Raw genomic sequence first — 65972 nt, forward strand, 5'->3', positions numbered from 1 at the left:
AAGTCTTCCATGGTGCACAAGTTTCGAATATTATTATAACGAATACGAATTTTATAAAATCTACCGTTGGATTGAAAGTTTATATCATATAGATCATCCATAAATTTTTTAAAAAAAATTAAAAATTATTTGATATGTTATTGAGACTCATCAAGATTAACGGTATTCAATTAAAATTCATAAACCGTTAATTTTGATGGGTCACAATAACATATCAAATAATTTTCGATTTTTAAAAAAAAAATTATGGACGATCTATATGATATAAACTTTCAATCCAACGGTGGATTTTGTAAAATTCATATTCCTTATAATAATACGAGCAACTTGTGCATGGTGCACAATTTGTGCTACTTGTGCACATTAGAAGTAGCCATGAACTTATTGCAAACCAAGTCTTTAAAAAGTACTGTACTCTGTATAATTTTAAATTTGATGATAATGACTTTTATAAAATTTGTGGTGATTATCACTCTTTATAAAAAGAAGACCAAATTTTGTCAACAAAAAGAAGACCTAAATATATGATACAAGTTGCTACTAAACAATGACTGGTACCACATATATTCATTATATAAATATGCTAGATCGAAATGGACATAAAACCTATTTATTTAACTCGTAATTACTTTTAGACAATCACAAGTAGACGTCACTCAACTGAAATGGACATAATAACCTATTTATTAATGGTGTGGGAACTCATCGTCGGTGATATTAGTTTTTTTTTTCTTCTTCTCTTCAGTTTATTCGGGTTGGATTACTTTATTATTCTCTATCACATACTTGAATTGTAATTGCATACAGGTAACACGTCTTAAGTGCGGTGGTTTTATTTTCGCCCTTCGTCTAAATCATACAATGAGCGACGCAGCAGGTTTGACCCAATTTATGAGTGCCTTGGGCGAAATATCTCGTGGGATGAAAGAACCTTCAATTGCACCGGTGTGGAATAGAGAGCTACTAAATGCAAGGGACCCACCAAGAGTGACATGCACTCATCGTGAATATGAACAAATTGCCGACACCAAAGGAACCATTATCCCCTTAGACGACATGGCCCACCGTTCTTTCTTTTTCGGTCCCACCGAGGTAGCCTCTATTCGCGCCCTCCTTCCACCTCATCAACAAAAACAATCCAATTTTGAAATTCTCACGGCATGTCTCTGGCGTTGTCGTACAATAGCGTTACAACCAGATAGTGACGAAGAAGTTCGCATAATCTGTATCGTTAACGCACGTGGCAAGTTTAATCCTCCCTTACCAAATGGTTACTACGGTAATACTTTTGCATTTCCTGTTGCAGTTACAACTGCAGGAAAACTGATTGAAAATCCGTTGGGGTATGCATTGGAATTAGTTAAAAAAGCAAAAGCTGACGTCACTCAAGAATATATGCATTCAATTGCGGATCTTATGGTTACCAAGGATCGACCTCATTTCACTGTGGTGAGATCGTTTCTAGTGTCTGATGTGACACGTGCTGCTTTTGGAGAGGTTGATTTTGGTTGGGGGAAAGCTTTTTATGGAGGACCAGCTAAGGGAGGAGTTGGTGCTATTCCTGGTGTTGCTAGCTTTTATATACCTTTTAAAAATGCTAAAGGAGAGGAAGGTTTGGTTATACCTGTTTGTTTGCCAAATCAAGCCATGGAGAGGTTTGTTAAAGAGTTAGATAATGTGCTTAAGAACAACATTAACCAATCTACTATAGGTGGTAAAAAATCTAGTTTCATTATTTCTTCGTTGTAAACGTTAAGAAAAATGTTCATTTGAGTGTGCTTTGTTAAGTCATGTGTGAGATTATATGTAGCATGCATGCATGTTGCAAGAAAATAAACACAACGATCTTTTTTCTTCTTGTATTGTTTAATTAAATTAGATTTTCGTAGTCTGAAAAATAAAACTCCGTATTAAATTTCGGGTCTGGTTATGGTGCATAAGCTATGCACCGTGCATAATTGCTATGCGCGCCCCCCATATTGCTACGCGCGCCCCCCAACTGCTACGTCCTCCCCCCAATTGCTACGCGCCCCCCCCCCATTTTCTAGCCCCCCAATTTCTAGCGCGCCCCCCATATTACTACGCGCGCCCCCTAACTGCTACGCGCCCCCCCCATTTTCTAGCCCTCAAATTTCTAGCGCACCCCCCCAGGTTTTTTTTTTTTTTTTTAGATTTCTAGCGCACCCCTCAGATTTTTTTTATCACGCTTTTAATTTTGATTGATTGAATTTTATTTTATTTTATTGATTAGGGATAAATTTCAGAGTATTATGTATGGTTAATTATTTTAGTAGTTAGTTTTAAACTAAAATCATGCCAAAACCATTTCTGCTGTAGAATGGTTTCAAAGATGTGTACTCCAAAACCATTTGTGCTGTGGAATGGTTTCAGAGATCTGTACTCCAAAACTATTTAATGTACTTAATTATGTCAAAATCATTTTAATTTAAAATGATTTTAACCAAAACCATAAGTATAACGTAATGGTGTCACTATTGTTGTATCTGAAAACCAAAGTAGCTCTTTTATAGTTTCAAATAAAACATTTATATTTAATTTAAAATAAATATTATAACTGAAACCATAAGTGTGACTTAATGGTTTCATTAGTTTTGTATCTGAAACCAAAATAGCTCTCTTATGGTTTCTAATAAAATATCTATATTTAATTTAAAATAAATATTTTAACCGAAACCATAAGTATAACTTAATGGTGTCACTAGTGTTGTATCTGAAAACCAAAGTAGCTCTCTTATGGTTTCAAATAAAATATTTATATTTAATTTAAAATAAATATTATAACTAAAACCATATTTTATTCATATTTTATTCATAATGATTTTCAAAATAACATTGCATAAATAACCAATGATTTTGTAACAAAATTAGGGGAGAAAAAGAATAAAATATGGGGGTGTAAAACTGGGTAAACAACAAAACCAACAAAAAAACAAAAAAGGAACTGGGCTTTCAGGCCTAGTAGGCTAAAAATAAAAACAAAACGCGTGCATCAGCAGAATGGGGGTGGGGATAGCGAGCCTTTGGGGGGGCTAGGGGGCGCGCGCGAGAAACTTCTGGAGGGCGCGCGAGTAATTTTGGGCTTATGCACCATGCATAAAAATTCCCTTATGCATAATAACCTTTGCCATTAAAATAGTTTGATATCTGTACCCTAAAAAGTTAAGTTTATATCATATTTTGGAAAAGATATACCATATATACGCATAATATGGGCTATTTTTAGTTTCTTTTATTAAATGTACATTTGGCAACGTTGGCAAAAAATTGTAAACTTTAACTTGCAACGGTTAAAATTGTAAGCTTTAACCGGTTTCAAGTGATATTTGTTTCTAGAAACACTAGAACAACTGAGTACATACATATATACAACCGCGGCACCACATCCATAAATAATGTCAATTCTCTCATACCGGTCTAGTAGCATAAGTTATTAAGTTTGGTTTAGTGATGAAGAGTTTGAATAATATGAAAGAGATTCTAGGTTCGATCTTATTGACAACATTGTAAATAAAAAATTGGTCCGAAAGCATTTCCTATCCGATTCTTCACCAAAACCAATCCACCGGTAACTTATCCTTCTTACTCTCTCAATTCTATCAATTAAATAGTACAAAATATAAACTCAAAATGTGAAAAACGGGTCTTGATCGACGCTTACATACGGCCAGATACAGGTCTCTAAAAACCAATCTCTTGATAATCGAAATCGACCAAACAACCTTTAAGATGTAAATCAATTTTTTTCTTCAGTTCCGAGCGCCATCTTTCTTTCTCTCTCTTTCAATCTCTTATACTCTTAAGCTTGTAAAATGTTGATGAAGAAAGTATGACAGGTACTCTAATATTTAAGACCTTTTTTTTTTGAATAATTATTTAAGACCTATTTTAACTTTTGCTTCTCATCCGGTTGATGTTGTCTTTGAATCTATAGATTTAGAATAAAAGAATCGCATATCATCCTCTCTTTATTGTTCATTAAGTTTTTCCATCATTTGTTGCCTTGTGTATGAGGTATTGGACTATTTGAAGAATAAGAATTTACGGATCAATGGAGTTTTAAACATAGCAACAAGGTTTCAATCAAACCATACACTACAAGAAAACATTCATTTACCAGCGGAAATTACTGGCGGTTTTGGCCCTCAGTAGCTTACTGGTGGCCTAAGCCCCCAATAATTATATAAAACCGCCACAAACTTAGAAAATAATATTTTTGAATGTGTATAGGAATTTATTGGCGGTCCTGGCCGCCAATAACTTCCTTTGGAGTTAGTGGCGGTCCAGGCCGCCACAAAAAGTGTGAGAGGAGGCATTTACTGGCGGTCCAGACCGCCTGGAATTATCTTGGGAATTAGCGGCGGTCTAGGCCGCCACAAAGTTGGGGAAAATTAAAAAAAAAAAACTGGCGCGTCTCGAAGACCGCGCAGCATTTATTGGCGGCTTGGACCGCCACAAACGAGGCGAGAACCAACCTGGCGCGCCCTGGATTTCTGGCACATGAATTACTGGCGGCCTAGGCCGCCGCTAACTTGTTGAAATTAAAAAAAAAAAGACCGTTGTCATTTCCTAGGATTTTGTGGCGGTTTTGACCGCCAATAAGTAGCAAGCCAGCTTCGACCATATCACTCTCCCCATCTATATATACATTTCATTCACTCCATACTCTCTTTTACACAATTCATTATCTCTCTAAAAATTCTCCAACATCTCTCTATAAATTCTCCAACTCTTTATCATTTCACTTTTGTTCTTTACTTGTGTAAGTATTTTTTTTAATATTTGATGTTTATATTTAGATGATAATTTGTGTTTATGCTAATAGTTATTTTTTAAATTTTAATATAGCAAGTGTGATTTTGTTTGGTGATTTGCACATGGTGATATAATGTAAGTCTACATAATAAGTAAGTTAAATTTTTTCATTTGAACTTTATGAGTTATTTTTTAATATTATGTGTATTTTTATTAATATTTATTTTTCTGTTTTTTATTTAGAGACTCATGGATGGTTCGTCGGTTCCGGTAGTTAAGAGCTTATAGTGTAAAAAACTTCAAGTCAGACACTGTCCGGCATAACAAGTCAGTAATATTTTTTAGTTAATATAATATGTTTGTGTGATCTTTTAAACTTAGTAATTTTTTCGTTATTATGAAAATATTGTAAGTTTTACAAAAAAAAGTTCATTTTTTTTCCGAATAGTATATGTTTAATAACTTGACCATGTGCATGTCATATACTAATTTTGTTTTAATTTTTATTTAAAAAAAAGTTAAATATTTTTTAAAATAATAAATAATGATGTTTTATAAATTAATAAACAAATTACTTAAAACAAGTAATTTTTCATTTAAATAAAAAAACGTTTTTTAAAATAATAAATAATTATGTTTTATAAAATAATAAAATAAACAATTATGTCATATAATTAATGTACTTAATTATTAATTTTTTTTTAAAAAAAATTATATGATAATCCTGTTTTATATAAATAAAAAAATGGTACATATTTTTAAAAATAATAAATAATGATGTTTTATAAATTAATAAACAAATTACTTTAAAAAAAGTAAACTTTTTATTTAACTTAAAAAAAAAACGTTTTTTAAAATAATAAATAATTATGTTTTATAAAATAAACAATTATGTCATATAATTAATGTAGTTATTTTTTAATTTTTTTTAAAAAATTTATATGATAATTCTGTTTTATATAAATAAAAAAATGGTACATATTTTTAAAAATAATAAATAATGATGTTTTATAAATTAATAAACAAATTACTTATAAAAAAGTAAATTTTTTATTTAACTTAACAAAATTATTTTAAATAATTATGTCTTATTATTTAATGAAATAAAAAAACTTTTTTTAAAATAAATATAAAAAAAATAAAACTATCTAATTAAATGTTTTTTAAAATAATTCATTTTTTAAAAACAAAATAATTAATTAAAAACGTTTTTTTTAATTTGAGACAACATTAAGTTTGCGGCGGGCTAGGCCGCCAGTAAATTTTTTTTTTATTATATAGAATATTAGTGGCGGCTCAGACCGTCTCTAATTTATGGCGGTCCAAGCCGCCAGAAAATATTCAAAAGTTACGCGCCCTTGTATTTTCCGGCGGTCAAGTCCGCCAGTAATTCTTATGGTCTTGACATGACCGTTACTCACTTGTGACGGCCAAGACCGCCAGTAACCATCGCCAGTACAGTTTGCGACGGTCTAGGCCGCCAGTAAAGCTACCGACGCCATATTTACTGGTGTTTTGCGACCGCCAGCTAGCCGCCAGTAAATTATGACTTTGTGGCGGATTTTGCCTCTTCTAGAGGGCTTTTGGCCGCCACTAATTGCTTGTTTTCTTTTAGTGATAACAACCGACCTGTTTTACTCGTCAACACCCAACATCCAAACAAACTAAAAATATAGTCGGTCAAAATTTATACCCAAATTATATGTGGTTGCAGTTTTTATCAATTTGACAATTTTTGACTTAAAACTGACCGAAACCGATTGATGCTAAATCCTATTAAAAATAGACAAGATCTAAATTTATGATACAAGTTACGAAACAATTGACATGACTGATACCACATATATGTTTAGTATAAATATGCAAGATCGAAATGTACAAAATATAATTATTATCTAGCACATTATATTTTTGGACATAAGCACATTATATTTTTGGACATACAATCACAACTGTTTGATTGTGGTCCACTTTTAGTTACATTATTTATATCTATTTTCCTAATTAATAAAATAAAATTAAAGCTTATGAAAAAAGTTTAATTGAATTTAAAATTCTTTTATTCATTCACATATATACTTAAATTGTAACTGCATATATAGGTAACACATTAATATTATTTTTTTAGATAAATTAAGAGCATATAATGACATCAATAAAAATACAAGACATTTTAACTATGTTGATATTTCTTGTAAGTCTTAATCGTCTGCCAAATGCTCATATACATTAATAAAAACAGGAGAAAATAAACCATACCCAAAAACAAAAGAAAGGAAAGAAAAAATAAATAAAAAATTGAAAAAAGAAATAAAAATAGAAAAGAAAGGTTAAAAAGAATAAAAACAACCTGGGATTGGCAGTTATAATTGCCACCAACGCTCCTTGTCTGCTTATTTTTCTTCTTCCTTTGATTTTTGGATACATATTGCAGCACTCTTCTAGATTAGCCATGCATGTTTAATAATTTCAACATCTCTTTGCACATGAGAGTCACTACATACGGAGTACATTTTAAATACAAAATTATTTATCAAATAAAATAAATCTTGTTTCGTATCTTATAGTAAAAGTGTCTTAAAACTTATGTTGTCAATTTTTTGAGAGTGTAAAAAGTAATGTTTTTAATACAAACTTCCTTTTTTTTATTTTATTTCCTAGAGCACCCTTTTCTTAATTCATAATAAAGTCAATTATTTTATTCAATCTTTGTTGAGAGATATTAATTTTGTTTTGAAAATAGTAGAATATGAGCCTTATTTTTACCAAAAAAAATGAAGAATGTGAGTAGAGCCGTCAAAATCGGCTAGTCCGAATGGGCCAGCCTGCCAAGTCCGATTTTTTCCCGGGCTCGAACCTTGAAAATTCTGGCCCGAATTATTTCCGGGCTTTTTAGCCCGACCCGATAAAGCCCGATTAAAATATCTAGTTAGAAATTTTCAGGGATTGAATTATTCAGTTAGAAATTTGCTAGGGATTAAAATGAGTCTTCACTCTTAACAATTTATCTAGTTTTCTGTTAAAAATAAAATAAACTTAAAACTTATGAAAAAGTTTAAGTTATTATATTCATTCATTCATTCATTCCCATACTTGAATTGTAGTTGCATACAGGTAACACGCCTCAAGTGCGGCGGTTTCATTTTCGCCATTGGTTTAAACCACACAATGAGTGACGCACTAGGTTTGATCCAATTCATGAGTGCCATAGGCGAAATATCTGTGGGATGAAAGAACCTTCAATTGCACCAGTGTGGAATAGAGAGCTACTAAACGCAAGGGACCCACCAAGAGTAACATGCACTCATCGTGAATATGAACAAATTAAATTGCTGACTCCAAGGGAACTGTTATCCCCTTAGACGACATGATGCACCGCTCTTTCTTTTTCGGTCCCACAGAGGTAGGTAGCCTCTATTTGCACTCTCCTTCCACCTCATCAACAAAAACACACCAATTTTGAAATTATCGCGGCATGTCTCTGGCGTTATCATACAATAACATTACATTCCCATACTAACGACGAAGTTCGCATAATCTTCATCGTTAACGTGCGTGGAAAGTTTAATCCTCCATTACCAAATGGTTACTATGGTAATGCTTTTGCATTTCCTGCTGAAGTTTCATCAAATGCAGATAAACTAATACAAAATCCATTGGGGAACGCATTGGAGTTGGTTAAAAAAGTAAAAGCTAACGATGGTCATACCAGTTTGTTTGCCAAATCAAGCCATGGAGAGGTTTGTTAAAGTTGTTATTTCCGAGGTTCAAAATCGTTAAAATAGTTTTCATCCACCGAAGAGATTACTGGATTGAGTCGCGGGTCGATACGCTCTCTTTAAGACGTTTCGCGGCACTGCCCAAAATTGTGCAAGGCAGACGATCAACCACGAAGTCCCCAGGATAAAACAGCCCAGTTCTACTGATACCGATAAATACTGCACTGTAGATATCGGGCAAGAATTACACCCTCAATTATGATACTTAAACTAGTGCGCTATGGTTTTAAGTTCATTCTAATATGGTGCTATGACCATTCCAATATGGTATTGAGACCATTCTTATATGGTAACTAAGACCATTCAAATCATAGGAAATATGGTTCTATGACCATTCTTAAATTTGAAGGAACTGTGATACTAGGATCACTTTTAAAACATAATGATAATAATACTAATACTAAGTATTGGTATTATCGCTTAGTGTCATAAATTAACAGCAACCTTGTGATTTGATACAATCATAACATAAATATATATCTGGCTACTGCATATACTGTCTTTGTTATAAAATAGATGTATATGATTAGAATATAGCATAGACTATATAAATCTATTTCATTACTTGTTGTTAAGAAAATAAAACAATTTAATCTCTTAGCATCAATAGTCACAGTGCACGGATTATATATGAACCGTAAACAATTAATATATTATATACAACATGTATATAGGGATGGCAACGGGCGCCCACGGGTGCGGGTTTGAGTGATACCAAACCCACACCCGAAATCAACACCCAAACCCAAACCCAAACCCAAATCTGTTCGGGTGGCAAAATCACACCCACGCCCACACCCATTGGGTTCGGGTTTTTTACACCCAAACCCAAACCCACAACGCATTTTGTACTACTTTGCAAATTTAAGCAAAACAAGGTAAATTTAAGCAAAAACAATGGAATTTAAACATATTGTCAATCACTTAGCAAAAATATAGGTTTAAAATTACAAGGGAATTTAAAATTACAAAATAGTCTTTCAAAAAATTAAATTACAACTAAACCAAAATTAAGTTCTTCCAACTTTCAAGCAAAATTCAAACACAATTTTGGTTTGTGGTTTGTGAAAAACCTAATTTTACTTTTACACTTATATATATATGTGGGGGTATTTAGGTAATTTTAACATGTTTCGGGTGGGTGTATGGGTTTCGGGTGTGGGTTTGAGTGATACCAAACCCACACCCATATTTTCGGGTGTCACCCAAACCCAAACCCAAACCCAGTCAATTCGGATTTCGCCCGTTGACTTGGGTTTGGGTTCGGGTGGGTCTCACGGGTTTGGGTTTTTCTGCCATCCCTACATGTATAATAATAATATCAAAAGATTGTTTCAATTACCTCTTAGCAAGCATCCACAAAATTAATAATTGCAGAATGAACCATATAGTAGTTGCAAAAGGAGAAGAGTGGAAGTTGTGAAAATTCAAGAGAAACTTTTTGCTATTGGAACACAAAACATATCATTCACATATCATCCATTGGATTGCTTACTCCCACACTACCGAAAGTTGGTTCCTGCTATACTATGCTGCTACTATTGACAGTTACAAAGATTTGTGGAGTAAGTGTTTGCTATGTGTATCCAAAAAACAATGGAGAGATGATACTATCACTAGTTTTCTAAACCATATTTTTTTCTGGCGCACCTGAGGTGTAGGGTACTTCCTTAAGAGACTTATTTTATATCAAGAGAATATAACATGTGCTTACTTCCTATAAAAAAGGAGATGATGCTGTGATGACTCAAAAATCAGTGAGGTGGTCGTGAAAATAGGAAAATATGTTGTGACCTTTTCTACTGCTCTTCCTATTATCTAGTAACTTAAGTGACAACATAGTCTATTTCCATTATTTTTATTCTCAAAATACACACTAGTATATAATACATACTAGTATGCTCTTGTACCCGATTTGGGACTCAAACATTTTATTTTCAATTCACACATAATGTGCTCTTTGTTCCAACAATCCCCCACTTGAATTTAAAAGAAAATTCCAAAATAGCATATAATGCTTCTATAAGATTGTGCATAAGCAAAGGTGACGCTTGTCTTGAACCTTCACATAGCGAGTAAGAGCCCGATTTAACAAGAGTGACGCTTGTCTTGAACTCTATCTCAGATTTTTCTCAAACCCGCACACAACCTTTCCTAAGGTGTATCTTAAAAGCCCGTGCTTTAATGGCCCTGCACGTGTATCCCAGTTTCATGAACGCTCTAGGAGTTCGCCCCAAAACTCCATAGGAACCGGCCTCAGTTCCACATTCATATAGGTGAGTCTATCTAAAGTACCCCTGAAGCTAGGTACTCCTCTGATCCAGAGTATAGATCTCATTAAGAGTTTCTATTACCTCATCCTTTTCGCTTCAGGATTCATGCCTCTTATAATTGCATGATCATTCCCTATTACTCACGACTTGTTGTTTACCCATTGAAACCTAATTCTTGGGATCTCTAGTCTTTTAGGTTGGGTTACCATCATAAGTAATTCGCAGTAGGCATTAGTCCCATCTTCTTGGATGTATTATGGACTTCAGTTTTAGCTATTCCTTTCGTCAAAGGATCTGCTAAACTTTCATCAGTGTGTACATGACCCATTCTTACAGCTTCTTTTGAGAGTAACTCTCTCACTACACTGTGTTTACTTCTTATTTGACGTCTCTTATCGTTATAATAACGATTCTCAATTTATGCAATAGCCGCGGTACTATCGCAATGGATCAACACATCTGGCATAAATTATTCCTTAAAGGAATTTCAGCTAGCAAGTATTTTAACTACCTTGCTCCTTCACTAACAATCGTTAATGTTATCATTTCAGATTTCCATAGTGGACTGAGCCAATATGGTCTATTTCTTTTATTTCCAAGATACAGTTTCTCTACTATAATAAATATAGTTACTAGTTGTTTTGGAATCATATGATAATATATTCCAATCTACATTACTGTATTCTTCAAACACAACAGAAAATCTCTGCTGATGTAACATGGGATTCATGACCCTTGTCAGGTATTTCATGAACCTCTCAATAGCATATCAATGCTCATTATTAGGTTTACTAATAAACCTTCACAACAGTTGCACGACATATGCAATGTCGGGTCTAATACAGTCAGTGACATACCAAAGGCTGTCAATGATGCTCTCATACTCAATTTGTTTAACACCTTCACCAGTGCTCTTAAATAAGTTTACACTTGGATCGTAAGGTATTCAAGTATGTTTACTTGTACTTCTTAAATATCTTCTCATCATAGTGAGATTGATTTAAAGGAATTCTCATTATGAGTTAACAATCTTAATAACTAAGATTACATCTACCTTTTCGAACTCTTTCTTATCAAAGTTGTTAGACAACAATGATTCCAATCCATTCACAACATGAATGTTTGCTCTAAACATGTAAATCATTTACATAGAGACTTATGATAATGCAAATGCTATTTACTAGTTTATAGTAAATACATTTGTCACTTTCATTCACTTTTAATTCATTTGATATCATGAAATTGTCAACTTTTCATGACATTTCTTATGGCTTATTAAAGACCATACAAAGTACTATATGACTTATAGACTTTAATTTTCTTGCCACCCATGAGTTACAAAATATTCAGGTTGTTCTAAATAAATTTCTTCTTCCAGTCACGATAAAAACAAAGGAAAAACAGTTTTGACATCCATTTGGTGTACTATTCAGTTATAAATAGCATCAAGAAATTTTAGTACCATTATGGGTGTCATTCATATACAGGAGAAAAAGTGTTGAAGAAATCTATATGTTTTTTCTTTTATCTAAAACCCTTCGCTACAAGGATAATGTTTTAGATTATTTTCCAAAATTCATTTACAACTCATTGGTTTGTACTCATGAGGCAATTATTTCAAATGTCAAGTCTTGTTAGACCCTAAAGAATCTATCTTCTCTTTTATGGCCTCTTGCCATATATAAGCCTTCAAGGAAGACAACACTTCTTGAAAACTAGTTATAGATTCTCTTCTAATGTATAAACCATGTAACAAGGTTCACACTCTTTAGCAACTATTGCTATCTTATCTCTTCGAGGTTCATAACATCTTGTTCGATGTTCTCATCATTGCTTCTGATCACTAGAGTGTGATAAGTTGCAATACCCCCACCAGTGCCCCCACTATTTCTCAATTTAAAGAGAAATTCATTTTCATAGAAATCAATTTCATTTGATTCTATGATCACTTTAGCATTTAGGTCATAAAACCTATAATCTTTAATGCTAATTATATACTCAATGAGTACATATTCATAGGCTCTACTGGTGAGTTTAACTCTCTTGGTTTCTGGAATTTAAACATAGTCCAGGTACACCCAAGTTCTAATCTAAGACAAATTAGATTGTCTTTTCTTCAAAATTTCATAAGTAGAAATTTTGTTCTTGCGCTTAGGCACTCTATTTAGACAAAACAATCAATTAATTAAATTTTTCCCCACTAATGAGATGCAATGCCAAAATTTATTAAACATGATTGTAACAACTAGCTCGGTAAATGTTCTATATTTTTTCGCTTTACCGTTCATCTCAAAAGAGTAAAGTGCAGTTGTTTCATGATAATTTCATACTCATTAAAAATGTGGGAATCATATTTTTGTGCCTCTATCAAAATCATTTATTTTCTCATTGAATTACTTTTCAATTTCAGTTCCATATAATTGGAACATGTCAAAAATATCAATTATCACTTTTCTGTTTCTAATAGAGTTTTAATTCACATTGTGTATCTGATTCTTGAATAATTTGCCAGTTGGCTTCAGACCTGTGAATTTCTTTTTAGTGTTGTTGTTAAAGACAACAAACACTTCATTTTTCTGATTTTGCTTTTTAGTTTATTCTTCAATGCGAAGACATGTTATCAGAAATTCGAGGGAATATCGTTTAGCCATTTATCCTTATAGCTTGTTCAATTTTTAAAGTAAAATTGAAATCACTTTCTTCAAAATAATAACAACTCTTTTGTTATTATTAAAGCATAATTTTTATTGCCAATTTTTAAGTGATTTACTTCAAACCGAAACGGTTTATTCTAGTCCGCAATATCATAATCAGAGCCAGTAATTTCTTCGGTAGGCATGGCAGGAAAGAAACGTCTTAAAATTGTTATTTCCGAGGTTCAAAATCGTTAAAATTTTCATCCACCGAAGAGATTACTGGATTTAGTCGCGGGTCGATACGCTCTCTTTAAGACGTTTCGCGGCACTGCCCAAAATTGTGCAAGGCAGACGATCAACCACGAAGTCCCCAGGATAAAACAGCCCAGTTCTACTGATACCGATAAATACTGCACTGTAGATATCGGGCAAGAATTACACCCTCAATTATGATACTTAAACCAGTGCGCTATGGTTTTAAGTTCATTCTAATATGGTGCTATGACCATTCCAATATGGTATTGAGACCATTCTTATATGGTAACTAAGACCATTCAAATCATAGGAAATATGGTTCTATGACCATTCTTAAATTTGAAGGAACTGTGATACTAGGATCACTTTTAAAACATAATGATAATAATACTAATACTAAGTATTGGTATTATCGCTTAGTGTCATAAATTAACAGCAACCTTGTGATTTGATACAATCATAACATAAATATATATCTGGCTACTGCATATACTGTCTTTGTTATAAAATAGATGTATATGATTAGAATATAGCATAGACTATATAAATCTATTTCCTTACTTGTTGTTAAGAAAATAAAACAATTTAATCTCTTAGCATCAATAGTCACAGTGCACGGATTATATATGAACCGTAAACAATTAATATATTATATACAACATGTATAATAATAATATCAAAAGATTGTTTCAATTACCTCTTAGCAAGCATCCACAAAATTAATAATTGCAGAATGAACCATATAGTAGTTGCAAAAGGAGAAGAGTGGAAGTTGTGAAAATTCAAGAGAAACTTTTTGCTATTGGAACACAAAACATATCATCCATTGGATTGCTTACTCCCACACTACCGAAAGTTGATTCCTGCTATACTATGCTGCTACTATTGACAGTTACAAAGATTTGTGGAGTAAGTGTTTGCTATGTGTATCCAAAAAACAATGGAGAGATGATACTATCACTAGTTTTCTAAACCATACACTAGTGCAGAAAGGGGATTCCACTACCGGCCAAATAGGGATTCCACTACTGGCCGCGGCCGGTAGTAAACACACTCGTCGTTGTAAGTCAATACTTTCCACGACGGGTCTTTTTATACCCGTCGTGGTATGTCAGGTTTCTACTGTATTATTAATTAAATTTATGAGGATTCCACGACGGTTTTTACAAATACCGGTAGTGGTATGTATGAGATTCCACTACGGGTATTTTCAATATCCGTAGTGGTATGTATGGTTTTCATTTTTTTTTTTTTAGAGTCTGGGATTCCACTACCGGTATTTGTAAATACCGGTAGTGGTATGTATAGTTTTCATTTTTTTTTTTTTAGAGTCTGGGATTCCACTACCGGTATTTACAAATACCGGTAGTGGTATGTATGGTTTTCATTTTTTTTTTTTTTAGAATCTGGGATTCCACTACCGGTATTTGTAAATACCGGTAGTGGTATGTATGCTATTCCATTTTTTTTTTTAGAATTGAGGATTCCACTACGGGTAATTACAAATACCCGTAGTGGTATGTTAGTTTTCACTACTGATTGTTATAAATATCAGTAGTGGTATGTTAGTTTTTTTTTTTTTTTTTTTTTCGTTTTTTTGTAGCTTCCTGTGCCTGCATATTAATATGAAAAATCAAAACTCTAGAACAGTATGCACATCCTAAAATACCAATTCCATCACCTGATAAACAGTCCTAAAATACCAATTCCTAAAATACCAATCCTAAAATACCAATTCCTAAAATACCAATTCTAAAATACCAATCCTTCATAAAATACCAATTCCATCACAAAAATACCAATTCTAATACCAATTCCTTCATAAAACCATCCTAAAATAGTCCAAAATAAACAGTCCAAAACAGTGAGATGCACATCCGAGCCAAAATACCAATTCCATCACCTGATCTGCTTCCAAGACTCAAACTAAAGCTAATAACCAATTCATCACCCTGCAGAATCTCAAATTTGACAGAAACAAAGTTCAAATAAACAAGTGTAAACTAAAATTGCTGCAATGTATTGAATAGACCAATTTGCAAAAACAAAGTTCAAATAATTAACTATTCTATAACTCACCAGATAAATCTTAACCCTCCAATAACTCCAAAAAATATGTTGACCAACGTAATCGCAATTCATACATCTCCTCAGCTGTTAACTCTTTTGGGTCATTAAATACCTACAATAAGTAAATAATAATATAAAACTATTCTTGACTCGGTTATAAAAAATTATTGATGTATAAAAAATAAAAATTATTACCTCCATCCAAGAATCAGTTATCTTAGCAGTGACAATGTCCAACATATTTTTCATTACATAGTATCCACAGTCATTTGAATTATATTGTTTCCTCGCCTACAAATTATATATAGTAACATTTGATCAAAAAATACCACACTTACTTATCAAAAAAGTAAATATATATAAAGTTAGAATACCACACTTACTTGTGGATAAAGCCATACGGTATTGTTCTTTCTATTGCCATTCGCCATTTGATCAACCGTAAAAACACTAATTCATAAGAAAAAAAAGCCGCATAAAATCATATAAAATTTGTAATAATTTATGTTTATAGTATATAACCAAAACCCCTAAAGTATAAACTTAATTACCTTGAAACAATTTTCTCCATTATTGGATTAAGTTTCCAATGTAGTGAACAAATAACAACCACGGTATTTATCTTTGGACAAAGTATTATCAACTGCCAATGTCCTCTGTACGCGTGCGTGGAAGAACAGTATTATATTGTTAATAACTATGAGTTATAAAAAATAAATAAGTATTAAAAAAATACACAAATTCATACAAACTTACACATGGTTAAATGGTAATAATTGACACTCTTTCTTTTCATTTTGTAACTTATGCTGGATGTATTTCTTGCATTTACTTTGAGATATTCTCTGATCACTTTTTTTCCCAGCATCACCAACAATGTTCAGAAAAGTTGGTTCCAAAATTCCATATACATTTGTGGTGTTGTTTTCAATGCATAAACGATGAATGTACCTGAATATAATTTTAAAGTTAGGAGAGATATATAACATATTAACAGATATTGAGATAGTAGTAAATAAGAAAGTACACTTACGAGCACCAAGCATTGATAATTTTATAAATATGTTTATACAACTTAGTTAATATCAAAACAAGTTGTATGTTTATACAATTGGCCATAAATATTGACCCCTGCCCATGGCCAAGTTGTATGTTTTCTTGAAGCCGAAGCTGAAGGGTATTTGCAAGAAAAAAGATCCCATCTTATAAGGCTATGTGGTGAAGCTGAAGGGTATTTGGAGAGACACTACTCAGCTATCTTAGGCTCATACCAAAACCCTCTTGACCATCTCCATATTTTCCCTTACTATTCTAACTACATCAAACTTGGTCACCTTGAGTAAGTATATTATATGGCAGAGATATTAAGCACTATTCTAACTCCATATTTTCACTCCTTAGCCAACCTTGAATATATTAAGCACTATAACTTGAGTGACTTCTATATACCTTGAATATATTAAGCACAAGGTTAACATGAGTGACTTCTATATACTTGCTTATACCTAACACCCTCATGTGCAGCAACATAACGAATTTTGAATCACACTTTGACATTAAAACATGGCTTGGTTATTTGAATTTTCTTGCCTATTTGGAGTTTAGCTTCAACAATAAAATCTGATATAATAGCAGCAAAATAGCAGCAAAACATGGCTTGGTTTAAAACATTACATATTATCTATGAAGTAAAAAATAATCAAAATAGCAGCAAAATAAATATCATAAACAGAAATGACCATATATCTTTTTACTTTTCATTAAATCTCATGCTAAAGTGACCTACACAGACCTACACAGACTTCCAAATCTCATGCAAATTTGTATTTTTATATTGACATTCTCATCATCAAGCCATCAAGCAGAAGAAGAATGAAAACCCACACAAAAAAACACAGACCCACACAGAAATGAACATCACAGACCCACGAAAACGACGTGAATGAAAACGAATGAAAACCCAAGCGAATGAAAACGAATGAACAAGAATGAAAATGAATGAAAACGAAAACGAATGAAATTTGGAGGAAGTTTGATTTATTCATACCTTTACCGAATAAAAACGAAGAAATTTGGAGGCGATTCAAGCATTCTAGGGTTTGGAGAATGAAACCGAATGAAATTGGAGAGATTGGAGAATGGAGAATGGAGAATGGAGAATGGAGAATGGAGAGATTGGAGAATGATTGGGAAATTGGAGTGTTTGATTTGAAGAACTTGGGACGATTTGGAAGAACTTGGGACGATTGAGAATGGAGAGTTTGCAGTGGGAGGGAGATTGAACGCGTATGAAAATTGGGAATGAAAATGACAATATGAAAAATATAATAACACTATTAGGATTCCACTACCGGTGAATCCTAGATCGGTAGTGAAAAGTGGGAATATGAAAAAAATAATAACACTATTAGGATTCCACTACCGGTGAATCCTAGATCGGTAGTGGAAGATAATTAAAACAAATTTGTACGTAATTACGACATTGCCACCGTGTCTACTTTCCACTACGGATTTAGCAAAGCCGGTAGTGAAATCCCTTGTCTCTGAACTTTCCACTACCGTTTTAAAAATATCAGTAGTGGAATCCTTTGGTCAAATGTATTTCACTACTGGTATTCACATACCGGTAGTGGTATCTCCAAACCAAAAGTCATTTTTCTACTAGTGATATTTTTTTCTGGCGCACCTGAGGTGTAGGGTACTTCCTTAAGAGACTTATTTTATATATCAAGAGAATATAACATGTGCTTACTTCCTATAAAAAAGGAGATGATGCTGTGATGACTCAAAAATCAGTGAGGTGGTCGTGAAAATAGGAAAATATGTTGTGACCTTTTTAACTGCTCTTCCTATTATCTAGTAACTTAAGTGACAACATAGTCTATTTCCATTATTTTTATTCTCAAAATACACACTAGTATATAATACATACTAGTATGCTCTTGTACCCGATTTGGGACTCAAACATTTTATTTTCAATTCACACATAATGTGCTCTTTGTTCCAACAAGTTAGATAATGTCCTTAAAAAACAGCATTAACCAACCTACTATGGTTGGTCAAAATACCGTTTCATTATGTCTTCGGTGTAAACAATAATTTGGATTTGTTTTGTTAAGTTTAGTGTGAGAATATATAGAGCATGTTGCAAGAAAATAAACATGATGATCTTTTCTATTTTTTATTTTTAGTGGTTATTGTAAAACACCTTTGTAAACCAAAATACCAGTACAAAAAAAAGTTGAGTTATACATTAGTATGATATATGTCATGTTTATACATTTGTCTCGATCATTAGGATGATATGCTGACATTTTAGGCCGCTTTCCAGGATCTGATGGTAACTCTTCTAAATTACACTCAATGTGGCGTCGTTGAGATTGAGAAGTAGATCCTTGCTCACTCTATGGTACTTTCCTCTTAAAAAAGTTCTCCATACTCAGTTTGCCTATTGGTTAATGAAAACATAGTTAGTAAATGCAACTTACTAAATTACAATATAGACATGAATATATAACCTTTCTGAAGCACTTGGTCTTCCATGATTTAAACTCCTAAAAATATTCTTTACTTCTAGTTACAATAGACATGAATACATAATATATATTCTAGTTACTTATTTTTGTTGAAACTCCTTTAAAATTCTTGAACCAATTGAAAACAAAAGACATGAATACAGAATATATATTCTAGTTATTTATTACCTAACACACAAAAACAATTGAAACAAGAAATTATACACACCAATATCAATCTAAGAAACAATCGATCTAAGAAAGCAATTGAAACAAACAAGATGTTGAATTACAATTGCAAATAAGGAACAATTTACATTCAACAGAACAATTCCCAGACAAAGAGAGACGATTCCCAAATCAAAATTTTCCAGACAGAACAATTCCCAAATCAAAATTTTCCAAAACCCTAAAACATAAATTGCAGTACCTTAAAGTCACAAAGAGAGATTCCCAGACCAACAGAGAAGGAGGAGGAGAGCCAAAATCGGATTCGGAAGTCGAACAGAGAGAGATGAAATCGGAATCGAAGTCGAACAGAGAGAGACAAAATCGAAGTCACGCAGAGAGAGACGAACGTGTGGAGATTCAGACGAGCAGAGAGAGAGAAGACCGGCGAGTGGTGGTGGTCATGGTGGATTGGTAGTGGTCGAAGAACCATAACAGGGAAGGAGAACTCGCATGACTCCCATTAGTTTAGGGTTAGAGTCTTAGAGAGAGAAGGTAGAGAGAAAGTGAAATCTGAAAATGAGTGAGGTGAAATTAGTTTGGGTTTAGTTGGGGTCAGTGGTTCAATTAAAAAAAATGAGGGGGTTTAAAATATAATTTATATAGGATTATGTGTGTAATTTTTTTAAGTCCAGGGGTTCACTTGAACCCCCTCACATGTATGTGGACACGCCACTGTTTATAAACTAGTTTTTCTTTTTCTTTTCAACTTATAGAAAAACGTTCATCATGATAAACAGTATGTATAAGCTATTTTAGATAAAATAAAATATAATTATTTTTTTATAAGTTATAATCTATTTTCATCCGCTCTAGTCTATAGAACAATGTTTTAAAAACCGGACCGGACCGGCCGGTTCGACCGGTTCGCCCGGGAACCGGGCCTAGTACCGGTCCGGTCAACATCACAGAACCGCTAGTCCGTAAAACCGTTAAAAAACCGGTACGAACAGGCCTGAACCGGTGAAAACCGGTGAAAACCGGAAGAACCGGTCCCGGTTTTACAAAACCGGCCGGTCCAGATTTTTTATTAAAAAAACTAATTTTTTTTTCTTTTCGGTATTTAAAACGTACCTTTTTTTTTTTACTTTCTGTTTTTTTTTTTTTGACATATTTACAATTATGCAGCAATTATTTCAAATGGTTGTGTTGTTGATTTTTAGTTGGAAGTATCCATATCAATTACAATTGCAATAGTTGTGATTTTGATTTGAAAAAACACAAATCTTTTACTTCTTTTCTTTTTTCTCAGTTAAATACAAGTTTATTTTTATTCTCTATTTTTGCAAAACTTGCAATTGTAACAATATCTAAATCCTCTTTCCCTTAATACACTATTATCAACTTAAGAACAACAACAGATCTGTGTATTTGAAAAAGTAGAAAAAGAGGTTGGTATTTAAGAAGAAAGAAGGAGAGGTAGAGATGAGTTTGAGAAGAATGAAAATAGATCTGTGCATTTGAAAAGGAACCTTGGTTTGCTTAATTTAGAGAAATTGAAGTTAAAGAAGGTAAAGAATGAAAATAATAATATTGTGTGGCTGCTGCTTTTCTGATGTGAGATTAGAGAGATTAAGAATTAGGGTTACTCAACTTATGAGTGATATATATATATATTAAGCATATTGGGCTAGAGTATTGGGCTTCTAAAGTTTTGCTAAAAAATAAGTATTGGGCCTTTAAAAATAATATATTGAGATGTAATGTAATTTTTTTTACTCATATATATTCTTAATAAGTATATATTTATTTTTAGTAAAAAAAAAAGTATATATTTATTTATTTATTTATTTATTATACGGTTCAACCGATTTAATAACGGTTCAACCGATTGAACCGATTGAACCATGAACCGGTGATCTCAACGGTTCGATCTCCGGTCCGGTTTTTAAAACATTGCTATAGAACTTGTAAAAGTTGTTAAATATGTTTGGATCTCATCCCCAAAAGTTAGCTCAAAGGGTGATGTTGTCCTCACATATTTATACACTTCACATCTCCGGAACCTAAGCAATGTGTACTTCAAACAATATCCAACAACACATTCAACACCCACCCTCACGCCTAGCGTGGTCCTGGGTCAAATACTCACATTGCAGTTCTTAACCCGGCTCTAATACCATGTTAAGTATGCTTGGATCTCAACCCCAAAAGCTAGCTCATAAGGTGAGGTTTCCCTCACATATTTATACACTTCACATTCCGGGAACCTAAGCAATGTGGTACTTCAAACAATCTCCAACAATACAACAGCACATTCAACAAATTTAAAAGTAACCTAAAAGAAACTTATAAATAAACAATGTCACCAGTTATTTACATAAGTTGTCCTAAACAGACTTACAAAACTTATGTGATCGATAAATAAACTGAAATAATTCAATCTAAATTAAACAATCTATAGGAGTTTTGGAATACATTGTTTAAATTTTATGCCTTTGTAACTTTTTCTTTCTATATATCTCTTTTGAGAATTGAGAAAGATGTGATTTTTCACAATATCAAATTGTTTATTATTTTAGAATTAGTAAGATTTCATTACGTTATTTCGGTGCCTCATAACTTATGTCGGTCAAATAATTAAGTCATTTACATCCATATTTTGTTAATTAAATTATCATAGTAAAATAGCAGTATATCAAAACTAAAATGCAACAAGATTCTATATAGCTGGCCTTCTTAGAATTGGGAGGTGAAACATATATGGCTGGCCTTCTTCCATAGGCACATGATTTAGACACATGATTTAGGCACACACTCACAATTCAAAATAATTAAAACAAAAATAAAATAGTCACATCAATTAATATTACTTTAATCATTTTATCTTCTTTTTTTTTTCTTATATAAGTGTGCCGAAGAAAAATTTGTTTAGGCATGTGGCTATACAAGTATTTCTCACATATAATAAGTTATCAAGCTGAGACTTCTCAACACTTTTTAGAATTGGGAATTGAAACATATAATAAGTTATATCAAGTAATTAATGTGAGACTTCTTAACACACCCCATCGCGCTTAATAATATTGAGTTTGGGGTGTGGATATAAATGGTGGTCGTGGTGGTCGTGGATATCCCAATTAGAAATCTAATAGCAGGCGGCATAGTAGATTGTGGAGAAGACTTTGATACCACCTTAAAATCGAGAGTTGAGTAGAACTCAACCCAACAAAATCGGCTTGTAAGTGAGGATTGCTTCTTTATTATAAACTCATGTTCAGACCAACTCATATCCGATGTGAGATTTCTTAACACACCTCCTTACGCCCAACACTATTGAGCTTGGTGCGTTAATATATAAATGGTAGGTGACCTGATAGCGGGTGGCCCAACGAATTTTGGAGAAGTTCTGATACCATCTTAGAATTAGGAGTTATTAGTCCTAACTCATCTTTATAAAACCAACTTATAAAGTGATGATTATCTTCACTTATTATAAACACATATTCATGTCATCTCGCAATGTGAAACTTTTTAACAGAAAAAGAACACAACCGAATAAAGTAAAAACTTGACAAAGAGCCTCTTCAAAGGACTCAACAACCAAATTGGTAGTATCTTCCAAAGTCTTGAGCAATTTCAGTTCAGCACCAAGACTTTGTGAAAAAAATTTGTATCATTTTTATATATAAGTTTAGATTTTATATATAAGTTTAGATGTAATAAATCTATCAGTAAAAATAAATAAAATTATTTGCCCGATCGGATCTCCAACTCAAAAAAGAAGCAAGCAAAACCAAACAAGTTTGTGCAAAATTAGTTGGATAGTTTCTCTTTCCGCCCCCATATTTTATTTCTACCCCTAAAAAACGCAGAAAATTTCAGTCAATAGAACCCAAAATTTTTTTAGTGTAAAATTTACACTAACATAAATTTAAAAACTGAAATTTTCTACGTATTTTTAGGGGTAAAAAGGACGTGGGTGGGGTTGGGAAGAAAAACTTTCAATTGATAGTACAAGGCAAGTGCTAAATAAACAAACCATGTCCCTTAAAATAACCTACCACAATTTCAAACAATTCATTAGTAAATATTAACCTACCGTGTCATGAAGATGAGTTTCCCATATACCTCACCTCTCAATCACTGACATTATTACTATCAACGCCCCCCTAACCACCCATCGCATACCAACTGCCAGTACTGCATCCATATTTATTTCCAACCAACGACGGACTAATAACGTTTCACAATTGACACTTTTACTCAATCACATAAATCAAGGAGATCAATATTTTAGTCCGTAAAAATGTTGAAAGAATTTATTTAATATAATAACCTTAGATTAATAGATACAAGTTATAGCATATTGTCATATCAGAGAATATATGGGAACGGTGTACCTGGAATGGTAGCGGATGAATCCTCCTTTGACTGAAACTAAGAGAGGGTTGAGACGGTGCTTCTACCTCTCACTGATGAGTCTTTTATGCGTGTTATGTTTTTACGGTGTATCTAGCTTAATGGGATGGCTAGAATATATAATCACCAGTGGAGGCAGGGACCTTCTCAATAGGCAGAATAAAGAACGATCCAACCCATCACGGCCCGTTCAACATAAAGCCCAATGATATATATTTAAATAATTAAATATAATATGACAAGTAATTGTATTTGATATTATACACTTTTAATTATATTTTAAATAAATAATTAAAGTAAATTCAAAATATTCAACAATCTCCCACTTGGATTACTTTAATTACTCTTTAATTAAAATATAACATAAGAATAGTGGTAGAAATTTATCAAATATAATAAAACATGTCATCTAAAGTATAAGAAACACAAGATATAAACAGTGCAGAAGTTGAATCCGATAGGGCAAATAAAATCATACACCTTGAATTTCACATATGATAATCTAAATTATAAGAAACATAAGATATAAATAGTGCAGAAGTTGAATCCGATAGGGCAAACAAAATCATACACCATACACCTTAAAATTTCACATATGATAATATGGATTAACATTATAAAATTAAGAATTTTTAATCCAATAAAGGTTCATGCATCTAAAATGCTACAACAAACACCCACTAACCCAAAATATAGAAGACTTAATCAAATATATATAAGTCTGTCATTAGTGGTTCTGCCAATGAGTTTTCTTGATTTTATAAAAGTCATAGAATATCCACATAGGTCAAGTAATTACTAGCTTATAGGGATATAGCCTATTAAGAGAATAATTACTTTTAGTCAAAATCATTAAATGTTCTACAACGTTTGACATTCAATTAATCTAAATTTTAGCAAAAAGTTGTGACTATGAAAATCCATAAAGAAATAGGAGACCACAGAATCTCCAATTGGATTAATCACAATCACTTAGTTTAAAGAAAATAAGATATGGATTAATGTGGCCACAAGAATATCAATAATGAACAAATTGTGATTATGCAATTCATAAGTACTTTAAGAACACAATATCATACTCGATAGGAGTATTGATATTATACGTAGTACTAACTATTTATAACCTTATAGAATGTGTAGTGTTGGTAAAAGAGAAGCACAATATATTTGCATGCTAAGAGATAATTGTGCATTTTCCAACAAATTGACTTAAGCATCTAATTATGATGCTTACTGAGATTAAAGAGTTGATATATATCTCAGTATAGTAGGATGAGACTGAAATTTAAAGTCTCTTAAGCTATGTCATATTTTATTTAGCGCGCAAAAGTATATGGCAAGAGTGAGATTATAACTTTAAGTTTTGTGTTTATATCATTGTGTACATATTTTCATTGATCTCACATATATGAACAAGAGTGAAATTTCTTATTTGAGCTCATAGTATATAATATTATGTACACATTCCCACTGATCCCACATATATAAACAAGAATGAGTGGAATTTTCTTTAGTGTTTTCATTAGTGATCACTAATATACAAATATTATGATATGTAATATTTAACAGTGGGATACTTATTTACTAGTGCAAAATTTTCTATATATATATGTGGTTATATAATTTTATTTTATTTCAATACTAGAGTGTCACAAACTCAACCACATTTTGCACATGAATATAGCAGAATTACTAACACAGGTGGTAACTCAATAATAATATAAAATCCAATATATACAAAACTTTTCAATGGCAGACTTTTATAAGTGTTAGATTTCATGGTTAACCACATATTCTGCATTTAGAATTAAGGAGATTATTCATTTTCACTTAACAATTTATAATATAAATCTCCTTATAACAAATAAAATTCTCAAAAGAATTTTTTATATATATAAAGTAGCTATCATATAAAGAGTATGATGATCATATATAAAAGGTTTACCATCATATGAGTGAGATTAAGTCTTTAGTATTATATAATAGGATATGAGACTGTATATATAAAAAAGTTTTAATAACTCACTCAAAAACTCAAATGCTACAATTATAGACACACACATTTGAGAAATAGTTTGGTTACACGCAGCGGAAATACACAAAACTTACATTTTATTATTATTGAGGATATATGAGAAAATAGTCATTAACTTCCATAAGTGTCGAAAAATAACAATAGTTTGAAATATGTCAAATATTAGTGAAAACAGAAAGAAAAAAAAAATTGAATATCTCAAATGTACAATTTAAAACCATTTAAAATAATGACATAAAATAAATAGAATTTTTGTTGATAGAATTGTTAAGCATTTGAGATTTTGACATATTGCGTTTACAAAATGAGTTTGCAAAATTATATAATGATATGGAAGTATATAATAATTTATGTGAGAAGACTATAATTAATATCCTCGATATAAGTCTCTACAGTAGTTTTATGTCTAGAATTATGAAACAAATATATATGTTTCTTAGCTATAGTTAATTTGCATGTAGAATTTTCCTCACTTGACAAAGAATGATAATTAAAATGGTGAGATATTTTTCTTACACCAAGGAGAGGATGATCATGTTAAGCAATGTCATACCGGTAGGGTATGTCCATCACGTCACACAATACATAGTGAGGATTCTCCCACTTGATAGAGAATGAAAATTGAATTAAAAGTTTGAAAATATTTTAAATAAATATTCAATTATTTCTTCATCACATGATGATCGTGTTGAGTAACGTCACACCGATAGGGTTATGTCCGCCACTTAACAAAATCAAGGGATAGATGACAATCCAATTTTTTTTTTAAAGGTTTAAATAATTCATTAATTAAAATTAGGATAATATTGGATTGCAAAATTAAGATAGTAGCTACATGCGCTATAATATATTTAGTAAAATTTCTTACTTATTGTAATATCATCCAAGGGTATTAAGGATAGTAAGTAAGAACTATAGCATTTCAATGTACGGTTCTTATGTCACAACATTTTAATAGTGACAGAGTATTTGAAATATAAGTATATAAAATTAAAGTACATTGAGTAATAACGAATATTATATTAACAACAACACACCGATATAGGGTATGATTGTTGTCGGTACACTTTGCATAATTGTATCCACGATAGGTGAGATTACAATTATACAAATCATTAATGTTTATGCTTAAAAGAATATGATAAAATAATACGATGCATAAACAATCTATTTAATTTACTCAATTTTAGTCATATTCAAGTAATAGAAAAACATGCTTAAAAGTATTTTAAATTAGCACATCATAAATATGACTTTAGAATTTATATACGAAAGAGTGTGATAGCAAGAGTTATTATTTAAAATAAAAGTGTGTAATGTAGTTCTTGTATTTTATCCAGAATAGAACTCTTAGAATAAAGTTTTAAATACTCCCACTATAACTTAAATATAAATTGAAATTGGAGTATTATAGTAAGAAAACAATATATATATATATATAATCATTATAGAGTTCTATTTAGAATTTTCTGGAAAAGAATTCCACTTTTATATACATATAATTGCACAACAAAAGAGAAGAAGAAATAAATTTCTTCATATATGCAATAACAAATAATGGGTCACAAGAGGTTAAAGAATTTGATTAAATTGTGACTAATCTCATAAAGTGTGACATTCATCCTTGTCTTTAGAGTCATTGGCTTTTGATGATTTAGCGAGAATATCATTTGATAACATCATCTCAGAATATTCATGCATAAAGAATAAGTCATTAAAACATATATGAGACTCTAATTATAAATCAAAATAATTTACTTAATTATTTGGTTGCAAGGATGATAATATTTTTGCCTCAATTTTTAATAAACTTGTTTTGATGATATTTATTTAATAAACAACAATGAGGCGAATAAATTTTAATTCATACTTAGAATTTTAGCATAAAAATGCAAGATTGCATCATTGAATGAAATAAAATATATAGTTTAATATTAACTTGATCCAAATATTTAATTGTGACAAGACACTTAATTAACATAATTAGAAAGTTTATAATATTTGTAGTAAGTTAAGAACAAGTGTCTAAATTTATATTTGTAGCAAAAGAATTGTTCAATTTTAAATATTTGGATCGTTATGCTAAAATAATATCAATTGAAGAATTTAACTAATAGAGTAAATACACAATTGTCCATAATAGAACTCTCAAAATAATTTGATTTTAAATACTCCCAAAATAGTTTTTAATTTTAAATGGAGTTAATTAGCAAGAAATAAGAGATTAAAGAGTTCTAAAATTAAAAACTATTTTGGACAATAGTTTATTTTATATATATAATTGCACATTTTATATTTTCACAAAAGGAGTATATAACATATAAACAATTTTCTCCTTATATGCAATTATATAATTCATTCAAGTTACATAATTAAATTACACTGACCTCAGAGAGTGTGACTTTCATCCTTGTATGTTCACTAAGCTTTAATGACTTTAGCCAGATTCCAAGAAGTCTTTCACAACCTCATCTCAAACGATTCATAAAAAGGCAACATAGAATTGATATTGATTTTTAAGTTCAAGAATATAACATATTAGACGTCTGAATTAATAAAATTGAGTCTAAAATTATTTTACAATTGTAACACTTAAAATAAAATTTGCATCAATGTTACTGATTTAGAAATTTTACACCGAATATTTTAGACTCATATATTGAGAATTTATTATGTAAAATAGTGCACAATTCTCAAATTTGATAAACACCAAATATTTACATATTTAAGGAATAAATTTTCAACCCCAAACCAAAACATAATTTTATTTCAAAAATAAAATAAAGTCAATTCCTTAATGACACACTAATATGAAGGTTGGGGTATTTAAATGTGTCACAAAACAAATAAGGGATTTATTGAAAATTTTTGAGCAAAATAAAATATCTTTAAGATGTCCAAAATACCATAATATAAATGCCAAAATATCAAAATATTTAATAAATAATTATTTGGCAGAAAATAACAAATTTTGGTATTTAAAACACTGTTCACGCGCATATGGCGAGAGCGGCCGTATTGGTAGTTATTTATTTATTTGTTTTTCTTCTTCGCCCGGTTACAGGGAAACGGGTTTCGGTAACCCGACATCAAACCCGACGCTATCTCTCTCAATACTACACGCGAGACAATGATGCATGTCTCATTTTAATCGTCGTTCAATTTGAGAAGGATACCCGATGTTAATTTTCAAGAATCGTCAATCAAATCGTAGATTGAAAAAATTAGGGTTCTAGTGAACAACTGTTGAATATGGGTTTTGTTCGTTGTGATACGATTTAGAGAAAACTCATATCAGTATAGTCTTTAATTGAGTGAGAAATTAGGATCGAAACACAGTATACTTATTTTCGTGATAACAATACAATAATCGTATCAACGTGTTCTTTGCAATCATGTTTTAATGTCCTTGCTTTTATACAATTAAATATATTAATTAAAATAAGCGTCATGCTAACCGGTGTCATGGTTAAGGAAACCAAAATTAGAAAGTTTTGAAAAAAAAATAACACTTTTTAAACTTTTGAGAAGTTGACTGCACAATTTCTAATGCCAAATTACTATTTTTGCATCTTAACTAGTGCCCGGAGACACTGTTTAGCATTTTTCATTAAAATAAAAGGAAACATGCTATGATCGCAGATTTGCAGAACATGAGATATAACAGGTACAGTAATAGCATTACAACATGATCATAATAAAATCATTCACAAATTGTTTCGCACATTCATATCAAGAATTGAAACCGTGAGATAATGATTTTATTTGAACAATAGCTATAATATGTATCTAATGCGGCTCTGATACCAATTGAAAGAATTTATTTAATATAATAACCTTAGATTAATAGATACAAGTTATAGCATATTGTCATATCAGAGAATATATGAGAACGGTGTACCTTACCTGGAATGGCAGCGGATGAATCCTCCTTTGACTGAAACTAAGAGAGGGTTGAGACGGTGCTTCTACTCTCACTGATGAGTCTTTTATGTAGAAAATAGAGTCGTCGTTGTGTGATATATATGCCGGTTAGAAGAAAACGTTCTCTTTTATATGGAACAATTGTGAAACTTAGGGATTGAAATCAAACAATTCAAACTTGAGGCCAAAATCAAACAATTCAGAAACTTGAAAGTTCAAAACTTAATTTAAATTATAATTTTTTTATATTAAACACTATTTATGAAACTATAAAAATAATCTACTTCAAATTTCAGTGATGTATCAATACATATCTAAATAAAATATCTACCGGCATTGTAAAAAAAAAAGTGTGAACAGCTCAAAAAATAGGTGTGGGACTGTAGGCTGCTATAATAAATTATCGCAACTGCCCTGTAATTTATGTGGGATCCCAATAGGTATAGGGTATTATATATATGAATTGATCTCCATCCATGCATATTCACTACTTTCCTTAATCATAACTTTCCTCATTTGGTATCCTTTAAAAAAAACTTTCTTCATTTGGTAATTTTTTTTTTCCTCATTTGGTAAAATCATGGCCCAATCTTTGTTATTCACAGTGAAGAGGCATGCCCCTGAGTTTGTAAAGCCATCAAAAACAACACCACATACAATAAAACTACTCTCAGACATAGATGACCAAGATGGATTGCGTTTTCAAATTCCTCTTATACAATTTTACAGATATGATCCAAATATGAAAGGAAAAGACCCTGTTGATGTTATTAGAAAAGCACTTGCAAAAACACTTGTGTTTTATTATCCATTTGCAGGTAGATTAAGGGAACTTTCTGGTAGGAAACTTATGGTTGATTGTAATGATGAAGGTGTTTTGTTTATTGAAGCTGATGCTGATGTTAGACTTGAACAATTTGGTGATGCTCTTCAACCTCCTTTTCCTTGTTTGAATGAACTTCTTTTTGATGTACCTGGTTCTTCAGAAGTGCTTAATACTCCATTGCTGCTTATTCAGGTATTGTATTGATCTTCTCTTGCTGAAAAAAAAAAAAAGATTTGTGCCTAAAATTTGGTTGTGGTCTTATGGATATCCAAATTAAAAAAAAAAAAAAGGGGTTAGTTATAAAACCCAAATATAATTAACCAGTTTTTTATAATTGGATATGAATTTGGTTAATCCATGAAACCGTGCCACTCCACTTCCTAAAAAATTTTCTATCACAACTTTTATAAACTTTCACATTTTGGAATGATTTTTATATTCATATTTATAATAGGCTTAAATGCAGTTTTGCCCCCTATGTTTTGATTAAATCGGAATTTTACCCCCCCTGTTTTAAAACGCGGACTTTTACCCCCCCTGTTTTATAATTTGTTGGATTTTGCCCCCCCTAAAATTCTGCTTTCGAGTCACAATTTTAAAGCTTCGCACACAACTCAATTTTGATCAATAATTTACCAAAAGGATACCGAAATGACCGTAATCGAGTTATCTTTCCACATAATCAAACCCCACTGAATTTGGAGTTACAAAGAGAGATTAATTACCGTTTTAGTGAAGGTATGTCCCCCAAAATTCTGCAAAAAATCTGCTTTCGAGTCACAACTTCAAAGCTTCGCATACAACTCAATTTGGATCCATAATTCACCAAAAGGCTACCGAAATGACCGTAATCGAGTTATCTTTCCACATAATCAAACCCCATTGAATTTGGAGTTACAAAGAGAGATTAATTACCGTTTTAGTGATTAGTGAAGGTATGTCCCCAAAATTCTGCAAAAAATCTGCTTTCGAGTCACAATTTCAAAGCTTCGCATACAACTCAATTTGGATCCATAATTCACCAAATGGCTACCGAAATGACCGTAATCGAGTTAGCTTTCCACAGAATCAAACCCCACTAAATTTGGAGTTACAGAGAGAGATTAATTACCGTTTTAGTGAAGGTCTGTCCAATTACTAATTCTGCAGAAATCTACTTGTGATCTTCAAATTCAACATCGTCTACCGAACACATCGTAACTCCAAATTCGACGAAATTGAAATGCCAACAAGGGTAATTTCGTTAGATTTCCATACATGTAAATAGTATTAAAAAATGAGCTACAAGGTGAGAGGAATGACGAGAATACCAGTAGTAGTTTCATACGATAATTAATTTGAACAGACCTTCACTAAAACAGTAATTAATCTCTCTCTGTAACTCCAAATTTAGTGGAGTTTGATTCTGTGGAAAACTAACTCGATTACGGTCGTTTAGGTACCAGTTTGGTGAATTATTGATCCAAATTGAGTTCTGTGCGTAGCTTTGAACTTGAGGCTCAGAAGCAGATTTTGTGCAAAATTTTGGTGGGGGGGCAAAATCCAACAAATTATAAAATAGGGGGGGTAAAATTCCGCATTTTAAAATAGGGGGGGTAAAATACCGCATTTTTTAAAATAGGGGGGGTAAAACTGCATTTAAGCCTTTATAATATTATAAGAATATTTCCGAAAAAAATTAGAATTTTTTAACATAATATGAATTATTTATGAATTTGTATGTGCAAAAACTAAAAAATTCTCTATCACAACTTTTATAAACTTTCACATTTTGGAATGATTTTTGTATTCATATTTATAATATTATAAGAATATTTCCGAAAAAAATTAGAATTTTTTAACATAATATGAATTATTTATGAATTTGTATTGCAAAAACTAAAAAATTCTCTATCACAACTTTTATAAACTTTCACATTTTGGAATGATTTTTGTATTCATATTTATAATATTATAAGAATATTTCCGAAAAAAATTAGAATTTTTTAACATAATATGAATTATTTATGAATTTGTATGTGCAAAAACTAAAAAATTCATATTTAAACTTTTGCAAGAGAGATTCATATAATATATTAAACATATGACCGAAGAAAAAAAAATTTAAAATTTAAAATGATATGCACGAGTTGAATGAAAAGCAGGGACCAAAAATCATGACAGAAAATACTTCAAGGATTGTGAAAAAAATCTTTTGGGATTAAAAGCAAAATTCTGAAAAACTATAGGACAAAAAACATATTCAACCCTTATATAAATATGCTAATGCTAGATCCAAATGGTGTGGGAACTCTATGGTGATATTAGTTTTTTGTTTCTCTTTAGTTTGTTCGGGTTGGAATATTACTTTATTACTCTCTATCAACAGAGGCGTCTCTCACACACGTGCGGGGTGTGCGACTGCATTGGGCCTTAAAATTTTGAGGGCCTCAACTCAAAATTTTGAGTTCCTATAATGTTACCTATATATTATTTATACCTATAAAATATCATATGTATATTAATAGATTAATTTTTAGGCCTTAAAACAATAGTTATATATTGTTAATGTTCATAAAATATCATATGAGTATCAATAGATTAGTTATCTATATTCGTAAATATAGTTCTAGTCCATTTTAATTTTTGCATAAAATTTAATCTTAAATTAATTAGGATGTTCCTTTTTGACGTTATATACAAAGATAATTATTTTGTATTTCTTGTTCCATTTAATTTAATGCAATTGATTTAATATTGATAATTTATTTGTTTACAAGAATGATTTTTTTTTTATATTATATGCAATTTAAATCAACAATTTTTTTTTAAAAAAAAATTATATTTTTATTAAGGGGCCACTTTTATATTTTGCACAGAGCCTCCTAAAACTCGGAGACGCCACTGTCTATCAATGTATCTATTTTTCTTGTTTAACAATATATCATTAAAACTTTTGAAAAGAGTTTAATTGAAATTTTAAATTATTTTATTCATTCATTCACATACTTGAATTGTAATCGCATATAGGTAACACGTCTCAAATGTGGTGGATTTATTTTCGCTCTTCGTTTAAATCATGCAATAAGCGATGCAGCAGGTTTGACCCAATTTATGAGTGCCTTGGGTGAAATTTCTCTTGGGATGAAAGCACCTTCAATTGCACCAGTGTGGAAAAGAGAGCTACTAAACGCAAGAGACCCACCAAGAGTGACATGCTTTCATCGTGAATACGAACAAATACCAAACACCAAAGGAACCATTATCCCCTTAGACAACATGGCCCATCGCTCTTTCTTTTTTGGTCCCACCGAGTTAGCGGCAATTCGCGCTCTTCTTCCGCATCATCAACAACAACAACATTCCAATTTTGAAATTCTCACAGCATGCCTCTGGCGTTGTCGTACAATAGCTTTACATCCAGACACTGACGAAGAAGTTCGCATAATCTGCATCGGTGACATGCGTAGCAAGTTTAATCCACCATTACCAAATGGTTACTACGGTAATGTTATTGCATTTCCCGTTGCAGTTACAACCGCAGGAAAACTAATTGAAAATCCGTTGGAGTATGCATTGGAATTAGTTAAAAAAGCAAAAGCTAACATCACTCAAGAATACATGCATTCAGTTGCTGATCTTATGGTTATCAAAAATCGACCTCATTTTACTGTGGCGAGATCGTTTCTAGTGTCGGATGTGTCACGTTTGAAGGTTAGAGATGTTGATTTTGGTTGGGGGAAAGCTGTTTATGGAGGACCAGCTAAAGGAGGAGTTGGTGCTATTCCAGGTATTGCTAGTTTTTATATAGCTTTTAAAAATGCTAAAGGAGAAGAAGGTTTGGTCATACCGGTTTGTTTGCCAAATAAAGCTATGGAGAGGTTCGTTAAAGAGTTAGATAATGTGCTTAAGAACAACATTAACCAACCTACTATGGTCGATCAAAAATCCAGTTTCATTAAGGCTTCGTTGTAAACATTAAGAAATGTTTGTTCCAATTTCTTCCAAATCATATGCATGAGCTGCTTGTTGTTGTTTTATTATTCAATGATTATGTACACTAACAATGAAAATATGGTTCAACAATCATGTTTAAATATTTGTCGGTGGTATTTAGAGGTGGTATATTATAAATTATATTGTTGCATAATTTATAGTAAGGAAATATCTTTGGGGTTGAATATTCATGTAGCTAGTAACAATGACAATTCACTCATGTAACTCTTCACTTATATTAGATAATTTCTACTACTTTATCATATTTCACTAACATAAAATCAAATCAACACATTAACTGACAAATATAAATACGACTAGTTTGACAAGATTCAATGTGAATTAGCGCACAACTTCTAGTCTTTGACATTAAAGAAGAAGAAAAAAAGTTGTCATAACAAAAAGGAAAGGGGGACATCTAATAATACTGTCCTAACTAAGTGGAGTAAGAAAAGACATGAATCATTCAATATGCAATCCCAAAAAAATAAATGGCACACTCACTCTGTTACAAAATATAAGGAAAAATTAGTTAAAAAAGACTGATGTATTTAGTTAAAATTTTAGACTAAATATATCGACTTTATTTGACCATTTTTTTCCTTATTTTTTGAGACAGATGGACTATAACGAAGAAATAATGATACCATGATCACCCTTAGTGGGTTGATTAGTGTTGCTCTTAAGCACACTCTCCATCTCTTTGACCAACCGCTCCATGATTTGAGTTGGAAAAAAAGATGGTATAACCACACCTTCTTCTCCTTTCGCATTCTTAAAAGGTATATGATAGCTAACAAGACCAGGAATATCACCATCTCCTCCTCCTCTAGCTTGTCCTCCATAAACAGCTTTCCCCCAACCGAAATTAACCTCTCCAAATCTAGCTCGTGTCACATCAACAACGATATGCGATCTCGCCAAAGTAAAGTGAGGTCGACCCTTAATAACCATTAAATCGGCTACTGAATGCATATACTCTCGGGTGACATTAGCTTTTGCTTTCTTAACTAAATTCAGTGCATAATCCAACGTATTTTCAATTAGTTTTCTTGGAGTTGTAACTGCAGTGGCATACGCTAAAGCGTTACCATAGTAACCTTTTGGTAACGGTAGGTTAACAAATTTGCTACGTGCATTGACTATGCAGATTATGCGTATTTCTTTGTCATAATCTAATTGTAATGCTATTATACGACAACGCCAAAAGTATGCGGTGATGATTTCAAAATTGGAGTATTGTTTTAGTTGGTGAGTTGGAAGGAGAGAACGAATTACAGCTACCTCGGTTGGACCAAAGAAGAATGTGCGGTGGACCACGTCGTTTAAGGGAAAGATTGTATCATTGTCATATGGTACTTGTTCATATTCGCGATGAGTACATGTCATTCTTGGTGGGTCCCTTGCATTAAGAAGTTCTCTGCACCACACTGGTGAGATTGAAGGTTCGCTATTTCCCCGAGATATTTCACCTAAGGCACTCATGAATTGAAATATACCTGAGGCATCACTCATTGTGTGATTTAGACGAAGAGCAAAAATGAAACCATCACACTTAAGGCGTGTTACCTGCATGTGGTTACAATTATAAGTGTTGTGAATTCGTCTTAAAATCACACCAATGAATAACTTGATGTGTGGAGCAATAGAACGGCAACCAAATAATTAAGCGGAATAAGCAATAATAATAACAACACCGATAAAGAAGATAAATGGAGAAGAAAGAACACAATATTTGTTTACCCAGTTCGGTCCAATAATGACCTAGTCTGGGGGAGAGAGCAGCCCCTCCGTTCCACTATATCAAACGAGTAACTTTACAAAGAGTTCCAATTGAGTTACAAGAATTAATCCTAATTCTACCCAAATCCCGAATCTCTTCCCGTGGCCAAGAGACTCAATTTGATAAGTGTTTCCCAAGGTGTACCGCAAAGATAGTTCACTCACCCTAGAGTTGTACCAAGAGAAAAAAACCTTCTTGTTTCTCTCTAAAACCCTAGCCTTGTTGCTGGTGGCAAACCCTAATCCTTGCCTCTACATCTCTACTTTCTTTCTCTCTCTCTCTCAATTTTTCTATGAATAAAGCACTCCCTATTTATAGAAAAATAATATGCCAAAAAAATTAGTAACAAATCTGTTTTAAAATAAAACAAATCCAAGTCAAAGTATCTTCCAAGAAAATATATATTTTTCCCAATAAATCTTCAAAACATCAAAGATGCAAAAAGATTCAACAAAGATTTTTCTGACTTCTTGTAACTGAGATTTCAAGGCATATCCAACAATTCTCCACCTTGCCTTTAAATCGATGGTGATCCCATATCAACCACCGTGCTGCTCTCTCCATCTTGAATCTTCTATTCAAGATCACCGGATTGTACCTCCCTCTTCATCCTCGGAATGCCTTCCGCTCTCATGAAGATCTTGCATCCCACTACCATAGGATTTTAGGTAGCCCCACAAGATTCACCGCACCCTCTTCAGACTCCGAACTGGTCAAGTCCGTACCTCCCTGAAGAAACGCTTGCTCCCAACTATCATCGGAATTTTAGATAGCTCAACAAGCTCTACCATCCCTCTTCAGCCCCCGGATTGTGCCTTTTCCGTCCTCCTGAAGAATCGCTTGCCTCCGACTATCCATGGATTTTTGCGATAGCCCTACAAGCCTTCACCACTCTTCGACCCCGGAATGCCTTCCGTACTCTCGAAGTTTTGCTTGGCTCCAAACCAACCTTGGAATTTTAGGTGGTTCCACAAGCTGCAACATCAAACTCTCCTTGTATCCAACTACCTCCAGCAGTCTCACAAGTTACCAAGTCTGATCACCTGTTGCTTTCAATTGCCTCCCTGAAGATCCTCTCAAGGTCTTGCACTTCTTCAGCCACAATTGAAACATAACCCACAAGGTCTCCATGGTCATCCTCTTTGGTTCAACAATACCACTCTCCTTCCTATCTCCGATTAGATAGCCAAAGAGCTAATGTTGACTGTCTACCACTATTGGAAGACTCCACCTCAAACTGAGTTTCCACCAAAGTATACCCACCATGATCTCCACCTTGTAACACACAAGACCTCTTCAACTCCTCTGAAACATACTTCAAGCTATTGTTAGTCTCCAACAATTGCAGTTCAGTTCAACACCTAGTAAACCTTGTTCACTAGTCCAACTAAACTCATGTCACTAACAGGTCCACCCGAAGTCCCACAACTCAACCACATTATGAGAGTCACCACTAGTTATAGATGCATGACCAACTATCTTTGCATCTAAGTTCAGAAACATACCTCACATCGTGTAAAGAAACTCACGATTGTCAAACTTCGTAAGACAAACTGAACCCATACCTTGAACCTTCAAGCTTTCCGTTTTCAAGATGAACAACTCCACCTTCAACTAGCTCTAGAGTCTCAAAGTATTCATTCTTTGAACACATGTGATAGGAGTATCCAACGTCCATGACTCAACACTCCACCGGTTCCCAACTTCCACTAGCACCTCCACATCCTCATAATAAAGTTGTTGTTTCAGAAGTAACCCGAGTATTATTTCCACCGCCTCTCCAGGCCGACCGTCTTCGCCATCTCCATTCACTTTTTATCTTCGAGACACCGGATAACAACACTCCATGTTTTATCCATCATCCCGAACATTAAAATTGCTTCCATCTTCACTTTCCACAATTCCAAATTGCTTTTGGAAAGTCCCTCGATATCCGACTTAAAACCCATGGTGCTCACTTCAAATTGTTCCGATTGCCCCACGGTGGGCGCCAATTGTTGTGAATTCGTCTTAAAATCACACCAATGAATAACTTGATGTGTGGAGCAATAGAACGGCAACCAAATAATTAAGCGGAATAAGCAATAATAATAACAACACCGATAAAGAAGATAAATGGAGAAGAAAGAACACAATATTTGTTTACCCAGTTCGGTCCAATAATGACCTAGTCTGGGGGAGAGAGCAGCCCCTCCGTTCCACTATATCAAACGAGTAACTTTACAAAGAGTTCCAATTGAGTTACAAGAATTAATCCTAATTCTACCCAAATCTCGAATCTCTTCCCGTGGCCAAGAGACTCAATTTGATAAGTGTTTCCCAAGGTGTACCGCAAAGATAGTTCACTCACCCTAGAGTTGTACCAAGAGAAAAAAACCTTCTTGTTTCTCTCTAAAACCCTAGCCTTGTTGCTGGTGGCAAACCCTAATCCTTGCCTCTACATCTCTACTTTCTTTCTCTCTCTCTCAATTTTTCTATGAATAAAGCACTCCCTATTTATAGAAAAATAATATGCCAAAAAAATTAGTAACAAATCTGTTTTAAAATAAAACAAATCCAAGTCAAAGTATCTTCCAAGAAAATATATTTTTTTCCCAATAAATCTTCAAAACATCAAAGATGCAAAAAGATTCAACAAAGATTTTTCTGACTTCTTGTAACTGAGATTTCAAGGCATATCCAACAATAAGATGTGTGAATGAAATTAAAATTATATTTTTAATACAGTATTGTCAATAGTTGTCAAAAAAAAAAATACAGCATTGTCAATATATATACATAATTTTTATAGAGACTAGGTTATAAGGTCGAGTCGTTTGATTTAATCCAGTTTAGTCATATGGCTCAACCATTGATGCAGCGACCTTATTGAGTCACTAACTGATCCAATTTTTAAAACAAAGTGTGCCATTAGTGAAGTGATATGGCGGTCAAGGTTTCCAATTTAGATTAATATTCTCGTTTGTCCAGGATTGAACCTACGACCTTCAGCTCATTTTTAATTCTTTTTTTTTCTTTGTTTACAATGGAGTTGAGGATCGAACTCAGGACCTCTAGCATATTACACAAATCTCTGGCCACTAGACCAAACCTAATGGCTTAGTTTATTTTTAATTCTTAACTCAAACCCGTTAGCTACCCACTCCACCCAAAACTAACAATATATTAATTACTAATATTTGTCATTTAAAAAAAATATGGATAGATCTCACTCCACAATAAGAGAATGAGTATCGAAAAGATAGTCTTAAATTAAGGAGAAATGATATTTTTAAAACTAATATGTACAACTTTTGGGACAACCCTCTCTTTCATATACTCATTGTGTTTTTACTCTCTCATTCTCTTACTTTATTGTTGTTGCCCAAATGAAGCGGGAACAAAAAAGTTGTTACGTGATTCATGAGGAATATGAATTATTTTAGTTTTTTTAGCCCCTTGGTTTCTAGCTTATCTAGTATTATAAACAATTTTAAAATCAAACACCGTACAACAACCACCTACGCAATTATTAATTTTCTGTTTCTCTTGAGAAATTATCTGATCTTTAATACAGCATGAGAAGATCAATACAATACCTGAATAAGCAGCAATGGAGTATTAAGCACTTCTGAAGAACCAGGGACATCAAAAAGAAGTTCATTCAAACAAGGAAAAGGAGGTTGAAGAGCATCACCAAATTCTTCAAGTCTAACATCAGCATCAGCTTCAATGAACAAAACACCTTCATCATTACAATCAACCATAAGTTTCCTACCAGGACCTTCCCTCAATCTACCTGCAAATGGATAATAAAACACAAGTGTTTTTGAAAGTGCTTTTCTAATAACATCAACAGGGTCTTTCCCTTTCATATTTGGATCATATTTGTAAAATTGTATCACTGGAATTTGAAAACGTAATCCATCTTGGTCATCTATGTCTGAGAGTAGTTTTATTTCATGAGGCGTTGGTTTTGATGGCTTTACAAATTCAGGGGCATGCCTCTTCACTGTGAATAACAGAGATTGGGCCATGATTCATAAACTAATGAGGAAATTACAAAATTAAAAAAAGAAGTGCTTAATTTGACAATGGTTTGTTTGGATGCTAGTACCATGATGAGTGCTGTATATATAATATAATGCACCATATGATTTGCGATGTTCATGTTCTCACATCATGCAGTTGCTATAGTTTATTCCTCTGTTCTGTATTTGTCTGGATTAAGAATTTTAAAACAGGACCTAAACTAAAAAAATATAATCGAAGTCTTTAAACTAATATATTTTATGAGCAAGTGCTAACATGGACAATGTGAATAGGTTGGGTCCAATTGGCAATCGGAATGGATTGTTCATGTATTTGAACTCTATGGTACGTGATTCGATTCTTATAGAAGACAAAAACTCCATTAGAAAGTGGGTGGAGAAGATCATTAGGTGGCAGTGTCAGGACCGCCAAAAAGAGGGGTTCGGGCCGTTACATATGCAAATCGATTAGCCACATAGATGATTTAAAAAAAAAAATTGACTAAATGGACCAACTTAAAAAAATTTAAACATGAAAATCAAATTAAAACCTAAAATAAAGATAATGGACCAAATATACCATTAAGCCTATAATTTACCATTTTTAGTATGTGCTTAATGAGGAGATATCATGATCACTCTGAATATATAATGCCCTTCCAGGTTCAACCTTTTTTGTCAGTTTTAATTATATATCTACCTTTTTATTTCATCTATTTCGTGGATTTTAAAAATTTATTTCAGATCTTTTTATCTGCTATTAAATATGTTTTTCTAAAGTGTGTAGTTAGAAATAGAATTTTTCTTTGATACACCTTGTGAAAAATAAAACATGGAAATTTCCCCAACTATTTAGAAATTCACTAAAATGCCATACTTTTGGGAGAAGGCACAGTCACATAATTGTATGTTGCACCGGAGAAGGAGAAGTGTCGATCACTGTCCTTAAAAGTCTGTTTCCTATTTTTTTTAGGTGGCAGTGTCATTCCGAATAAGGATTCCCACAATTATATGTTGCACCAGAGAAGGAGAAGTGTCGATCACTATCCTTAAAAGTCTGTTTCCTATTTTTTTTATTTTATTTTTTTTCAATTTAAGGGTTATGGTTGCACCGGATGGATTATGTACAGGAGGAAATTCCACTCTCGTGTTATTCCCATGGGTGCGTCCAACACTAGCATTTTTTTTTATTAGAATAGGCAACAACTTTGAACAGTTGTAAAACTAAAGGAGATGGTTTTTATATTTTCATAAAAGTTGTTCTCTAAAATGGTATAGGCAACGGTTTTATACAGTCCTCTAAAGCGATCTTTAAAATTGAAATTGGCAACGTTTTTCAACTGTATCCTAATAAATACTACAACAACGCCTGTATTACATTACAATATGGTACAAGTTGGAAAAGATGTAGGGTTATTAAAATAATGTTTTTCGTACAGTATTCATTAAGAATTACGGTTTGAAATTGTTTCCTATTTCTATTTTTAAAATGTTTTTAGGAAACCCGCTTAATTGGTCCCTCTCCTATTACTTTTTTGTATTCCCCTCCGGATGCTATTGGTGACAGTTGTAAGTTTCTTTCTCCATTGAAGTTCACCCTCATCTTCCTTTTCTTTCCCCACCCGAGTTCGAGAGTGATTCGACAAGTTGAGACGAAAGATGATTTAAAAATTGTTGCCTACTTCAATTTTGAAATCACATTTTAGGGAACATTTGAAAAATCATTTTTTAAATTTTGAAGATCACTTTTTAGAAAAACAATAATTGTTGTCAGTTGTAATTTAAAAGGACAATATTACTAAACTGCATGAAATAGTTGCCTATTGTAACTTAAAATGAAAAAAAAAGTTGTAAACAGAGAACAATATATTAGAGAAAATTTCACTCTCCTCCCTTGAAAGAAGCTTAAATTTCTTTTCCCTTCCCTCTAATATTAAAACCTAGATTCCCCTCCTTTAAACACTAGTAGAAAAAACACATTTTACATCTGGCCAAAAGCATATTTTACATCTGGCCAAGGTCAGATGTAGACGCACGAGACATAGTAAGTACACATGTTTTACATCTGACACACGCCAGATGTAAAATGTACACTTTTTACCTCTGTTTCGTACTTCAGCTGATGTTAAGACCATTTTTTCAATTTTTAAAAATTAAATTGGACTTTTTACATCAGACCAAGGTTTCCACCAAATGTGAATATAATTAAACTTCTACTACATATATTTTCATTATTATATTTTCCTCACATCATTAACGCATAATGTTAAATGTCGTTATTGAAATTATGTTCTTGTCAGAACAGATGTCTTATACGATGTTTGGGACAACTGGTATTTTGTAAGATGCCTACGACAACTGGTAAGACAATCACACCTACTCTGGGGATACTAATCCATGAAAGGAAACTCACTACTCTGAATTAATACTTAGGGTGTGTTTGATTCGTAAAACAGCAAGGACTATACAGAATAGTACAGTACAGAACAAGATAATATAGGACAAGACAAAATTGTACCGGAGAGATATAGGGCGATAATATTTTTATATTCGAAAATGAAATGGGTATTTTCATATATATTATAGTTGTATTGTGGACAAAAAGTTGTCCCGTGGTTCGGTGAGGGACAAAAAATCTTGTTTTTGTCCTGTCCCTTGCTACCTAATTTGTTCAGTCTCATAACCAGTTTCAAATCAAACAGAGTACAATAAAAAATATCCTGTCCAGTCCCCTGGTTTTTAGCATATCAAACGCACCGTTAGTCTTACAATCCACACCAAAACCTATTGATATGTATGCCTCTTCTTAATCCTAGTGTTTTTCTACCTAAGGGCTTACTCCCCCTAGATATGAGAACCTACTCACTTTCCCCAAGCCACTAGTCCCAAAAGACTACAACATTCAGTAGTTATCAATGGTGTTGAACGACCATTCAACAACAACAATCCTAACTTCTAAACCTTAGAACCTAAGCTTCACATACTAGTATTATCTTGCACAGTGGGAATAGGATCTTTAACTCGCAATCTTCAGTTATTGCTCGTACTTCAAAACGTTTGCTTGAGTCTCTTTATATAGGCATGCAGCTCCTCTTAATTTGAAGAAGCTCCCTGTGACAACATTTCCTTCCATCGTGCTGCCTTTGCACTGAGATGGGATTACATTTACCAGAGGAGACTAGCTGTGGAGAGGAAATTGACCAAAGATGCCCTGAAATGTCAAGACATCTTGGACTACATCAAGGAAGATGGTCTGCTGAAGACTGTTTGTGACTTCAGTCCCTGTTATGAGCTGCTGGTCAAAGAATTTCTTGTCAACATTCTTGAGGAGTGTGATAATCCACTGAGCAAGGACTACCACAAAGTTTATGTCAGAGGTAAATGTATCAATTTTTCTCCTACTGTGATCAATAATTACCTAGGAAGGTCTGTAGAACCTAAGGCTGAGTTAGAGGTTGCCAATGATATTGTAAGTTCTGAAATAACTGCTGGTAAGGTCAAGGTGTGGCCCAAGAAAAAGCTGATACCCACTAGTAAGCTGAATGTGAAATATGCCATCCTAAATAGGATTGGGTCTACAAATTGGGTACCAACTAAGCATGCAACAAATGTTGCAACAAATCTGGGTAGATTTATTTATGATGTAGGAACCAAGGTTGACTATGATTATGGCTCCTTTATTTTTGATCAAACTATTAAGCATATTAGATCCACTGCTGTCAAGATGCCCATAGCATTTCCATCTCTGTTGTGTGGAATCATCTTGGATCAATATCCAGATATAAAGGTTGTGACTGATACTCATAAGAAAAGGGAATCTGCTTTCACTTTTCATCACAAGCTGTTTGGAGATCACAATGTTGCTGATCATGTTGGGACATCTGCTGATGGAGCTGGTACCATGACCAAAAAGGAGATCATTGCTGCTCTAAAGGTTCAATGTCAGGAAATTGATAAGTAGAAGGCTGAGCTTGAGGACAAGAAGAAAATGTTTGTGAAGATGATTGAAGGACTGGAAGCTGATGAGGTGTCTGTCAAAGCTAGTGCAAATGTTGTTGCTGCAGGTGAACAACATAATGCTGATGAGGATGAAGTATATGATACTGCTACAGATGAGGATGATGACTCTGATAGAAGTGATGATGAATGATTATGTAATCTCTTTTAATATTTTGCTGTACTTTTATTTGATTTGTGGGATTTGTGCCCTGGATTTTAGCACCTTCCGAGTGCATGGTTTGTAACTTTGTTTTAATTCTGCACTTTGGATACTATGCTTTCCTGTTTTGGCACATTTTGTGGCTAAAAAGGGGGAGTAGTACTTTGGTTTGTTTGTTTCTGCTACAATGTTGTTGTGTCTTTTGTTATGACATGTTTTTAAGTAGTAGTAAGCAAGTATTTAGGGGGAGTAAATTTTTTGACCCTGAGATGATGCACGAGCTGATATATTCAGGAGGAGTGTTTTTGCTGGATGGAAGCTGCCCTGATTGGATAAACCTGTGCTAGAAGATGTGCTCCCATATGTTACCACATCTTTGATAACATATGACATGTGTTATGATTGATCATATTTTGCTCTGATACCACGCTAGATAAACATGTTAAAACATCTTTGCTAACACATGTTTTATTTTGCTCGAGGCTATTTGATGATGACTCCGCTGCTGTTGCCTCTGATACCTATATTTTTCACCATTGTGAAATTTGATTTAAAGATGCTCTAACATCCTTCCTTTTGTGTGATCATGGTGACTTGAAGGATTGCGCTTTTTATATCTCTCAAAGGTGATTAAATGGCCTGAATTTGTTTTAGCCAAAAATTGCCAAAGGGGAGATTGTTGGATATTTGAATTGGCTTAATTTTGCTAAAACAAATATACTAACAAGATGTTGGAAAACATGTTACAACATCCTATTTAATAAAGGAAATCTCGCGCATTTAATCCAAGCATCTGCTATATATGGAAATCCACTTAAGATCGCGCTTATTGAAGATTTGATCTGATCAGGTGTTTTTAAAGATAAGTCAGACTTAATGAAACAACTGTATGATTACTCTTATCTTCTAAAGTCCCTTAAACACTTTTGGAAAGTTTTTATCAAGGTTGTCAGAACCGGACCGGTCATCGAACCGGCGAGCTCACCGGTTCAAGGTTCAATTGGTCGGACCGGGTTCAATCGGGGTCGAACCATTTTTAATTAAATATATTTTTTAATTAATATATAAATAAATATATATGAATAATTGCTCAATATTTCATAATTTCACACATTAAAAAGATAAAATATCACAAGTCAAAATAAAATAAAATTTATAATTCAAACCAAATGAAAAATAGATGAAAAACAAAAACCTTTCCTATTCCTACGACGTCGTTGCTTTGTTTCAGATTTTTTTAAAAAAAAAAAAATTAAAACGACGTCGTTTTGCCCTTTTTTTAAAAAAATAAATAAAAAATCTGCAAAACCGCTTGAACCGTTCGGCCGGTTCGCCGGTCCGACCCCTGTTCACGCATTTTTTTGCCGGTCGGTTTCTTATCTGTTTTTTGCTCAAAACCGAACCGTTTTTATGACCGGTTCACGGTCCGACCGGCCGGTCCGGTCCGGTTTTGATAACCTTGGTTTTTATACATCCTTGATGAAGATAAAAAATGAATCAGATCACCTTTTATGACTCTCAAGGAGCGTCCTAGCATTTGTGAAGCAAGAGGAGCGTGCTAATGTGCTATATATATGAAGACCAAGTTCAAGATTAAGTATCTTATTGAAATGTATTAGAAATATATATTTAGTCTTTATTGAATCTTTGTGTTTGTAATTTGTTAATTGTGATTCTTGCTTGTGGATTCTATAACACGAGTTAAGAACTGAGTTTGTTATTGTGTAAGGTTACTCCTAAGCTTTGAAGTACGGAGTTTACCGTGTGTGATTCACTTGAAGCTTTTAAGCAAGAGTGAAGTATTGTCTTGGTAAGTTGTTACCACATTATTCCCAACATTGTATAAACAACACAGGTTGTGTTGAGTGAGTGGAAGTGAGATGGGATCTCATGTCTAGGAGTTCCTAGGCAGAAGTTGCGTGAGTAGTGTCGAGGTTATAAGACGTAAACCAAAGGTTTGCTGGAGGTCTTAGTGTAAGGCGTAAATCCTAGGATTTGCTGGAGGTCTTAGTGACTAGAACTATTAGTGGATTTCCTTCCTGGATTGGTATCCCCCAGAGTAGGCAGTTGGCTGAACTGGGTTAACAATTACTTGTGCAGTTTATTTATTTTTCTGTCAGTATTTTACATGTTACGTAAGATGTGCCAACAATAAATACATCATTATTCATAAAGTAGTTGTTGGGACATCTTGGGTAACATCATTCTAGTGATACAGAATTTCAGGCTCGACAATATATATAGTATTTCAATATCGTTGTGTCAATTAATCTATATTGAGAAAGGAAAATGGTTACAATATCTAAATTTGTTTTGTTAACATACTATATGTTATTAACTATTCTCTTTGCTTTGCAATTCATTGAAGGTAGGGGTATTGATTACTCTAAACTAGTAAGTGTTTATGTTACCAACAATATAACCACTCACCAGGTTGGTATTCATTGTAAAGATAGATATAATGATATTGGGTTTAAATCACTCAAATTTGGTGAGACTTGCAGCTTTTCTTTTTATCATGAATTCCTATTTCCTAAATCCTTATATTTTTGCAAATTTTTTTGGGTTAATGCGTTTCACTACTTTGACATTATATTCAAAAACGAGATGAATGATGATGATTGTAAGGACCATGTAAGATGACTAATTATAATACTCCATCAGCACCACAATATATGTCATTTTGGGGAAAAAAAATTGTACCACAATATATGTCGCTTTATATTACCAATGAAGTATTTAATGCTATTTTTTCTATTATACCCTTGATTATTTATTACTCTCTTCTTTTAATTCTTCAATTTATTTTTTTCATATACCATAAATGAAGGACAATTTTGTAAATCAACTCATAATCTCTCTTTTCCATACAACATTATATTACCTTTCTTAATATGTGTAAAAATGTCAAAGCAACATATAGTGGTACGGGGAGTAGCATCAATTGCTTTCCATGGAATAATGATGTTGTTACAAGAGGGAGGAAATCTGGTCATAGTAATATAGTCTTAATGTGTAACAAGATCAATATATTTTTCTTTGCAATTGATGTAAGATTATTGAAGAATAAAAATATATAATACAATATAATATAATTTTTCAATGGTTAATCATAATATATTAATCGTTACGAATTGTTTTTCTTTTCTATCTTTTTCTCAAAATTTGATTCCCATTACTTTTTAATGTAAAATAGTTCTTTTAATATAAACTTATACAAAAATTAACCCGCATAAAACTAAATATTTTGTCTCTTATTTGGAATATTGTTAAGTTACAACTTACAACAATAAACAAGGCTTATCTTATTAGATGCAGATGACTATATAGATTGGTTGTTTCCATTGAGCTTTGTCAACAGTTTCTCGTAGAGTTTTACGATTTCTTCAAGTGTTTTTTTTTTTCAATTTTGTATTTTTGTTAATTATTAAGTTGCAAACAATAATGATCTGGCAGCCATGTTTGCATTGACCAAGTCAAAATTAACCTTTTGCAATATGACGTAAAGATAGGGAACTAAAAATGCTATTTTCAAAATTATGGGGCCAAAATTGCAAGTTTGTGAAACTTATGGGCTAAAAATATAATTTAGCCAAAAAAAAAAACTATAAATAGAAAGAGAGGATATGAAAGAAACACGTCAACAAGAATCATATGGAAAGGGTTGAAAGCAAAGCACTTCACCAAAATCCTAGCAACCAATGAAATGAAGAACCTTAGATCATGGCTTTGTCCACGTTGTACCCAATCCATCCTTTTCATCCAAAATCCTAATCACTAGTCATGTCCCTGTTCTTTTCTTCTTCTGTCCATATAACAACAAAAAAAGGAATCAAAAGATTCATTCACTTTCACTTTCACTTTCCTACACCTCAAAAATCCTCCACATTGCTGTTCAAATTCAGAACCAATGTTTTTTTATAAAAGTCAGACAAAAAATCAAAGAGCTAAGTCTTTAGAATCATAATTTAATTGGTTTATAATCAATTTAATTATAATATTTTTTCTGTACAAGATTAAATTGCAATTGAATAAAATGACAAATAAATAAATAAATAAATAAATAAAATACAAAGAATAAAAAACAATTGAACCAACCCGGTTCAAATGATTCAACCCAATTTAGTCTGTACTTTTTTTTGTGTGTCTAGTGGTTAGAAATTACACGTGAATAAGTGGGGCGTATGGTGTTTGAACTACAACTACAGTATATATATAATATAATGTCTTTATAAACTGAACTAAGTTCACTGATACCAATTTTGTCTATATTTAGATTTATTTTTTCAAAACGACTAATTTAAGTAACCAATATTGTTTGTTTCGTTGACGATGAGAATGAAACTTCTAACTTCTTTATCACTCTGTGATCAAACTCATCCATCTTAGTTATCAAGTCATTTTTAACCTCTTTATATTTAGATTGACAATTAGTTTAAGAGAACTATGGTGGGTCATAAACCAAGACATTGTGCTCCAGTGGTTGATGAGTTTTCCCTAGGACGAATTGTTTGAAAGAACCTGAATTCAATTCTTGGTGAGAATAATTATTGGCCAGACTTTACTTACCTTATAGCCGAACTTTAAATTATTGAGCCCCCTTCACCGAGAATTCAGAGGGTTCATACCAAAAAAAGCTATATAGTGTATCATCTTGACAAAAGAAAATCATGATGTCACTCGTGATTTTAATAGACTCACGTGATACTAAATATGCACTAGATCCGGTTGATTCAAACCAACGAAAAATTGACCGATTTTCAGTTTAACGTGTTGAACCCATCGGTTCGGTCCGATTTTTGGTTCAAAACCCTTTCTTTCTCTACAAAAGCACCGTTCATGAATAAAAAAAAAACCTAAAAAATCTATGCTTATATACTTAACCATTACCATTACTGAATTACTGAATAATAATAACTCAATTGAGTTTCATTTTTTGTCCAAAACAAAAAAAATCCATTGATGGAAGCAACATCAACTTGCTTCTTCTGTGGTAGAATCCCATCAAAATCCAAACTTTCATCATCATCTTCATTTGGGTCATTCTGTTTATTAACACGTAACAATGTTAATACAATCATGTGCAACAAAACATCATTAAAAACCCATAATCGTGTAGTAATTCAAAACGTCACAAACAGCAACGAAACAAAGCTTCCAAGCAACAACACAAAAAGAAGAAGAAGGAGAAGAAAAAATGGTGTAGCAACAGAAGAACAACAACAAATTCAAATACCCTTTGAGAATCTGAACAAGAATGTTTATGTTCATGAGAATATTGGTGACCCAATTGGTTGGAAAGATGTTGGGAAAAGTGTTGTGAATTGGATTCGTGAGAGTATGAAAACTATGGCTTTTGATTTTGCTTCTGCTGAGTTACTTGAAGATTTGATTGAGTTTTCTGAGATGAAACAAAAAATGGGACCTGGTCTTACGTTTGTTATTCAAGCACAACCTTATTTGAATGCTGTTCCTATGCCTCTTGGTCTTGAAGTTATGTGTTTGAAAGCTTGTACTCATTATCCTACTCTTTTTGATCATTTTCAAAGAGAGTTACGTGATGTTCTTCAAGATATGCAGAGTAAAGGTTTGGTTGAAGATTGGCGTGAAACTCAGTCTTGGAAATTGCTTAAGGAACTTGCTAATTCAGGTTTTTCTTCTCTCTTTGAGTTTGTTTGTATTAGCTTATTAGAACTTATCTATTGACATACGCACTTGCGAGGTATGAAGCAAGAACACAGACACAACTGACACGTTGATACCGATAATAATTTGAGAAAATTATATAATTCAATGTAACCATATGTGTTGGTGTCTAGACACCGACGTGTGTTCGACACTGGGACATGTCTCATTCGAAGAGTGACTGTGCTTCATAGCTTGTGAGACTGTTTGAGAACGCTTTGGAAACAACTTATCTCTTTAAACTGTCTTCGGCTTATTTCCATAAGCTCTACATGATAGCTTATATGAAAACCGATTGACTTTATTTTATTTTTTGTTATAGAAATAGCCTATATATAAGCATTTATATATGACAAACTTTTCTGCTATAAGCACTTAATTAATCTGTTTATATGAACATGGTCTTCGTCATGACATAAACATGTTTTATTGTTCAAAATATTTGACATACTATTAGTCCATGTACTAAACAACATGAATAAATGTTAAGGACTAAAGATATGTTTGAAAGAGCTTATTTGGACTTATAAGTACTTATGTAAGTGTCTGAAAGATGTTATAAAAGTAGCTTTTGATATATTTATAACGGTTTTTGAAGATATTAATAAGCACTCTGAGATAGCTTATAAAATCAATTTTTATACTAGGCCAATTCTTTGACCGCTTTTAAGGTTAAATGCTTATCCTGTCACTATCATATCATATCCTTATCATATATTGTCTTTATCCTATCCTGCACATCCAACGGACCTTATATGATATAAGCGCTAAATTAAAATGTCAAAATATTTCTAATGCATTTGTTTTCTGGTGGAAGACTAATGTGACCAACAATAAATATAAGCCGCGGTTAGAAATTTAGTTATTATGATAGTAATTCCATTGCTTCAGCAACAGGGTAAGATTGAAAATGGTTTAATTGCAGCTCAGCATAGGGCAGTAGCAAGGAAAATAACACAGGCCAAGACTGTCCAAGGAGTTTTAGGAATGGACATAGAAAGAGTCAAAGCGATACAGAATAGGATTGATGAATTCACCAGCAACATGTCAGAACTTCTCAATATTGAAAGGGATGTTGAATTGGAGTTTACTCAGGAAGAATTGGATGCGGTTCCTAGACCGGATGATGCTTCTGATCCGTCGAAACCGATTGAATTCTTGGTTAGCCATAGCCAACCTCAGCAAGAACTCTGTGACACCATTTGTAATTTAAATGCCATCAGTACCTCTACAGGTATTTTCGTTTTTCCCTCTCAGGGTCTGTTGATTACTGACTTGTTTATTCGTGCAACTTAGTTCTATCTTTGATTATGTGCAGTAAATAATGTTGAATCGATGAAACGCTTGTCAGTTCTTTGATACGAGAGTGGATTCCCTCATGTGCATATTGCACTGGAGAGGGAGCAGTGGAGATCACAACCCTTAAAATTTTATTTTTTAATTTTTAAAATTTCTTAATTTTCAATCTAAAGGTTGTTGTTGCACTGGAGGGTGACATAACAGGAGAGAATCCAATCTCCTTTGATACAACATATTTGTCAGGGTTATGTGATGTTTTGTTGTTTTCTTCGGCTTCTGACATACTCATATATGTAAACCATCATTTTATTATTTATTTTAGCAAGAGTTGTGCGACATAGAAGGTGTAATACTTCATACAAAATATGTCGAATACTGTAGGAGGAGCAGAACTTATTGCCTTACTAGATCTATTAACTTATTTCTAGCATGCACGATAGAAATTGAACAAATCACTATTGTCCACTGATATGCTATTAGAACAATATGTTGTCGAATAGCAGTGCTATAGTACTATTGCATAGCGGAAATTGACCAGTTGCTATTTTCTGTGTTCCGCGATTGACAACAAACAATACTTTACCGAGTTTCTAGTTATCTAGTATGATCATGTATGAACTTTTTAAACAGGATTGGGGGGAATGCATTTGGTATTATTCAAGATTGAAGGAAACCACCGATTGCCACCGACTACTCTTTCACCTGGAGAAATGGTTTGTGTGAGAACGTGTGATAGCAGGGGTGCAGTTAATACTTCTTGCATGCAAGGAGTTGTGGACAATCTCGGTGATGATGGATATAGTATTACCGTTGCTTTAGAGTCACGCCATGGTGATCCTACTTTCTCTAAACTATTTGGAAAGAATGTGCGCATTGATCGTATTCAAGGACTGGCTGATACACTTACCTATGAGGTACTGAATTTTCTATCATGTGATTTCTTGCATACGGTCAAAATATTGTGGTTGTGATGAGTATTTGTGAAAGGGCGCCAGAATTTTATTTAAGTTGAAATTAAGCAGTTTATTGATTGTGATGGTTCTTCTTGTAAGTTTCTTTAATTCTTTAATGTTTTACTTTTTACTTCACTGACTATATATGCACTTAAGAAGATTCTTCTGATATGTTTTCAGCGCAACTGTGAAGCACTAATGCTGCTTCAGAAGAACGGTTTACGAAAGAAAAATCCGGCTATTTCTGTTGTTGCAACGCTATTCGGAGAGGGAGAAGATGCTGCATGGCTTGAGAAGAATAGTTTGGTCGACTGGGAAGAAGAAAAAATGGATGGAACATTAGAAAGTTTATCCTTCGACAAATCTCAGCAGAGAGCAATTGCTTTGGGTTTGAATAAGAAGAGGCCATTATTGGTCATTCAAGGGCCTCCTGGTACTGGCAAGACCGGTTTGCTCAAACAATTAATAGCATTTGCTGTTGAACAAGGTGAAAGGGTTCTTGTTACAGCACCTACCAATGCAGCTGTTGATAATATGGTTGAAAAGCTTTCAAATGTTGGAATAAATATTGTTCGGGTTGGAAATCCAGCTCGTATATCAAAAACAGTAGCATCAAAGTCTTTGGCAGAAATTGTAAATGCGAAGATGGCACCTTTTCGCGAAGAGTTTGAGAGGAAGAAGTCTGATCTAAGGAAAGATCTAAGGCATTGTTTAAAGGATGATTCATTGGCTGCAGGCATACGCCAACTTCTGAAAAAGCTGGCAAAGTCACTAAAGAAACAGGAAAAGCAGACCATAAATGAAGTTTTATCAAGTGCTCAGGTTGTGCTTGCCACCAATACAGGAGCAGCCGATCCTTTGATTCGACAGCTAGATGCTTTTGACTTAGTTGTCATAGATGAAGCTGGACAAGCAATTGAACCGTCTTGCTGGATTCCTATATTGCAAGCGAAACGCTGTATTCTTGCTGGTGATCAATGCCAATTAGCTCCGGTGATATTTTCTAGAAAGGCGTTAGAAGGTGGTTTAGGAATATCACTATTGGAGAGAGCTGCAACTCTGCATGAAGGGATTCTCACCACGACGTTAACTACACAATACCGTATGAATGATGCCATTGCAAGTTGGGCTTCAAAGGAGATGTATGGAGGATTGCTGAAGTCCTCTAAGACTGTCTTTTCTCATCTTCTTGTAGACTCTCCTTTTGTTAAGGTATTATGCTCCTAATTGATATCTTCTTTGTCATGTGAAAACTTCTATTTACATCTTGGCCCTGTTTGGATAAACAACTTAATTAAGCATTTATCATATATGTGCTTGTGTTTAGGTTATTTCTATAACAAAAGATAAAATAAAGTCAAACTGTTTTCATATAAGCTATAAGCTGTTTTCATAAGCTATACTGGATACTTTCTAGAAATAAGCTGAAAACGACTTATGAACTTATCATAAGATTGTTTCATAATTTCTCCCAAACAGTTACTGATTCTTATAACATGAATGGAAGTTTGACTTTGTTGTTGTTGCATTGCAGCCTACATGGGTAACACAGTGCCCTCTGGTATTGCTCGACACTCGAATGCCTTACGGAAGTCTATCACTTGGTTGCGAAGAGCATCTAGATCCGGCAGGAACTGGCTCGTTATACAATGAAGGAGAAGCTGATATAGTTTTGCAGCATGTTTTTGCATTAATTTATTCTGGTAATTACATTTGACTCTGTTGATTGTAATTGATTTTTCTTTAATTCTTAGGGCTGATTCAACGTCTTCTTTCGCATTGTTTTCCATGATTTTCTTACATGTCACATTAAGATTTTTCTGACATAAGATTTTTCTTGTCAATTTGAATCTGAAATTCAGGTGTCAGCCCAAGTGCTATTGTAGTTCAGTCCCCTTATGTTGCTCAAGTTCAACTTTTGAGGGACATGCTTGATGGGGTTCCAGAAGCTGCCGGTACCGAAGTTTCCACAATTGATAGTTTTCAAGGTCGGGAAGCTGATGCTGTAATTTTATCAATGGTATGATCTGAATCAAATCTCTAAAACCGTGGTTTCAACAATTTTCTGGTTGACAAATAAACAAATTTCTTGTGACTCTTTTGATTTTATTATGAAGAATAAAGATAACTAAAATCAAACTTCTATCCACTTGGTCAGTGTGGGCACTTGACACTGTTTAGATTTGCTTATCTGAGTTTACCTACTGACATAAACACTTGTGAGACTATTTGAGAGAGCTTATGTAAACAACTTATGACATGTCCTCAAGCTCTCTAGGATATCTTATGAAATTAGTTTATAGCTTATAACAAAACAGTGATCCCCTAACTTGGTTTTCTTTGTCGCCAGAAAAACGTGTTTCTAGTATTACTCTCGTAAAAATATTTATCCTCTGTTGGTCTTGTTCATGAACTAACGTGGTAGAACTTGTTTTCACAAAATAGGTACGATCGAACACATTGGGAGCTGTTGGATTCCTTGGCGATAGCAGAAGAATCAATGTTGCCATCACAAGAGCGCGCAAACATTTAGCTGTAGTATGTGACAGCTCAACTATATGCCACAACCCATTCCTAGCAAGACTTATGCGCCATATTCGACACTTTGGTAGGGTGAAGCATGTAGAACCAGATAGTTTTGGAGGAGGATTTGGACTTGGGATGAATCCAATGTTACCTTCTATGGATTAGTGTTTTATTTGTAAAAGTGGCATGAAACAAATTTAGAAATGCCTATAAGCAATTGTTTGAGGGGATTTTTTTTTGGGGGGTGGGGTATAGGGTGGTTTTATACTGTCAATACTTGTATAGCAATTTATAAATTCAAAATTAATGTATCAAATAATACTCGTGCATGAAAGTTATGGAAGAGAACTTCCACAATATTGTAACATGACAATGTAATGAATGTATATTTTTTATCATTCTATATGAATTGAACCATAGCTGCAAGTGTTATTTTTTTATCATTCTATATGAATGTATATTTTTTATCATTCTATATGAATTGAACCATAGCTGTAACATGACAATGTGATGAATTATATTTTTTATCATTGTAAATTTGTTTAACAATGGCACTAATACTAGATAAGTGCAGTGATTGAAAGTGATAAACTGATAATGCTTCTATCTCTGCAATATGACACCTTCTTGCACATTACAATGTGATTTAGAAGATATAGCAGCAGGTAGCACAATTATTTTAAGCTTCCTCTTCTAAGTTGAGCAACTTTCATGCATATTTGAAAATAAGACATCTATTAATGCTCCAAAGATGGGATAATTTCTTGCTTTTAACCTGAATTATTGATGGTTGAATGAAGCTATAAATGTTTAGCCATGTTTGAAACCAGACAAGAAAAATATTGAGATTAAAGCAACAATCTAAAAAGGTACATGAGTTGTAGGTGGCTGCTACGAATTCAATCTAAAATGGAAATTTAAATGTTAAAAAAAAAATTAAAATGTAAATGGTGAAGTTTTGCTAATTTTTAGATTATTTTCAATTTTACCGGCTGCTATAAATTCAGCATATGTTCATTTTTCCTTTCCATTGCATATATGCGGATTGAGTTAGTGTCATTTTCAAATATGATGAAAATGATTTTTAGTATTTTCAAATTTTCAAAAAAAAAATCTTAAATTAACAATGAGAACAATTAGACAAACATAATTTTACAACCAGTGTATTGCTGTATAAACAGTGTATAAATCTATTAAAAACAAAAAATGGAGAAAATAAACAGTGCATAGAAAATAATAAATAAACCAGAGTATTGCTGTATAATGTTTGACAAATTAAATTTGTCAAGTGTATTGTTTGGCAAATTAATGAATTTAGCAACTTGCAGAGTGAATTGGAAAACTAATGTCTTGCATGTGAAAACAATGCAATGGTAGTTTAAAATTAGGATTGATTCCAAGACAAAAGCGGTACAAAAATCTATTAAGAGCACAATCACTCCTAGTTCTTCTCATGATCTTATATCATTTCCCAGCAGCTTCATCAGGAGTTTTGGTCGTCATCTGATCAACTGCATGAACTGCACTCTGAAGCTCCTCCCATATGGCTTTATAGACCATCCTTTGCCTATTCACGGCTGATTGTCCCTCAAAGGCTGTAGATACAACATCAATGCTGCAAAACAAAGCCACAAATTAGAGCTATCAACCAAGCTATGCAGTCTAGAGTGCCAAACACAACTATTTAATGCAAAACATGGAAACTTGGCTAAAGTATAATTTTTATCAATGAGGATATAAAATGTGTTCGAAAATGTTTTCAGTTTGCTCTTGGATTTTTATTTTTAATTTTGTGCAACTCAATTCAATTTCATCCTCAAACTTTGGACAAGAATCACATATGTAGCTGGATTGTGAGGAATAAGCGGCCGCCAGTGCGCCAACCTAATTGTCGTGTATGGAACGAACAGATTGAGGTGACTGTTGTTTCATGAGAATTGAGAAGATACTTTCTAGAGATACTACTCTTACTTTTGTGAGTTCAAATGACCAACTATAAAACATATTGATTAAATCAAACTTGAGGAGGAGTGTTGCATAATGTAAATTTAACAATAAAAGCCTTCTCACATTTGGTGAAGTGAGCTCCACAGTCAACAACTATAAAATGACTTTTATAAATCATGTCTAAACACAGCCTTTGTATATAGATCCTTCTTAATGGTCTTTACTGGTTCCTCTCCACCTCTCCATACTATTGGTTTTTATTGACTCTCTTTTCTACAAACTTTCGTTTTAATGATTTTGTTCCTAAATCCTAATCCTATCATGTCTGATGTGTTCACTCATCCTATCATGTTGTTCTTAAATTCTTTTTCCTAATACTGTGATTTGAATCCACTCTTCATTTTTCTACATAAGCATGTTATTATGATTGTCAAGAGTGTCAAACTATGTGGTGTTTTAGTTAACGTAGTCTATGCACGGCATTTCCGAAGGCAATTTTTACATTGGACAATTACTCCAAAGTAAAGTACTTTTTTCCTCTTTTTCTTTCTGCTTTTGCTTTTACTTCCCACAAGGGCTGTTCATTTCAGCGCTAGAAATTGTATGTCTGCAAAGGAGATTTTCCACCAATCATCTTGTGCTAAGTGCTAACTACCATCAACAAAACAAGCAGCTGAGTGTGAAAACTGCCATCTAAATAAGACTGCTTGCTCCATGCTCCTCCATCAAAATAATAAACTTAGTTTTTAGGGCAATTCTGTTTTCTTACAGATTAATTGATTTTTGATTTATCAACTTATCATATAGTTGTAATTAAGTTTAAGCTTGACCCAAAAACTTGGAAAGCACATGGCACAAGCCAACAAGGAATGTTGGTGTTGGTCATGGCATGGGAGCACATCTCCAACCTAATGTTGATTGTGGGTGAGGAGGGCAGATCGCCTACTTTTCAAGAACTTTGTTATCTGATAATATTGCATTTATGGATTTTCTAGTTCCCTGTGCATGATATGTTTTAGGGGAGTTCAAATTTCTGATGGAGAAATTAGATAGATATATTAGTTTATTGAACTATAGCCTCTTATCACCTACATTCAGTTTCTGTTTTGGAGGATACTTTATCCTCCCGCCAACTACTGTTTTCTCTTTTCTCTCTAACAAAGTTAATTCTTTTAACTAAAAGAATATTTTTATCAAACTCTTTGACCCAATCTAAAAGTATACAGCTAGGTTAATTATACCATGAATGTCACAACTAGTGTTTTGTGTGTTCTAGAAATTCGAAAAACTTAAAAGTTTCACCTTCAGTCATCCATAGGAAAGCAACCCTCTGAAACTAACAAATACTAACCATTGAATCATATTATATTATCTTGACGACAATTTAGACATTCATAGGTAGTTTAAATTTTAGGGTCTTGCTAACATGTGCCCTTAAAAAATAGAAACATTTTCTTAAATTTTGTATAATTAATTTGTGATAAAGTTTAAAAAGTGAATTAGATTCATGAATTATGGTAAAACATCTCCTTTTTTGAATCACTAACATGTGCCCTAAGGGCACACGTTAGCTTTTCCCTAAATTTTAATGTAGTTTAAAAATAGATAATTCAAATTTATTTCAGTTTTAACTATCATATTATACATGGAAAATATCAAACAGTTTTCAATATAACCATTTATTAACAATTAAAATCAGCAGGTCGTAACTGTCTCTGTGTATGTATGTATATATATAAGGATAACTACGAAGTTTAGTTAACTAACATAAAACCGAAAATTATTTCAATGGTTAAAAACATGCTCACCTAACATGCCGTCCATCACCATAAGCATCCTTTACAGAGACCGATTCTGCATTGAGTTGTTCCTTTATCTGTTGGAGCACATCCCAGTTTGACAATCAAAAAGAAAGAATGATATTAGCATGAAAATAGACCCCAAAAAATTAACAATTTTAGTCCTCAAAATTATAAGACAATTTTATCCCAAATTTATAAAATAGTAAAGACCATCAATCAATTTAGAATTGATCATAAATATCTTGAAACATCCTCCAAAACAATGTGCCAATTCAACATTTATAACTTATTAAATGACGGAGAACTAAATTTATTGACGATTTTCAATTTTGAGGACTGGTTTTTGGTTTCGTAAATATGCAAACTAAATTGACAGACATCAACTATTTTAAGGACTAAGTAGTCATTTCGTAAATATAGGGGATTAAATTGATTGGCCATCTTCAATTTTAAGGAATATTTCATTTTGTAAATATAGGTAATAAATTGTTCAACCGATTCGCGTTCCAACATAATCCCCATATTACCACCAAAATTGCAGAATGTTAATCAGATTTGAATGGATGTTCGCATGTGTTACCAAATGCATCACAGACATTATTCACTTAATTTCAAATGTGTCATTGACGTTACCAACTTAATATCATAATAGTCCCCACATATATCAACTACAGTAAGATTGTTATGATTCCAGTGATAGGTCATATGAAATGATGAATTGCAAGAAAAAGTAAATTAGTCACATGGGATAGACCCCATCAACAAGAAAATGGGGGGGGGGGGGGGGGGGGGGGGGGGGGGAGTTACAAATAATTGGAATATATATGAGGAGGGATCAAATTACACCGGTGTAACATCTAAGTAGTGTGACACCATTCATGTTTTTAACGTATACAAATTTTAAGAAACCCACCATTGGGTTGAAAGTTTTAGGATAGTCCTAGACTCTACCTCTCGGCATCTTTCTCTGTGTTTCTGCTCTTCTCCTCTTCTTATATCACCTACTTGTTTAGATTACCCTAAATGGATTAGAATCCATATTTACTATTTCAGTTTAATTCCATTGTGTCTCCTCACACTTTCACAATTCAATTGAATTTTGTAGAATTTTGTGCTGTTCATTTGCCATTAGTATTACACAAGTCAATTTTAGAAAAAAAAAAAATTTGTATTAACCCTCAAGCGGTTCCTAGGAAGGGGTCCCCAATAATCCAGAGTTTGGGCTCGAAGTAAGTAAAGTCTGCTGAACAATTTGTCTAAGGGGAGCTCATTAACCAACCAATTACTCGGTTCATTTTAGAATATTTAATATAAAAGGACTAGGTCTTTCAATTTCAAGAACTAAATTGATATTTACTACTCTCTTACAACAATTAAGAACATTATTGAAGAAACATAAGCTAACAATTCATCAAACATGTAAGGGGCAATAAAACACAATACCTTAATCTGCATAGACTGAATGAGAGGCAAGTCAATAGAACCAGCATCATTAACATTAGTGGCGCGTGAACTAAACTTACGAAGAGTACCAAGACTGAATATTAATCTATCATCATCATGTTTAGCGCGAAAGAGAGTATTAGTAGTTTGTGAAGTGGATCTGAGGAAGGAGATATGATTAGGAGGAGAAGTGGTTCGAAAGAGAATAGGTCGAACCAGAATTGGAAGAGCTTGGCGTAGTAAAGTGGTGTTGGATGATAGTGATAATGCCCGCATTTTTATTTGCTTTGATTTCTACGCTGTGTTGGTTTTGGTTTTGAGATGTTTCTTTCTTTCTTTCTTTCTTCGGTTCCCTGTAACTTGGGAGAGATTGAATAGATGATGAGATGATGATCGATAGGGTAATCGTACGGTTGCTAATCAAAGCAACCTACAGATATTTTTTGTTTTATTAATTAAGAAAATGTTAAACAGTGCCCCGGGCACGAGTTAAGGATATAAATATAGAAGTTTTATCTCGTAAATTGTGCATTCAATGTTTTAATGATGTGAAAAGTTTTAGCATGACCCTATTAATTAATATTTCCATTTATTTTTGAATAAATTGACTTTTGTATATCCCCGTCAATATAACTCAGTTGGCAGGAACAATGCATGTAATATGCAGATGTATTTGTAATAGACAAACTGATAAACACGCATCAAATTTACACATATAACTGTAAGTTCGAACCAGGGTGAAGAAATTGAGCCTTAATAATATCAACATCTTTTTTTATTTGTTGACAATATTTATAGGATTTAGATACTTTAAAGTAAGTAAAGTGTAAAGTGAGAAAATTAAGCTTTGTGATTCATGTTCCTTTCTTTACACTCTATATCTACCTTTAATTTGTTAATTAAAAGTTGATATTACTCATTTTACACTCTAAAGTGAATCATTCACATTAATATAGTTGAGGATACGAATCATTTCTTCCAGAATTATTATGTATATGGGGTGGCTTGGAACGGTATAATTTCATGTCTAGGGGTTCCTTGCATCCTTCCTAATGTTATAGCTATGGCTTCTAAGTTTTATGGGGCATGCAATTTTCGCAAAATTCCAAGAAGCTACCTACAAGCAACCTGGTAAGCGACTGTTTGATTTATTTGAAAAGAGCATCATAATAGAGTTATTAACCGCAAAGATGTGTCAGCAACTACATTGGTTTACTTCGTACCAAAAAAAAAACTACACTTTTTTGACAATATCAAAATCAACACTTGGTGGTGGTTGAAAGTTAAGCATAAAGGCTTTTGTTTATTGTCCAATCCATATGCTTGTATAGGGATTGTGGTAGGTTGAGTTTTATCTCTGTTTGTTTGATGTCTATTTTTTGTACTCTTACTTTAGCCATTTCTTGTACCTTTATTTAATGGAGAATGTTAACTTGTGCCCTTAAGGTACATGTTAAGGAAGCAAAAATAGAAATTATTAAATACTAATTTGTACATTTTGATTTTTGAAGCATTAAATTTCTTGTATTATTAAATGTTAAATTTCTATTTTGGTATATCTTAACATGTGCCTTAAGGGCATATGTTAACAAGACCCTTGTTTAATAACATCATTTTACTATCCAGATTTGTTAAATAAAGCTAGAAACATAGCGCCTAAAGACGACGTTCCGATCCATTTTCTTGATACTCACAATAATTAATAAAAAATTATTATAACAAAAGGACAAAAGGAGTATTAAACACGTGTGCTTTTTTTTTCTTTTCTAGTTGGTGACATATGCCGACAAATTGTTTTTGGAGGAATTTTTTTAAATAATAAAAGGAAAACATCTTACTCCCTCCGTCCCAAAAAGAATGACCCAGTTGACCGAAACACGCATGCCAATGCATAACTTTGGCGACTAATATTTTTAATTGTATAATAGTAAAAATTATAAAAAATTGATATTTTGAAAATACTCATCGAGACGAATCTAACAACATCTTATATGTTAATATTTATTTTTATTTATTAGTAGAAAAATATGGTCAAAACAATATATATGAATAGTGCATATATTCAAAATGGGTCATTCTTTTTGGGACGAAGGGAGTATTAAGAAAAAAAAATACTCCTTTTTTAGTAAGAAAGAAAAAAACTAGTCTTAGTAAAGAAAAAAACTAGTCCTTGATTTTCACTATAAGTTTTTCAATATTGTTTCGTTGTAAATTATTAAATAGTGAAAATAAATATCTTCATCTTCGTTGAATTGATTTGTTTAATTGAGTAGTATTATAAATTTAATTAAATTATATCATAGTAGTATCATTTTTATAAGTTAATTTTTAAAATATTTTCACAAATGTGAGTTTATATATCGTGCAGTGTGGTGTATAGAGGAATTAAATCCTAGACTAAGATTTAAATATAAAGTGTAGTTTCTCACCTATCCTGAATACAAAAGGTGTGACATTAATCTTCCTCCATTTCCAATTTCACTCATATACTCTCTCCGTCCCAAAATATAAGTAAAAGTTGATCAATAAAATTGGATGTATTTGATCCAAATCTTTAACCAAATACATCAAGTTTATTTGACCCACTTTTGCTTATATTTTGGGACGGAGGGAGTAAGTCATAACCTCAAATTTCAAAGGATATATTTTTGTAGGCGATTCAAAGGGAAATTTTAACGTTATTATTGTTATTTATTTGATTATTTGACAAAGAACGTCATTACCCTATTTTATCATTAAAAAACATATAAACTTCCGCCAAAATATATAAATAAAAAACATTATTTGACTGAAATGCCAATGTTTTAAGAACCGGACCGGAGATCGAACCGTTGTGACCTCTGGTTCAAGGGTCAACCGGTCTAACCGGTTCAATCGTTATTAGACCGTTTTCATTGAACCGTTCATATAATTATTCTATAATAATATGGAAATGAACTAATTAGTAATATTTTTTTTTTACTAAATTAGTAATGTTATTATTTGGGCTTATTAGTGTGATATATTCTACGCTTTTATTTTTATCAAATATCAATACTTTTAAGCCCAAGCCCACTTATGTAACTAGACAAACTACTACTACTAAGTACTAATAAATCCTAGAATTAATAAAATAAAAAAGTAAGTAGCAGCATAGTGCACAGCCGCCACCCACTTTTTCCATCCTCCTTTCCTTGTTTTCTTTCTTTTTTCTTTTTTTTTGTCCTTGTTTTCTTTCTTTTTTTTTCTATCTTTTCTTCTTCTCCCAATCCTTCTTCTATTTCCTCTAGTTCCATTGTTGAGTTATCCTCTCATGAAATATGAATAAAAACATAATCTTCTTTTCAAGAACAAAAACAATGTCAGCTTGTGTTATTTGTGGATGAAAGTATGTAATATGTTTTTCTTTCAAGATCTGGTATATTTTTCTTTTATAATTTTTTTATCCTTTTCTCTTAGGAATCTATTACGCTGAAAAGAAACAACAAATAGGGAAAAAAAATGATTTTTTTATTTATTTTTTAAAGTAGATTCCGAACCAGCCGGTTTTTTAAAACCGCCCCCGATTCAACGGTTTGGACGGTTCAGAATGGTTCGGAATGGTTCCGAACGGTTTTTTTCCGGTTCTACAGACTACCGGTTCTTAGCACTCATCCGGACCGCTGCTGTGTTCGGTTCCCGGTTGAACCGGTCGAACCGGCCGGTCCGGTCCGGTTCTTAAAACATTGATTCTACCTTAATGCTTTGCTCCTTACTCTTACTTACTACTAAAAATAATAGAATTCCGTGCTAAGGCTTTCCATAATGCATTTTATGAAATGTTCTTGTTGCCTAGTACCTCTGTGACCTTCTTTGATATCGATTGAAGAGGCATATATATAGGGGTGATCATATCCGAACTAATTCAAAATTAAAACCGCAATCCGAACCAATCCAAACTGAAACCGCAAAAAACCACATTTAGTTTTAACCGCACGGATTATTTTTCTTCTAAACCGCATGGTTTGGTTTGGTTTGGTTTGCAGTTTTCATTTCATAAAATCGAATCAAACCGCAATACTTAACTTAGCTCTATCAACTATTAGCAATTAACCCAAATTGAGTCCATAAAACAATAGGCTGTCAAAACATATCATTTCACGCGATCTAGAACTATATTGTTGGTATTAAAAATAAGTTACTACGTATATGCAATTTCTGTATATGCATATTGTATCATGTAAACAATAAAATAAATTAAAATTTCCTATGTTTATTTTGTAACAAGTTGAAAATATTGTCATATTTTTTATATCGTATAAACCGCACAAACCTAACCAATCTTAACCGCATTAGTTTGGTTTGGTTTGCATGACTTTTTAAAAATCAACCGAACTAAACCGAACCGCATACATTTTTATCTTGCGATTAGGATGACTTTTATGCTCAAAACCGAACCAAACCGAACCGCGAACACCCCTATATATATATATATATATATATATATATATATATATATATATATATATATATATATATATATATATATATATATATATATATATATATATATATATATATATATATATATATATATATATAAACTCACATTTTCGTAATAGAGTTCATATAAAATTATACTGTAGTTTATATTGAAATTGACTGAATAATATATAAACTCGCATTTTCTTAATAAAGTTTATATAAAATTCCAGTTTATTAATATTGAAAAAAAGTAAAAGAAGGGTAATGTATATTGTAAATCCGCAAATATTATTATCTTTATAAATACTCTATAAGAATTTAAGATCTTCCTCATCTCAAATCGGAGCACCATCATCTCACTTAAAATTTATTCTATAAAAAAAAAATTAATTTACAAGGACCACAATCTAAAACACTTTGTGCAAATACACGATCACCAACTTGTGTCTACTTAAGCCACCAACTATTGCATGCAAGTAATTGGCCCAGCACTTAGACCCTACCAACCCAAAGCCACCAACCAATTTACCAAGGCAATGACTAAACATGTATTTTTTATTCACAAAAAAGACTAAACATTATTATTATTTTTTTTGGTTGATTGACTAAACATTATTTATGAATGGGTCTTGTTAACATGTGCCCTTAGGGCACATGTTAAGATATACCAAAATAGAAATTCATCATTTAATGATACAACATGTGCCTTAAGGGCACAAGTTAACATTCTCCTTTATGAATATATACATTTCAAACTATTTCGGTCCTAAATATACGATGTTATTGTGAAATTTTGACTATCAATTAGGGTCTTGTTAACATGTGCCCTTAGGGCACATGTTAAGATATACCAAAATAGAAATTCATCATTTAATGATACAATAAATTTAATGCTTCAAAAGTCAAAATGCACAAATTAACATTTAATAATTTCTATTTTTGCTTCCTTAACATGTGCCTTAAGGGCACAAGTTAACATTCTCCTTTATGAATATATACATTTCAAACTATTTCGGTCCTAAATATACGATGTTATTGTGAAATTTTGACTATCAATTATTATATAATTTATTTTATATTAATCATTTTTCGATAAAAATATTGCTATTTATTTTACAATAGTTTTTGTAACTAATATTCTAATAAGCATGCACAAATGGTACTTTATTTTTCTATCATGTGTAAATTCACATATATTAATTAAAAAATTTAAAATAGTAAGTTTGTATTAAAATTTGTGTATTTATATTAAATATATAATTTTTTAATAA

The 65972-nt window shown here is 32.6% G+C and overlaps 6 protein-coding genes across 6 annotated transcripts in view; 3 read left to right on the forward strand and 3 right to left on the reverse strand.

Annotated features, from left to right (window-relative positions):
* Positions 1-1856, forward strand: part of LOC123908494 (benzyl alcohol O-benzoyltransferase-like) — a 4413-nt gene extending 2557 nt beyond the window's left edge. Inside the window, exon 2 of the mRNA XM_045959151.1 lies at positions 808-1856. Within this exon, the coding sequence (XP_045815107.1) occupies positions 808-1749 (942 nt within the window). The 3' untranslated portion in view covers positions 1750-1856. The remainder of the gene's footprint in view (positions 1-807) is intronic.
* Positions 1857-15344: 13488 nt separating this feature from the next.
* On the reverse strand, positions 15345-16790 carry LOC123908503. Its single transcript, XM_045959163.1, has 6 exons — positions 16543-16790; positions 16338-16442; positions 16170-16236; positions 15982-16077; positions 15796-15898; positions 15345-15668 (listed from the first exon to the last, which is right to left on the reverse strand). Exons 1-5 carry the CDS (start codon positions 16773-16775, stop codon positions 15806-15808), a joined length of 594 nt encoding a protein of 197 aa, XP_045815119.1. The 5' UTR covers positions 16776-16790; the 3' UTR covers positions 15345-15668; positions 15796-15805.
* Positions 16791-30330: 13540 nt separating this feature from the next.
* LOC123908514 (benzyl alcohol O-benzoyltransferase-like) lies at positions 30331-34754 on the forward strand. The gene is made up of 2 exons (XM_045959173.1): positions 30331-30868; positions 33686-34754. The coding sequence occupies exons 1-2, from the start codon at positions 30431-30433 to the stop codon at positions 34628-34630; spliced, it is 1383 nt and encodes a 460-aa protein (XP_045815129.1). The 5' UTR covers positions 30331-30430; the 3' UTR covers positions 34631-34754.
* Positions 34755-35261: 507 nt separating this feature from the next.
* LOC123908518 (benzyl alcohol O-benzoyltransferase-like) lies at positions 35262-40465 on the reverse strand. Its single transcript, XM_045959188.1, has 2 exons — positions 40013-40465; positions 35262-36220 (listed from the first exon to the last, which is right to left on the reverse strand). The coding sequence occupies exons 1-2, from the start codon at positions 40448-40450 to the stop codon at positions 35276-35278; spliced, it is 1383 nt and encodes a 460-aa protein (XP_045815144.1). The 5' UTR covers positions 40451-40465; the 3' UTR covers positions 35262-35275.
* Positions 40466-49348: 8883 nt separating this feature from the next.
* On the forward strand, positions 49349-55485 carry LOC123908527 (DNA-binding protein SMUBP-2). The gene is made up of 7 exons (XM_045959198.1): positions 49349-50253; positions 51214-51522; positions 52218-52501; positions 52721-53752; positions 54075-54243; positions 54403-54560; positions 54986-55485. Exons 1-7 carry the CDS (start codon positions 49566-49568, stop codon positions 55229-55231), a joined length of 2886 nt encoding a protein of 961 aa, XP_045815154.1. The 5' UTR covers positions 49349-49565; the 3' UTR covers positions 55232-55485.
* Positions 55486-56273: 788 nt separating this feature from the next.
* On the reverse strand, positions 56274-60711 carry LOC123908536 (protein BOLA4, chloroplastic/mitochondrial). Its single transcript, XM_045959207.1, has 3 exons — positions 60259-60711; positions 58822-58889; positions 56274-56681 (listed from the first exon to the last, which is right to left on the reverse strand). The coding sequence occupies exons 1-3, from the start codon at positions 60532-60534 to the stop codon at positions 56531-56533; spliced, it is 495 nt and encodes a 164-aa protein (XP_045815163.1). The 5' UTR covers positions 60535-60711; the 3' UTR covers positions 56274-56530.
* Between the last annotated feature and the right edge of the window lie 5261 nt (positions 60712-65972).

Source organism: Trifolium pratense, linkage group LG1 (genome assembly GCF_020283565.1).
Source record: "Trifolium pratense cultivar HEN17-A07 linkage group LG1, ARS_RC_1.1, whole genome shotgun sequence".
NCBI classification, from domain to species: Eukaryota; Viridiplantae; Streptophyta; class Magnoliopsida; order Fabales; family Fabaceae; genus Trifolium; species Trifolium pratense.

Bases quoted from the DNA above. Each gene is read 5' to 3' on its own strand.
- LOC123908514 (XM_045959173.1), top strand. From the start codon at position 30,431: ATGGCCCAATCTTTGTTATTCACAGTGAAGAGGCATGCCCCTGAGTTT. The intron at 30,869-33,685 runs GTATTGTATTGA...AATCGCATATAG, and splicing joins CTCCATTGCTGCTTATTCAG to GTAACACGTCTCAAATGTGG.
- LOC123908518 (XM_045959188.1), bottom strand. From the start codon at position 40,450: ATGGCCCAATCTCTGTTATTCACAGTGAAGAGGCATGCCCCTGAATTT. The intron at 36,221-40,012 runs GTATTGTATTGA...AACCACATGCAG, and splicing joins CTCCATTGCTGCTTATTCAG to GTAACACGCCTTAAGTGTGA.
- LOC123908503 (XM_045959163.1), bottom strand. From the start codon at position 16,775: ATGTTATATATCTCTCCTAACTTTAAAATTATATTCAGGTACATTCAT. The intron at 16,443-16,542 runs GTAAGTTTGTAT...GCACGCGTACAG, and splicing joins TTATTACCATTTAACCATGT to AGGACATTGGCAGTTGATAA. The intron at 16,078-16,169 runs GTAAGTGTGGTA...TATAATTTGTAG, and splicing joins CCGTATGGCTTTATCCACAA to GCGAGGAAACAATATAATTC.
- LOC123908527 (XM_045959198.1), top strand. From the start codon at position 49,566: ATGGAAGCAACATCAACTTGCTTCTTCTGTGGTAGAATCCCATCAAAA. The intron at 51,523-52,217 runs GTATTTTCGTTT...CTTTTTAAACAG, and splicing joins TGCCATCAGTACCTCTACAG to GATTGGGGGGAATGCATTTG. The intron at 54,561-54,985 runs GTATGATCTGAA...TTCACAAAATAG, and splicing joins ATGCTGTAATTTTATCAATG to GTACGATCGAACACATTGGG.
- LOC123908536 (XM_045959207.1), bottom strand. From the start codon at position 60,534: ATGCGGGCATTATCACTATCATCCAACACCACTTTACTACGCCAAGCT. The intron at 58,890-60,258 runs GTATTGTGTTTT...GTGCTCCAACAG, and splicing joins TTCAGTCTATGCAGATTAAG to ATAAAGGAACAACTCAATGC. The intron at 56,682-58,821 runs GTGAGCATGTTT...TTTGTTTTGCAG, and splicing joins GGTGATGGACGGCATGTTAG to CATTGATGTTGTATCTACAG.